Genomic DNA, 61,106 nt, shown 5'->3' on the forward strand with positions numbered 1-61,106 from the left:
TGGAGGACAGGTATATCAGGAGACGGAGACAGGACAGGTGTATCAGGAGACGGAGGCAGGACAGGTGTATCAGGAGACAGGACAGGTGTATCAGGAGACAGGACAGGTGTATCAGGACAGGTGTATTAGGAGACGGATGGAGGACAGGTATATCAGGAGACAGGACAGGTGTATCAGGAGACAGGACAGGTGTATCAGGAGACGGAGGCAGGAGAGGTGTATCAGGAGACGGAGGCAGGACAGGTATATCAGGAGACAGGACAGGTATATCAGGAGAGGAACGCAAGACAGCTATATCAGGAGACAGGACAGGTGTATCAGGAGACGGAGGCAGGACAGGTATATCAGTAGACAGGACAGGTGTATCAGGAGACAAAGGCAGGACAGGTATATCAGGAGACAGGACAGGTGTATCAGAAGATGGAGGCAGGACAGGTATATCAGGAGACAGGACAGGTGTATCAGGACAGGTGTATCAGGACAGGTGTATCAGGAGACAGAGACAGGACAGGTGTACCAGGAGACGGAGGCAGACGGATGGAGGACAGGTATATCAGGAGACGGAGACAGGACAGGTGTACCAGGAGACGGAGGCAGACGGATGGAGGACAGGTATATCAGGAGACGGAGACAGGACAGGTGTATCAGGAGACGGAGGCAGGACAGGTGTATCAGGAGACAGGACAGGTGTATCAGGACAGGTGTATCAGGAGACAGACACAGGTCGGATACACACTGTTGGAACTTTGCCATTTTATTACAGAGAATACACAGCGAGCTGTCCTCCCCCCCCCCCCCTGGAGCTCACCCCGCCCCCCTGGAGCCCCCACTGTCCTCCAGCCACCATCAGACATCATCAAACCCTTCCAGCATCAGCCAGAGTTCCCGATCACTGGTCCGGCCACAGCACGCACTGATTGGTGGTCCCCGAGGACACCTCTGACAATCATCTATCATTATAATATTAGTAAAAACATAAAAAAAAAATATCTCAGTTCCCATCTCCGGGGCCCCGAATTTTCCCCCAACCGATAAAAGTCTGAAATGAGAATCTAGATGTCCAACCAATAACAAGAGCTGGATGTAGTGACCCTCCCGGACTAGAGGTGGCGCTGTGTGCAGCTGCAGGCTCTCCCAATGACCTCCCCTTAGTATTCAGTGTCCCCAGCCCGGCCCGCCGGCACCAAAGGCCTACGACCGAGGACTGCTTTCTGCAGGCTCTCATAGAGAACATACCCCTCCCCCACCCCACCCCCTCCCCTACAGCATATAAATTAAACAATAACACGTCATTACCCCTCCCCCGTCTGGAAATACAAAAAAATGGAAAAAAGAAAAAGGACCGGACAATCGGAGAAGTGACGCCGACTATTCCCTAGAAATTCTGTGCAGAAAAATAGACATTTATAATAAAGATAATTTACATATTTATAAGACCACTGCAGCCGGGGGATGGGGAGTCAGTGGTATCTCTGCAGCAGTGCCACCTCCACGGCCCAGCAGCGTTGGGGGAGGGGGGGGGTTCAGAGGGGCCGCAGCCCCTGGTGGTCCGAGAGGCAACGCCTTACATGATTGGCGGAGAGGAGATATTAAGGCACTTGGTAGAGTTTTTGGGCGCCGGAGGCGGTCAGTTGTCGCCGGCGCCGCTCTGGCGCTGTTTGATGAAGGCCATGCCGTGCGTGCGGAAGTGGGTGTTGAGGTTCAGCTGGCTGTCGAAGGTCTTGTTGCAGACTTGGCAGGCCAGCTTGCCGTCGGCGGTCTCCTCCGCCGTCTTCTGGGGGGGGTCCGGCTCCTCCCCCTCCTCCGGAGGCGCCGCCCCCTTCATCTTGTGGGTCATGACGCGGTGGCGGCTCAGCGAGCTCTGCGAAGTGAAGCACACGCCGCACTCCCGGCACTGGTGGGAGCTCTCGTCCGTGCAATGCTGTGGGATGTGCTGCCGGAAGTCGCTCAGGCTGCCCGTCTTGTACCCGCACGCCCGGCACTGGAAACTGCGCTTCGGCTTCGGGAGGGCCGGCTTCGTCTTCTCCGGTTCATCGCTGCCGGATTCGTCTGTTGAGAGTTTCCTCTTCCTCACCGACACCTATGGGGAGAGGGGAGGAGGTCACATGACACTCTGCAGTCTCTGATCATCTCCTGTATTATGTCTGCAGTCTCTGATCATCTCCTGTATTATGTCTGCAGTCTCTGATCATCTCCTGTATTATGTCTGCAGTCTCTGATCATCTCCTGTATTATGTCTGCAGTCTCTGATCATCTCCTGTATTATGACTGCAGTCTCTGATCATCTCCTGTATTATGTCTGCAGTCTCTGATCATCTCCTGTATTATGTCTGCAGTCTCTGATCATCTCCTGTATCATGTCTGCAGTCTCTGATCATCTCCTGTACTATGTCTGCAGTCTCTGATCATCTCCTGTACTATGTCTGCAGTCTCTGATCATCTCCTGTACTATGTCTGCAGTCTCTGATCATCTCCTGTACTATGTCTGCAGTCTCTGATCATCTCCTGTACTATGTCTGCAGTCTCTGATCATCTCCTGTATTATGTCTGCAGTCTCTGATCATCTCCTGTACTATGTCTGCAGACTCTGATCATCTCCTGTATTATGTCTGCAGTCTCTGATCATCTCCTGTACTATGTCTGCAGTCTCTGATCATCTCCTGTACTATGTCTGCAGTCTCTGATCATCTCCTGTACTATGTCTGCAGTCTCTGATCGTCTCCTGTATTATGTCTGCAGTCTCTGACCATCTCCTGTATTATGTCTGCAGTCTCTGATCATCTCCTGTACTATGTCTGCAGTCTCTGATCATCTCCTGTACTATGTCTGCAGTCTCTGATCATCTCCTGTACTATGTCTGCAGTCTCTGATCATCTCCTGTAGTATGTCTGCAGTCTCTGATCATCTCCTGTATTATGTCTGCAGTCTCTGATCATCTCCTGTATTATGTCTGCAGTCTCTGATCATCTCCTGTACTATGTCTGCAGTCTCTGATCATCTCCTGTAGTATATCTACTATCTGTGTTGCTTGTAAAGACCAATCACAATCCAGCGTCATTGAAGTGAAGTTGGAGAGCTGGAAGCGGATTGGTCGGTATGGAGGGGGGGTGGAGTTTCCAGTATGGGGTACCTGGGATCTGACGTTCCGGGTCACCATCACCTCCTGGCTCCGGGTTTGGTCGGTGATTTTGATGCCGTGACGCACTTGGATGTGTTTCTCCAGAATAAGGCGGCTGCTGAAAGTCCGTTTACCCTCCGTGCAGTACCTGGTGAGAACAAGGGGCAGATAGTCAGGGTAGGGGGGACAAGGGGCAGATAGTCAGGGTAGGGGGGACAAGGGGCAGATAGTCAGGGTAGGGGGGACAAGGGGCAGATATAGGAGGGGTGGGGGGCAAGGGGCAGATAGTCAGGGGAGGGGGGACAAGGAGCAGATAGAGGAGGGGTGGGGGGCAAGGGGTAGATAGTCAGGGGAGGGGGGACAAGGGGTAGATAGTCAGGGGAGGGGGGACAAGGGGCAGATATAGGAGGGGTGGGGGACAAGGGGTAGATAGTCAGGGGAGGGGGGACAAGGGGCAGATATAGGAGGGGTGGGGGGCAAAGGGCAGATGATTAGGGGGGGGGTAGCAGGACGTTCGCTCTATGCAAATTATTACCCAGAATTCCCCGTTCCCCCTGGAAGGTTCTTTGTATGTATGGACACATAACACAGGCAGAGGGGCTCATACTAACCGGCACGGGTAAACCCGCTTTATCCCTTCATGATTGACCCGGACGTGACGGCGCAGACTGGGGGCGGAGCAAAATGAGCGATCACACAGACGGCAAGGAAATTTCTTCACAGACTGAAAGAAAAAACGACAACTGTATCTTCTCGTATCCATTCTATCATCTCCACCCCCCCCATACTCCATACACCCCCCCGATACACCCCCATCCTCTCCTTGCCATGGTTTCCCCCCCCCCTTATTTACTCCTCAGATCAATTCTACACCCCCCATATATAATCCTAAATTCATTCTACTCCTCATACAGTATTATGACAAAAGTAAGTACACCCCTGAGTGACATTTGTGTAAATCTTTTCTTCTATCTTTTCATGTGACAACACTGAAGAAATGACACTTGTCTACAATGTAAAGTAGTGAGTGTACAGCTTGTATAACAGTGTAAATTTACTGTCCCCTCAAAATAACTCAACACACAGCCATTAATGTCTAAACCGCTGGCAACAAAAGTCAGTACACCCCTAAGTGAAAATGTCCAAATTGGGCCCAAAGTGTCAATATTTTGTGTGGCCACCATTATTTTCCAGCATAGAATTCTGAGGATCTGAGGGGTGTACTTACTTTTGTCACATACTGTACATACCCCCAGATCAATTTTACCCCATATAATATCCTAAATTAATTCTACTGTCTTGAATAATTCACCACCCTCCATTCAACTGCTCATATATACCCCCAGATCCACTCTACCCCCTATATACAGATCCACTCTACCCCCTATATACAGATCCACTCTACCCCCAGATCCACTGTACCCCCTATATACCCCCAGATCCACTCTACCCCCTATATACCCCCAGATCCACTCTACCCCCTATATACCCCCAGATCCACTCTACCCCCTATATACAGATCCACTCTACCCTCTTGCTTCCCTCTCCCCTAAATGCCCTCCTAGTTCCCTCTGCCCCCCCATATACCTCCCACCTTCTCTCAGACCCCTGGTAAGTACCCCGGGCCCCATGACTGACCTTGCCGTGCTCCCTCTTCATATGCACCACATATTCGTCCCTCTCGGGGAACCAGGAGTGGCAGATGCCACAGGTCCAGCAGTTGCTCCTCTGGCGGGGCCCGTCCGGTTTGCGGGGGTCTTTGGCCTTGGCTTTCTTCTTCACTTCGGGGGAGCTGGGAGAATCCGAGGACGACGACGACTCCTCCACCTCCGGTTCAGGTTCCGGTGCTGCCTCCGGCACAGGATCTGGCGGCCGGCTCACTGGGACCTCCATGGGTTCCGGCTTCGGAGTGATGGGTTCCGGAGTCTGGGGCGGGTCTTCCTTCACCACACTGTTGTGGGTCGTCTGCAAAAAGAGGACTTGAGTTAGCAGGGTGGGGGAAGGGGAGATGGAGAGGGATGGGGTGGGGGGGTAGATGGAGAGGGATGGGGGAAGGGTTGATGGAGAGGGGTGGGGGGGTGGAGGGGGGGGTTTGATGGAGAGGGTTGGCGGGGGGGTGTTGATGGAGAGGGATGGGGGGGGGGAGAGGGATGGGGGAGGGGGGGTTGATGCACTCACCTTCAGGTGCTCCAGCATGGTCCTCTTCTGGGCAAACAGCAGGGGGCACTCGGGGCATTTGAAGACGCTCACTCTCTGGTTACCCAACTGCTGGTCAAAGTGCGCATGATCCAGGTGAGAGCAGAGCAGAGGCTTGTGGGTAAACACCGTGTCACACATCGCACACTTATAGATCATCCTGGAGGAGAACACCAACAACATTGTGGTTCCATATTTCCATTTCACAGGTTCAATTCTACCCCCTATATAACCCCCAGATCTATTCTACCCCCCTATATACCTCCAGATCTATTATACCCCCCTACATACCCCCAGATCCAATCTACCCCACTATATACCCCCCAGATCTACTTTACCCCCCTATATACCTCCAGATTTATTCTACTCCTCTACATACCTCCAGATCCAATCTACCCCACTATATACCCCCCAGGTCTATTCTACCCCCTCAATATACTTCCAGATCTATTCTACTCCCCTATGTACATTCTACCCCCTATATACCTCCAGATCTATTCTACCCTCCTATATACCCCCAGATCTATTCTACCCCCCCCCCCCCATATACCTCCAGATCTATTCTACCCCCCTATATACCTCCAGATCAATTCTAGCCCCTATATACCTCCAGGTCTATTCTACCCCCCTATATACCCCCCAGAACTATTCTACCCCCCCTATATACCTCCCGATCTATTCTAGCCCCCTATATAACTACAGGTCAATTCTACTCCCCTATATACCTCCAGATCTATTCTACCCCCTATATACCTCCAGGTCTATTCTACCCCCCTATATACCCCCAGATCTATTATACCCCCTATATACCCCCAGGTCCATTCTACCCCCCTATATACCTCCAGATCTATTCTACCCCTATATACCTCCAGATCTATTCTACCCCCTATATACCTCCAGGTCTATTCTACCTCCTATATACCCCACAGATCTATTCTACCCCCTATATACCCCCCAGATCTATTCTACCCCCTATATACCCCCCAGATCTATTCTACCCCCTATATACCCCCCAGATCTATTCTACCCCCTATATACCCCCCAGATCTATTCTACCCCCCCTATATACCTCCAGATCTATTCTACCCCCCTATATACCTCCAGATCTATTCTACCCCCCTATATACCTCCAGATCTATTCTACCCCCCTATATACCTCCAGATCTATTCTACCCCCCTATGTACCCCCCAGATCTATTCTACCCCCTATGTACCCCCCAGATCTATTCTACCCCCTATGTACCCCCCAGATCTATTCTACCCCCTATATACCCCCAGATCTATTCTACCCCCTATATACCCCCCAGATCTATTCTACCCCCCTATATACCCCCAGATCTATTCTACCCCCTATATACCTCCAGATCTATTCTACCCCCTATATACCTCCAGATCTATTCTACCCCCTATATACCCCCCAGATCTATTCTACCCCCTATATACCCCCCAGATCTATTCTACCCCCTATATACCCCCAGAACTATTCTACCCCCTATATACCCACCAGATCTATTCTACCCCCTATATACCCCCCAGATCTATTCTACCCCCAGATCTATTCTACCCCCTATATACCCCCCAGATCTATTCTACCCCCTAATCTATTCTACCCCCTATATACCCCCAGATCTATTCTACCCCCTATATACCCCCCAGATCTATTCTACCCCCCTATATACCCCCCAGATCTATTCTACCCCCCTATATACCCCCAGATCTATTCTACCCCCCTATATACCTCCAGATCTGTTCTACCCCCTATAAACCCCCAGATCTATTCTACCCCCTAGATCTATTCTACCCCCCTATATACCCCCAGATCTATTCTACCCCCCTATATACCCCCCAGATCTATTCTACCCCCTATATACCCCCAGATCTATTCTACCCCCCTATATACCTCCAGATCTGTTCTACCCCCTATATACCCCCAGATCTATTCTACCCCCCTATATACCTCCCGATCTATTCTAGCCCCCTATATACCTTCAGATCTATTCTACCCCCCTATATACCCCCAGATCTATTCTACCCCCCTATATACCCCCAGATCTATTCTACCCCCTATATACCCCCCAGATCTATTCTACCCCCTATATACCTCCAGATCTATTCTACCCCCTATATACCTCCAGATCTATTCTACCCCCCTATATACCCCCAGATCTATTCTACCCCCCTATATACCCCCAGATCTATTCTACCCCCTATATACCCCCAGATCTATTCTACCCCCTATATACCTCCAGATCTATTCTACCCCCTATATACCTCCAGATCTATTCTAACCCCTATATACCCCCAGGTCCAATCTACCCCACTATATACCTCCAGGTCCATTGCCCCCCCCCCCAAATGTGACTTACTTGGCCTGCTGATTGCTGAATCCGGGGTGTTGGGTGTAAATGTGGGCGTGAGCACTGGGGGCAGACTTGAACGCCATGGGGCAGATGGGGCACTTATGAAAGACCTCGCAGTGCGCCGTCTGGATGTGAGACTTGATGGAATTGACGCCTCCGAATACCAGCGCGCAGCTCTGACACCTGGCGGGAGGGCAGAGAGGGAAGGTTAGTGACGCCCCACCCCCTCCCCTCAGGGGACAACCCCCCCCCCCTCAGGGGACAACCCCCCCCCCCCCCCCCAGTGGCGCTCAGGACGCCGCCCGTACCTGTAACCGATCCTCCGGGAGAAGTGCAGGCAGGTCTCCTTCAGGTGGGTCTGGAAGTTCTCGATGCGGAAGTTGCCCCCGCACTCGGGGCAGACGTTCGGAGGGGTCTGCTTGTGCATGCGCTGGTGAGCCTCGAAACTGCACCGGTTGGGCATCATCATGGGGCAATGGGAGCACACCTACCGGGGGAGGGAGGAACACGGCAATCAGTAAGGCCCGACCGCAAAACATTCCTTCTATAGCAACCAATCAATGTGTGAAGGAACCCCACAGCAGCCAATCAGAAGACACCGCTTAACCACTTGCCTACCGGGCCAATCCTGACACTTCTCTCGTAAAAAGAGAAAAATTACCGACACCCCCAAACATTATAAAAACTATTTTAACCACTTCGCTCCTAAAATCATTACATTTGTTTTTCTAGAAAATTACTCAGAACCCCCAAACATCGTTTTTTTTTATAAGCAGAGACCCTAAGGAATAAAATGGCGGTTGTTGCAACTTTTTATGTTACACGGTATTTGCGCAGTGATTTTCCAAATACGTCTTTTTCAGGGGGGGGGGGGGGGGGACTGTTTTATGAATAAAAAAAACAAAAAACAGTAAAGTTGGCCCAAGTCTCTTTTGTATAAATGTGAAAGATGATGTTACGCCGAGTAAATAGATACCCAACATGTCACACTTTAAAATTGCGCACACTCGTGGAATGGCGCCAAGCTTTGGTACTTAAAAATCTCAATAGGCGATGCTTGATTTTTTTTTTTTTTTTACAGGTTACCAATTTAAAGTTAAAGAGGAGGTCTAGGGCTAAAATTATTGCTCTCACTATAACGCACGCGACGATACCTCACATGTGTGGTTTGAACGCCGTTTATGTGGGCGCAACTTACATATGCTTTCGCTTCTGTGCGTGACCACGCGGGGACGTGGGCACTTTAAATTTTTTTTTTTTATTCTTTATTTTACTTTTACGCTTTTTCTTTACATTTTTTTTATTATTATTACTTTACTTTTATTTTATTTTTTTTTTTACACTTTCTCTTTAAATTATTTTTACACTTTTTCTTTACTTTTTTTAAAATCATTATATTTCTCTTTACATTTTTTAATTTATTATTATTTTACTTTTATTTCATTTTGTTTTACACTTTCTCTTAAAATGTTTTTTTTTTTTTTTATTATTTTACTGTTTTTTTAACACTTTCTCTTTACATATTTTTTATTATTATTTTACTTTTATTTATTTTTTACACTTTCTCTTTAATTTTTTTTTATTATTTACTTTTATTTTTTTATTTCTACATTTTCTCTTTACATTTTTTATTTATTATTATTTTACTTTTATTTCAATTTTTTTACACTCTCTTAAAATGTTTTTATTTATTTATTTTTTTTAATTTTACACTTTCTCTTTAATTTTTTTTTTTTTTTTATTATTATTTTACTTTTATTTTATTTTTTTACACTTTCTCTTTAGTCCTCATGCACACGGACGTTTTTACAGCTGCTTTTTTGAGCTTTTTTTGCAGCTTAAAAAGGCCTGTCTATGTTAGTCTATGGCTTCATGCCCACCTAGGCGTTTTTGAGCTGCAAGTGGCATAGGCGTTTTTAAGCTGTAAAAAAAACCCAGGACCAGTGGGTTCTGAAAGACGTTTTTCAGCTGTAAAAACGCTCTAACGCTGAAAAACGCTCAAAAAGGCTCAAAAACGTCATTCACCAGCGTTTTTGATCCATTGAAAAAAAAAAAAAAAAAAAAAAAATTTGAAAAAAAAAAAAAAAACGCTCAAAAACGCTAACGCGGAAAAACGCTCAAAAACGTCATTCACCAGCGTTTTTGATCCATTGAAAAAAAAAAAAAAAAATTTGAAAAAAAAAAAAACGCTCAAAAACGCTAACGCGGAAAAACGCTCAAAAACGCTCAAAAAAGTTTAAAAAAAATCACTGCAAAGATACTGGCGTTTTCATAACTTTTTTTAACAGCCTGTGTGCATGAGGGCTTACATTTTTATATTATTATTTTACTTTTATTTGTTTTTTTTTTTTACTTTCTCTTTAAATTTTTTTTTTTGATCACTTATATTCCTACAGACCAAGATCAAAAAAAAAAAAAACCTTTCCAGCCGAGTCCCCGGCATTGTTTACATTGCTGGCTCGGACGTGACATCATAACCGTCGCGGGCCTCCGAAGGTCATAGAGATGACTGGGGACCATCTGGTCACCAGAAATTTCTACGGCTAACTTCCGGTGGTAACTGATTCGTTCTCTGGCTCACCGAACGCACGGGCGAGACTGGAGAAGCACCGGAGGGCGGCGGGAGGGGACGTCCCCTCTCGCCGCATGTAAGAACGATCAAGCGGCTGAACTGCCGCTATACGATTGTTCTTACGGCGCACAGAATCGCCGGTGGAAAAAAAATGATATCTGGATGAAGCCTGTAGCTGCGCCCGTCATTCAGATATCACCACTCACAGTCCATGACGTCATATGGCGGCCCGCCAACGCCAAGTGGATAAGAGAGGCGCTAGAGAATAAAATAGCGGTTGTTGGAATTTTTTATGTCACACAGTATTGCGCAGTGCTTTATCAAATGCAATTTTTTTTCTTAAAAATACACTTGAATTGAATGAATTAAAATTAGGAGTGCACGGCATGGAAACTTTGGTGCCGAAAAACGGACATAACAGTTTTTAAAAAATATTTATATTTTTATATATAATTGCATTATATTCGACTTTTTAAATGAATATGAATTCATTATTGGCCATTTTTTGACACCTTTAGTGCAAGAAAGGTAAAAAAAAATGCAGTCTGCAGTCTCTGACCATCTCTTGTATCATGTCCCCAGTCTCTGACCATCTCTTGCATCATGTCCTCAGTCTCTGACCATCTCTTGTATCATGTCCTCACTCTCTGACCATCTCTTGTATCATGTCCTCAGTCTCTGACCATCTCTTGTATCATGTCCTCAGTCTCTGACCATCTCTTGTATCATGTCCTCAGTCTCTGACCATCTCTTGTATCATGTCCTCAGTCTCTGACCATCTCTTGTATCATGTCCTCAGTCTCTAACCATCTCTTGTATCATGTCCTCAGTCTCTGACCATCTCTTGTATCATGTCCTCAGTCTCTAACCATCTCTTGTATCATGTCCCCAGTCTCTGACCATCTCTTGTATCATGTCCTCAGTCTCTGACCATCTCTTGTATCATGTCCCCAGTCTCTGATCATCTCTTGTATCATGTCTGCAGTCTCTGACCATCTCTGGTATCATGTCCTCAGTCTCTGACCATCTCTTGTATCATGTCCGCAGTCTCTGACCATCTCTTGTATCATGTCCGCAGTCTCTGACCATCTCTTGTATCATGTCCCCAGTCTCTGACCATCTCTTGTATCATGTCCTCAGTCTCTGACCATCTCTTGTATCATGTCCCCAGTCTCTGATCATCTCTTGTATCATGTCCCCAGTCTCTGACCATCTCTTGTATCATGTCCGCAGTCTCTGACCATCTCTTGTATCATGTCCCCAGTCTCTGACCATCTCTTGTATCATGTCCTCACTCTCTGACCCTCTCTTGTATCATGTCCTCAGTCTCTGACCGTCTCTTGTATCATGTCCCCAGTCTCTGACCATCTCTTGTATCATGTCCGCAGTCTCTGACCATCTCTTGTATCATGTCCTCAGTCTCTGACCATCTCTTGTATCATGTCCCCAGTCTCTGACCATCTCTTGTATCATGTCCCCAGTCTCTGACCATCTCTTGTATCATGTCCTCAGTCTCTCACCATCTCTTGTATCATGTCTACAGTCTCTGACCATCTCTTGTATCATGTCTGCAATCTCTTATTTAAACTTAAACATATTGCTAATAGTATTAGCAACATTTCCATTTGGTGCACCTCTAGCAGACATGATACAAGGAGATGATCAGAGACTGCAGACATAGTACAGGAGATGATCAGAGACTGCAGACATGATACAAGGAGATGATCAGAGACTGCAGACATAGTACAGGAGATGATCAGAGACTGCAGACATAGTACAGGAGATGATCAGAGACTGCAGACATGATACAGGAGATGATCAGAGACTGCAGACATAATACAGGATATGATCAGAGACTGCAGACATGATACAGGAGATGATCAGAGACTGCAGACATAATACAGGAGATAATCAGAGACTGCAGACATAATACAGGAGATAATCAGAGACTGCAGACATAATACAGGAGATGATCAGAGACTGCAGACATAATACAGGAGATGGTCAGAGACTGCAGACATAATACAGGAGATAATCAGAGACTGCAGACATAATACAGGAGATGATCAGAGACTGCAGACATAGTACAGGAGATGATCAGAGACTGCAGACATAATACAGGAGATGGTCAGAGACTGCAGACATAATACAGGAGATGATCAGAGACTGCAGACATAATACAGGAGATGGTCAGAGACTGCAGACATAGTACAGGAGATGATCAGAGACTGCAGACATAGTACAGGAGATGGTCAGAGACTGCAGACATAATACAGGAGATGATCAGAGACTGCAGACATGATACAGGAGATGGTCAGAGACTGCAGATATAATACAGGAGATGATCAGAGACTGCAGACATAGTACAGGAGATGATCAGAGACTGCAGACATAATACAGGAGATGGTCAGAGACTGCAGACATAGTACAGGAGATGGTCAGAGACTGCAGACATAATACAGGAGATGATCAGAGACTGCAGACATAATACAGGAGATGATCAGAGACTGCAGACATAGTACAACAGATGATCAGAGACTGCAGACATAGTACAGGAGATGGTCAGAGACTGCAGACATGATACGGGAGATGATCAGAGACTGCAGACATAGTACAGGAGATGATCAGAGACTGCAGATATAATACAGGAGATGATCAGAGACTGCAGACATAATACAGGAGATGATCAGAGACTGCAGACATGATACGGGAGATGATCAGAGACTGCAGACATAGTACAGGAGATGATCAGAGACTGCAGATATAATACAGGAGATGATCAGAGACTGCAGACATAATACAGGAGATGATCAGAGACTGCAGACATAATACAGGAGATGATCAGAGACTGCAGACATAATACAGGAGATGATCAGAGACTGCAGACATAATACAGGAGATGGTCAGAGACTGCAGACATGATAAAAGAGATCAATGCAGCCTCACCAGTGCCCAAGTCAGAGCGGCGATCTCTGTGTTTCATGGAGCTAGATTTGAATTTCCCGTCCACAGTAACAATGTCCCGCCTCCTATGATCACGTCATACTGATTCAATGTCCCCGCCATTGGATCATTGAGCCGTCTATCACAGGAGGCGGGACATTGTTACTGCAGCCGCCCAGACAATTCAGCTCCATGACACAGGGAGACACCCCCACATCGTCATTTTTCTTCTTTCGGCCGAACACACTCTGTTTCATTATTATTATTTATTCCATTTTTTTTTACACTGTTCCTCTTAAATATATATATTATTATTATTATTTATTATTTTAATCCAGTTTTTTACACTTTCCATTTAAAAAAAATAATAAGTATATATGATTTTTTAATTTTTACACAGTCCCTTTAATTTTTTTTATTCCATTTTTTTTTTTATATTTAAACTGTCCCTTTACATATTTTTTTTTTGATCACTTTTATTGCTATCCCAAGAAATGTAAACATACCTTGCGATAGCAACATAGCAGGACAGGTCCTCTTTATGGAGAGATATGGGGTCTCAGGAACCCCAAATCTCTCCTCTTCCTTTAAAAGCAAAGGATCTGAAATTTTTATTTTTTTGATCTCTTTTTTTTTTTTTTTAAGCAAAAGAAAAAAGCCTTGTTTACATGCCGGAGGAACCGGAAGTGACATCATGACTTTGTTCCGGTCCTCCAAGGCCATAGAGATGAGCAGAGGCCATCTTGCCTTCGCTGGTCTCTATTGAAATCCATTGCTCCAGTGATCCTGTGGCAAATTCGCCACTCAGAATCGACGGCTGAAAAAAATAATAATACCGGGGGTTATGGCATATTGCTGCAGCAATAACCCCGGTATTCCATTTGCCCACCAAGAAGTCATTTGTCTATGGCCCGGTCAACAAGTGGTTAAAGGGTGACATGTGATTGGTTGCTTGGTGCACTGTGCTGCCATGGCTACTTACCGTGCTGCCAATAGTGGTGGTGGCTGCAATCTGCTGGAAGTGCTGCGCCAACCCGGCCTTGTTCTTGCACTGCTCCTTGCACTCCAGGCACCGGAACGTGGAGTAGGTGGACTGTTCGGGAAGAAGGGCGGGATCTCCGGGCGGGCTAGCCGTGGCAGGGGCAGTGGCAGCCTCCTGGGTGGGGCCAGGGGTGGAAGCCTTTCCAGGAGTCAGAACAGCCACGGAGACGAGAGGCGTGACGTCCGGCTGTCCAATCATCTGCTCCAGGGCGATCGGCCGCATGACCAGGTGGGAGCACTGCATCACCAGGCCGTTGTCCTTGTGCTTGCGGGCGTGCAGGAGCAAGCTGCATTTGTTGAAGAAGACCAGGCGTTTGGTGCAGTGGTTGCAGGTCACCTCGATCCTCATGCTCCGCCGGTCGTAGTGCCGGGCTAAGCTCTTTTCCAAGGCGAAGGAGTCCCCACATTCTAGACATCGGAAACCGAAGACCGGAAGGGTGAGGCTGGAGTCGGCCGGCGGCGCAAGGTTGGGCTTGTACGTCGGAAGTAGGTTTTTGCTGTTGAGAATTTTGTTGAAGGACTCTACCAAGCTGGACTGAGTTCGGGAGATGACGGTGCCAGTCACAGGTGGTGTGGGTTTCTGGGACTGCACCATGACTACTGTAGCATTGCGTTGCGGGCTGGTCGTAGTGGTGATGGTGGCAGTGCTGGACACCTGGTTGGTCAAGTTCATGTTGGTGAGGGGGATGCTGGTTGGGATAGGCTGCTGTACCAGGTGGAAAATGTTCTTGGCAACGACCTTGCTGGCCTTGGGGGGCATGACCACGGCCTTCTGTTGGGCAACACTGGCTGCCATCAGCATGACACTGCTAGCGTTCTGAATAGTGGACACGGGAAGGATGGGGCCCTGGAACTTAACCCCGTTGCCTAGAGGAAGCTTGACCACTGGCGATGCCTGGGTTTTAGATGGACTTGAAGAGATCGGTAGATCGCTCTTCTGAGGAGAGGGCACTTTATCGTCGCGTTTGGCCTCCGCGGGAGCTTCCTGGCTGGATTCAGAAGCTGGAAGTTGTGAGGATTCCTCTGATGCCGCAGCAGAAGCCACAGTGTCCGAATCCGAGGACACCGTGGTGACCGTTCTCGTGATGCTTCCCGATTGGGTCTTAATGGTCTTGATACGGACTTTGAGAGGTCTTGATGAATTAGAAGATGGTGAGCTGATGTCCTCTTCCTCCTCCATGTCGCTAGCCAAACTTTTTGGACTCCAGCATGTCTCCTCCTTCACGCCCGGGACGTTATTCTCGGGACTTGTTTTGGGTTCCTTCAAGACCTTGGAGAACTCCCCCTCTTGTGCCGTACTGGCTGAAGTCTTGAGGGCTGCATCTTCTGGACCGTCCGGCAAACTCGTTTTTGTGATGAGCTTGTTAGCACCATCCGGTTTTTGCTCTGTGTTGGTCCAAGAAGAAACTGGGGGTTCCGCCGTAGGGTAGTGAACATTGACATGGTCCAAGTGCTCTAATGAACTCTCTCTTGGAACTGTTGGACTCTGTGGACTCTCTTCAACAGGCTCCTCCTTAATAGCGTGCGTAGGTAGACTCAGGCCCATAGGCCCGGTGCCCAATGTTATCTTACTGATGCTAAAGGCCTGGGGAATGACTCTCGGCAGACTATGTTCACCCTCCGTTGGAGAATCGCTGGGAGGGGGACAAAGAACCGGATCCTGGGTCTCAAACATTGGCCTCTCCTTTGGCTTAACATCACGTGGTCTGTCAATCAAGTCAGACACGTTGCTATCGATGGGACTCTCCACCGGTGTAAAGTCTGTGAACAAGTCGATGGGTTTGGCCTTTGCCCTGGGCCCCCAGCTCTCTCCACCATTAGAAGCGGCTGGCACAGATGACCGGGAGACCTCTGGACTGTTGAATCCATTCTGGAGGAGTCGAGGCCCGAGACCCTGCACATCTTTTGCATGCATGTCGAGGAGGTCCACCTGCTCGGGGCACACAGTGTTTTTGACGATGACGCTGACCGCAGTGATGTCTGTGTGAGGAAGTCCGTGGTCAGAGCTGACCGCTTCCCCTGGTGCCGGCTTAGCCTGGTCTTCATTGTCTTCAGGTCCAGAGTGAATGGCCTCGCTTGCGTCCATGTCTGGGATATCGAACGCGGCCAGCAGGTCGTCAAAGTCCGGGGTCTTCATGTCGCCCATGGTGGACCACACGGAGGGGCCTACAAGAGAACACACAGGAATGAATGTTACACAGGGCAGACTTCAAAGATGAAGATACATCTCTGGGGATTAGAATGACCCTCCTACAAGGTACTGAACACTGAGTAGAGGTTGAGGGACACTAAAATATACACACAGTCTGGAAGGCCCTCACCACAACATTTAGGGGCCCTTCCCTTAACCCAACTCTGACCTGCTTGTGTGTCCAGTCCAACCCACTCACCTACCCTGCCTTCACTGCTACAAGTTACTGAACACAGAGTAGAGGACTTCTCTCCACCCTCTACTACAAGAGGGACACCAGAGGATACACAGCCTGGAGGGCCCTCACCCCAACCAATTGGGGCCCTTCCCATAACCCAATTCTGACCTGCTAGTATACCCAGCCCAACCCATCCCCAAACCCTGACAGTTACCCGCCTTCACAGCTACAAGGTACTGAACACAGAGTAGAGGACTTCTTTCCACCATCTACTACAAGAGGGACACCAGAGGACACACAGGCTGGAGGGCCCTCACCCCAACCTATGGGGGCCCTTCCCATAACCGAACTCTGACCTGCTGGCATTCCCAACCCATCCTCAAACCCTGACAGTTACCCGCCTTCACCACAAGGTACTGAACACAGAGTAGAGGACTTCTTTCCACCATCTGCTACAAGAGGGACACCAGAGCATACACAGGCTGGAGGGCCCTCACCCCAACCTATTGGGGCCCTTCCCATAATCCAATTCTGACCTGCTTGTATACCCAGCCCAACCCATCCCCAAACCCTGACAGTTACCCGCCTTCACAGCTACAACGTACTGAACACAGAGTAGAGGACTTCTTTCCACCATCTACTACAAGAGGGACACCAGAGGACACACAGGCTGGAGGGCCCTCACCCCAACCTATGGGGGCCCTTCCCATAACCGAACTCTGACCTGCTGGCATTCCCAGCCCAACCCATCCTCAAACCCTGACAGTTACCCGCCTTCACCGCTACAAGGTACTGAACACAGAGTAGAGGACTTCTTTCCACCATCTGCTACAAGAGGGACACCAGAGGACACACAGGCTGGAGGGCCCTCACCCCAACCTATGGAGGCCCTTCCCATAACCCAACTCTGCGTGGCCATCCCCCCAACCCATGCACTAACCCAACATGGAATGGCAGCAACATTACAGGAGGCTGCTGCCATTCCATGTCCACAACACACCAGCCAATCACTGATAGCGACAAAACAGTTTTTGCGTCAACACATTTTACACTCTGCGTTGAAATGACCCCGCAAATGGGCCCCAACAGGAAATGCACATTCCGCGTGTTCATTGTGAATGGAACCCCCAATACAATAAGGCGACGCATGTCTGCTGCGTTACTAATTTCCTGACGTGGCTGAATTTTAGGACATTTTGGTGTGCTGGAAGCTCGTCCATTTCAATAAACGATCTTAATACTACGCACAACACATCGCTCACTGCCCCGCCCCCTGCGATCATCCCGGCCCTGAGCGCAAAACTTTATTTAAAAACATACAGAAATGCATTCCAGCCTGCCTGGGAGACATAGAATGTGCGTGGATCTAAGCAAGGTTAGTCAGCCAGAGGGGCCCTCATACAGACAGAGGGGCCCCCATACAGACAGAAGGATTCCCAGACACAGAAGGATCCACATACAGACAGAAGGGTCCCCATGCAGACAGAGGGGTCCTCATGCAGACAGAGGATCCCCCATACAGACAGAAGGGTCCCTATACAGACAGAAGGGGTCCCACACGGACAGAAGGGTCCCCATACGGACAGAAGGGTCCCCATACGGACAGAAGGGTCCCCATGCAGACAGAGGGGTCCCCATGCAGACAGAGGGGTCCCCATGCAGACAGAGGGGTCCCCCATACAGACAGAAGGGTCCCCATACGGACAGAGGGGTCCTCATACGGACAGAGGGGTCCTCATACGGACAGAGGATCCCCCATACAGACAGAAGGGTCCCCATACAGAGGGGTCCTCATACGGACAGAGGGGTCCTCACACGGACAGAAGGGTCCCCATGTGGACAGAGGGGTCCCCATGCAGACAGAGGGGTCCTCATGCAGATAGAGGATCCCCCATACAGACAGAAGGGTCCCCATACAGACAGAGGGGTCCTCATGCAGACAGAGGATCCCCCATACAGACAGAAGGGTCCCTATACAGACAGAAGGGGTCCCACACGGACAGAAGGGTCCCCATACGGACAGAAGGGTCCCCATACGGACAGAAGGGTCCCCATACGGACAGAAGGGTCCCCATGCAGACAGAGGGGTCCCCATGCAGACAGAGGGGTCCCCATGCAGACAGAGGATCCCCCATACAGACAGAAGGGTCCCCATACGGACAGAGGGGTCCTCATACGGACAGAGGGGTCCTCATACGGACAGAGGATCCCCCATACAGACAGAAGGGTCCCCATACAGAGGGGTCCTCATACGGACAGAGGGGTCCTCACACGGACAGAGGGGTCCCCATGTGGACAGAGGGGTCCCCATGCAGACAGAGGGGTCCTCATGCAGATAGAGGATCCCCCATACAGACAGAAGGGTCCCCATACAGACAGAGGGGTCCTCATGCAGACAGAGGATCCCCCATACAGACAGAAGGGTCCCTATACAGACAGAAGGGGTCCCACACGGACAGAAGGGTCCCCATACGGACAGAAGGGTCCCCATACGGACAGAAGGGTCCCCATACGGACAGAAGGGTCCCCATGCAGACAGAGGGGTCCCCATGCAGACAGAGGGGTCCCCATGCAGACAGAGGATCCCCCATACAGACAGAAGGGTCCCCATACGGACAGAGGGGTCCTCATACGGACAGAGGGGTCCTCATACGGACAGAGGATCCCCCATACAGACAGAAGGGTCCCCATACAGAGGGGTCCTCATACGGACAGAGGGGTCCTCACACGGACAGAGGGGTCCCCATGTGGACAGAGGGGTCCCCATGCAGACAGAGGGGTCCTCATGCAGATAGAGGATCCCCCATACAGACAGAAGGGTCCCCATACAGACAGAGGGGTCCTCATGCAGACAGAGGATCCCCCATACAGACAGAAGGGTCCCTATACAGACAGAAGGGGTCCCACACGGACAGAAGGGTCCCCATACGGACAGAAGGGTCCCCATACGGACAGAAGGGTCCCCATGCAGACAGAGGGGTCCCCATGCAGACAGAGGGGTCCCCATGCAGACAGAGGATCCCCCATACAGACAGAAGGGTCCCCATACGGACAGAGGGGTCCTCATACAGACAGAAGGGTCCCCATACGGACAGAGGGGTCCTCATACGGACAGAGGGGTCCTCATACGGACAGAGGATCCCCCATACAGACAGAAGGGTCCCCATACAGAGGGGTCCTCATACGGACAGAGGGGTCCTCACACGGACAGAAGGGTCCCCATGTGGACAGAGGGGTCCCCATGCAGACAGAGGGGTCCTCATGCAGATAGAGGATCCCCCATACAGACAGAAGGGTCCCCATACAGACAGAGGGGTCCTCATGTAGACAGAGGATCTCCCATACAGACAGAAGGGTCCCTATACGGACAGAATGGCCCCCATACAGACAGAGGGGGCCCCCATACGGACAGAGGGGGCCCCCATACGGACAGAGGGGGCCCCCATACGGACAGAGGGGGCCCCCATACGGACAGAGGGGGCCCCCCATACGGACAGAGGGGGCTCCCATAGGGACAAACTGAGGGGCCCTCATACAGACACATGGCCTCTATATGGACAGAAGGGCCCCTGGTATAGACAGAGGGTCCTCATACAGACAGAGGGGTCCCATGCAGACAGAGGAGCCCTCATACAGAGGGCCCCCCAGACAGAGGAAATGACCCCCATTGTAGTGATCTGTCACTTACCAGTGTGGTGACCTATGGAATGCTGACCTCTCCTAAGCCCAGGACACCTGCCCAGCCCCCCTCCCCCCCCCTCAGGGATAGGGACAGGAAGTGGTCGGGGGAGGGGTGTGGGAACCAGTCAGGTCAGAGTTTGAATGAATTGACCCCCCCCCCCCCCTCAGCTCAGAGCTCCATGGTGGGAGCTGTTGGTGCTCTGTGCAGAGGGGCCCCTGGAACGGCTCTCTAATCTGGGGGTGCGAATAGCATGTACCATAAAATCCCGGCACCGCTGGCAGCTCCTCCTCAGGTCCCTGCTAGACGCTGACAGTTAGCGGCTCATCGGACTGAATACTGTGTGATGCCTGCTGGGTGCACTACGTGTTGGGTGGGGGGTGTGCTGCGTGCTGTGCTGGGTGCAGGCGGTTGGGTGGGGGGTGCTGTTGGGTGCGCTCCGTGCTGTGTTGTGTGTGTTGGGTGCGCTCTGTGCTGTGCAGGGTGTTGGGGGGGGTTGCTGTGTGCAGGCTGTGTTGGGTGCAGGGTGTGCTGTGTGCTGTACTGGGATTGCTAGGTGTTGGGTGCGCTCTGTGCTGTGCAGGGTGGTGTTGGGTGCAGGCAGTGCTGGGTGTTGCCTGTTGTGTGTGCAGGGTGCGCTCTGTGCTGTGTTGGGTGTGCTGGGTGCAGGGTGTTGGGGGGGGTTGCTGTGTGCACGCTGTGTTGGGTGCAGGGTGTGCTGTACTGGGATTGATAGGTGTTGGGTGCGCTCTGTGCTCTGTTGGGTGTGCTGGGTGCAGGGTGTGCTCTGTGTGCAGGCTGTGTTGGGTGTGTTGGGTGCTGTACTGGGATTGCTAGGTGCAGGGGGCGCTCTGTGCTGGGCCGGGTGTTGGTTGGGGGGGGGGAGTGTTGGGTGTGCTCTGTGCTGTGCAGGGTGTTGGGTGCAGGCAGTGTTGTGTGTGCTGTGTACAGGCTGTGCTGGGTGCAGGGGGCGCTCTGTGCTGGGCCGGGTGTCAGTCGTCGGTGTGACCGTTGCTCTGGCTGTTGCTGGCTGAGCAGTGAGTGAGAAGCACGGCGTGGTCAGGTGACTGTGACATCACGGGGTCAGGGCGGCCCCGACAGCAAAACATTGGGCTGCTGCAAAGCATTCTGGGAGAGCTGAGCTGCAGGAGGAGTTAACCCCGCGTGTGCTGGAGCCTGACCAATCCCACAATCCACACAGAGCTCTACAGGAGGAGGAGAGTCATACTGATCCCTACTGAGGCACCACACTAACCAATCCTCAGTACCGAGATACCGACCCGACATACCGATCCTCAGTACCGAGACACCGACCCGACATACCGATCCTCAGTACTGAGACACCGACCCGACATACCGATCCTCATTCCCGAGACACGACCCGACATACCGATCCTCAGTACCGAGATACCGACCCGACATACCGATCCTCAGTACCGAGACACCGACCCGACATACCGATCCTCAGTACCGAGACAACGACCCGACATACCGATCCTCAGTACCGAGACACCGACCCGACATACCGATCCTCAGTACCGAGACACCGACCCGACATACCGATCCTCAGTACCGAGACACGACCCGACATACCGATCCTCAGTACTGAGACACCGACCCGACATACCGATCCTCAGTACCGAGACATCGACCCGACATACCGATCCTCAGTACTGAGATACCGACATACCGATCCTCAGTACCGAGACACCGACCCGACATACCGATCCTCAGTACCGAGACATCGAACCGACATACCGATCCTCAGTACCGAGACACCGACCCGACATACCGATCCTCAGTACCGAGACATCGAACCGACATACCGATCCTCAGAACCAAGACATCGACCCGACATACCGATCCTCAGTACCGAGACACCGACCCGACATACCGATCCTCAGTACCAAGACACTGACCCGACATACCGATCCTCAGTACCGAGACACCGACCCGACATACCGATCCTCAGTACCGAGATACCGACCCGACATACCGATCCTCAGTACCGAGATACCGACCCGACATACCGATCCTCAGTACCGAGACACCGACATACCGATCCTCAGTACCGAGACACCGACCCTCAGTACCGAGACACCGACCCGACATACCGATCCTCAGTACCGAGACACCGACCCGACATACCGATCCTCAGTACCAAGACACTGACCCGACATACCGATCCTTAGTACCGAGATACCGACCCGACATACCGATCCTCAGTACCGAGACACCGACATACCGATCCTCAGTACCGAGACACCGACATACCGATCCTCAGTACTGAGACACCGACCCGACATACCGATCCTCAGTACCAAGACACTGACCCGACATACCGATCCTTAGTACAGAGATACCGACCCGACATACCGATCCTCAGTACCGAGACACCGACATACCGATCCTCAGTACCGAGACACCGACATACCGATCCTCAGTACCGAGACACCGACCCGACATACCGATCCTCAGTACCGAGACACCGACCCGACATACCGATCCTCAGTACCAAGACACCGACCCGACATACCGATCCTAAGTACCAAGACACCGACATACCGATCCTCAGTACCAAGACACCGACCCGACATACCGATCCTCAGTACCAAGACACCGACATACCGATCCTCAGTACCGAGATACCGACCCGACATACCGATCCTCAGTACCGAGACACCGACATACCGATCCTCAGTACCGAGATACCGACCCGACATACCGATCCTCAGTACCGACCCGATATACCGATCCTCAGTACCGAGATACCGATCCTCAGTACCGAGACACCGACCCGACATACCGATCCTCAGTACCGAGACACCGACCCTCAGTACCGAGACACCGACCCGACATACCGATCCTCAGTACCGAGACACCGACCCGACATACCGATCCTCAGTACCAAGACACTGACCCGACATACCGATCCTTAGTACCGAGATACCGACCCGACATACCGATCCTCAGTACCGAGACACCGACATACCGATCCTCAGTACCGAGACACCGACATACCGATCCTCAGTACCAAGACACTGACCCGACATACCGATCCTTAGTACCGAGACACCGACATACCGATCCTCAGTACCGAGACACCGACCCTCAGTACCGAGATACCGACCCGACATACCGATCCTCAGTACCGAGACACCGACATACCGATCCTCAGTACCGAGACACCGACCCTCAGTACCGAGACACCGACCCGACATACCGATCCTCAGTACCGAGACACCGACCCGACATACCGATCCTCAGTACCAAGACACTGACCCGACATACCGATCCTTAGTACCGAGATACCGACCCGACATACCGATCCTCAGTACCGAGACACCGACATACCGATCCTCAGTACCGAGACACCGACATACCGATCCTCAGTACCGAGACACCGACCCGACATACCGATCCTCAGTACCGAGACACCGACCCGACATACCGATCCTAAGTACCAAGACACCGACCCGACATACCGATCCTAAGTACCAAGACACCGACATACCGATCCTCAGTACCAAGACACCGACCCGACATACCGATCCTCAGTACCGAGACACCGACCCGACATACCGATCCTCAGTACTGAGACACCGACCCGACATACCGATCCTCATTCCCGAGACACGACCCGACATACCGATCCTCAGTACCGAGATACCGACCCGACATACCGATCCTCAGTACCGAGACACCGACCCGACATACCGATCCTCAGTACCGAGACAACGACCCGACATACCGATCCTCAGTACCGAGACACCGACCCGACATACCGATCCTCAGTACCGAGACACCGACCCGACATACCGATCCTCAGTACCGAGACACGACCCGACATACCGATCCTCAGTACTGAGACACCGACCCGACATACCGATCCTCAGTACCGAGACATCGACCCGACATACCGATCCTCAGTACTGAGATACCGACATACCGATCCTCAGTACCGAGACACCGACCCGACATACCGATCCTCAGTACCGAGACATCGAACCGACATACCGATCCTCAGTACCGAGACACCGACCCGACATACCGATCCTCAGTACCGAGACATCGAACCGACATACCGATCCTCAGAACCAAGACATCGACCCGACATACCGATCCTCAGTACCGAGACACCGACCCGACATACCGATCCTCAGTACCAAGACACTGACCCGACATACCGATCCTCAGTACCGAGACACCGACCCGACATACCGATCCTCAGTACCGAGATACCGACCCGACATACCGATCCTCAGTACCGAGATACCGACCCGACATACCGATCCTCAGTACCGAGACACCGACATACCGATCCTCAGTACCGAGACACCGACCCTCAGTACCGAGACACCGACCCGACATACCGATCCTCAGTACCGAGACACCGACCCGACATACCGATCCTCAGTACCAAGACACTGACCCGACATACCGATCCTTAGTACCGAGATACCGACCCGACATACCGATCCTCAGTACCGAGACACCGACATACCGATCCTCAGTACCGAGACACCGACCCTCAGTACCGAGACACCGACCCGACATACCGATCCTCAGTACCGAGACACCGACCCGACATACCGATCCTCAGTACCAAGACACTGACCCGACATACCGATCCTTAGTACCGAGATACCGACCCGACATACCGATCCTCAGTACCGAGACACCGACATACCGATCCTCAGTACCGAGACACCGACATACCGATCCTCAGTACTGAGACACCGACCCGACATACCGATCCTCAGTACCAAGACACTGACCCGACATACCGATCCTTAGTACAGAGATACCGACCCGACATACCGATCCTCAGTACCGAGACACCGACATACCGATCCTCAGTACCGAGACACCGACATACCGATCCTCAGTACCGAGACACCGACCCGACATACCGATCCTCAGTACCGAGACACCGACCCGACATACCGATCCTCAGTACCAAGACACCGACCCGACATACCGATCCTAAGTACCAAGACACCGACATACCGATCCTCAGTACCAAGACACCGACCCGACATACCGATCCTCAGTACCAAGACACCGACATACCGATCCTCAGTACCGAGATACCGACCCGACATACCGATCCTCAGTACCGAGACACCGACATACCGATCCTCAGTACCGAGATACCGACCCGACATACCGATCCTCAGTACCGACCCGATATACCGATCCTCAGTACCGAGATACCGATCCTCAGTACCGAGACACCGACCCGACATACCGATCCTCAGTACCGAGACACCGACCCTCAGTACCGAGACACCGACCCGACATACCGATCCTCAGTACCGAGACACCGACCCGACATACCGATCCTCAGTACCAAGACACTGACCCGACATACCGATCCTTAGTACCGAGATACCGACCCGACATACCGATCCTCAGTACCGAGACACCGACATACCGATCCTCAGTACCGAGACACCGACATACCGATCCTCAGTACCAAGACACTGACCCGACATACCGATCCTTAGTACCGAGACACCGACATACCGATCCTCAGTACCGAGACACCGACCCTCAGTACCGAGATACCGACCCGACATACCGATCCTCAGTACCGAGACACCGACATACCGATCCTCAGTACCGAGACACCGACCCTCAGTACCGAGACACCGACCCGACATACCGATCCTCAGTACCGAGACACCGACCCGACATACCGATCCTCAGTACCAAGACACTGACCCGACATACCGATCCTTAGTACCGAGATACCGACCCGACATACCGATCCTCAGTACCGAGACACCGACATACCGATCCTCAGTACCGAGACACCGACATACCGATCCTCAGTACTGAGACACCGACCCGACATACCGATCCTCAGTACCAAGACACTGACCCGACATACCGATCCTTAGTACAGAGATACCGACCCGACATACCGATCCTCAGTACCGAGACACCGACATACCGATCCTCAGTACCGAGACACCGACATACCGATCCTCAGTACCGAGACACCGACCCGACATACCGATCCTCAGTACCGAGACACCGACCCGACATACCGATCCTAAGTACCAAGACACCGACCCGACATACCGATCCTAAGTACCAAGACACCGACATACCGATCCTCAGTACCAAGACACCGACCCGACATACCGATCCTCAGTACCGAGATACCGACCCGACATACCGATCCTCAGTACCGAGACACCGACATACCGATCCTCAGTACCGAGATACCGACCCGACATACCGATCCTCAGTACCGACCCGATATACCGATCCTCAGTACCGAGATACCGATCCTCAGTACCGAGACACCGACCCGACATACCGATCCTCAGTACCGAGACACCGACCCTCAGTACCGAGACACCGACCCGACATACCGATCCTCAGTACCGAGACACCGACCCGACATACCGATCCTCAGTACCAAGACACTGACCCGACATACCGATCCTTAGTACCGAGATACCGACCCGACATACCGATCCTCAGTACCGAGACACCGACATACCGATCCTCAGTACCGAGACACCGACATACCGATCCTCAGTACCGAGACACCGACCCGACATACCGATCCTCAGTACCAAGACACTGACCCGACATACCGATCCTTAGTACAGAGATACCGACCCGACATACCGATCCTCAGTACCGAGACACCGACATACCGATCCTCAGTACCGAGACACCGACATACCGATCCTCAGTACCGAGACACCGACATACCGATCCTCAGTACCGAGACACCGACCCGACATACCGATCCTCAGTACCGAGACACCGACCCGACATACCGATCCTCAGTACCAAGACACCGACCCGACATACCGATCCTAAGTACCAAGACACCGACATACCGATCCTCAGTACCAAGACACCGACCCGACATACCGATCCTCAGTACCAAGACACCGACATACCGATCCTCAGTACCGAGATACCGACCCGACATACCGATCCTCAGTACCGAGACACCGACATACCGATCCTCAGTACCGAGATACCGACCCGACATACCGATCCTCAGTACCGAGATACCGATCCTCAGTACCGAGACACCGACCCGACATACCGATCCTCAGTACCGAGACACCGACATGCCGATCCTCAGTACCGAGACACCGACCCGACATACCAATCCTCAGTACCGAAACACCGACTCGACATACTGATCCTCAGTACCGAGACACGACCCGACATACTGATCCTCAGTACCGAGACACGACCCAACATACCGATCCTCAGTACCGAGACACGACCCAACATACCGATCCTCAGTACCGAAACACCGACCCGACATACCGATCCTCAGTACCGAGACACCGACCCGACATACCGATCCTCAGTACCGAGATACCGACCCGACATACTGATCCTCAGTACCGAGACACCGACCCGACATACCGATCCTCAGTACCGAGACACCGACCCGACATACCGATCCTCAGTACCGAGATACCGACCCGACATACCGATCCTCAGTACCGAGACACCGATATACTGATCCTCAGTACCGCGACACCGACCCGACATACCGATCCTCAGTACCGAGACACCGACCCGACATACCGATCCTCAGTACCGAGACACCGACCCGACATACCGATCCTCAGTACTGAGACACCGACCCGACATACCGATCCTCAGTACCGGGACACCGACATACCGATCCTCAGTACCGAGACACGACCCGACATACCGATCCTCAGTACCAAGACACGACCCAACATACCGATCCTCAGTACCGAAACACCGACCCGACATACCGATCCTCAGTACCGAGACACCGACCCGACATACCGATCCTCAGTACCGAGATACCGACCCGACATACCGATCCTCAGTACCGAGACACCGACATACCGATCCTCAGTACCGAGACACCAACATACCGATCCTCAGTACCAAGACACCGACCCAATGACTCCGCCCACCCAGACAATGATACATAAGTTTAAATGGAAAAATTACATCAAGGGCGAAGCCTCCGTTATAGTCCAATCAGAGGACACGACACGTCTCTGGGGCTCAAAATCCCTTCATTGGGGTCCAGAGCCAACATCCAATGTAAAAACACACCTACAAAGGCGATCAATTTCAACACAAAATCGTATTTATTAGACATACATGTCAAAAGCAACCATGGCAACGATGGGAAACCCCACATGTACCCCTCCCCCCCGCCCAACACAACTAACCCTTCTCTGATCTCCCCATATCCTGGGCCCCAGAATTCGCTGCCACCCCTCTATCTCCCACTCCAGTGACTATGCTCCCCTTATGATGGGGACAGGTCTGGTTGTATCAGTGATCTGTAGACTCAATGTCTGTAATGAAGGTAAGTCGGCCGGCTTATTCGCCTGGTTCAACCATCTGCAAATGAACTTGTGTCCGACCCACTCAGACCAACCTCGATGAGAACCACCGACAAATGGGAGTAGTAAAACGGACTACAAGGGGCTGCAGCGGCATATACCAACGACGGTATTGGTAAGGCTATAGACTTGTTGATTGGGGTGATGAGCGATAGTAATGAGTTGTCATCCAAAGAGTACATACAGTATCTCACAATTGTAAGTACACCCCTAAGTGAAAATGTCCAAGTTGGGCCAAAAAAGTGTCAATATTTTGTGTGGCCACTATTATTTTCCAGCACTGCCTTAACCCTCTTGGACATGGAGGTCACCAGAGCTTCACAGGTTGTCACTGGAGTCCTCTTCCCCTCCTCCATGATGACATCACAGAGCTGGTGGATGTTGGAGACCTTGCGCTCCTCCACCTTCCGTTTGAGGATGTCCCACAGATGATCAATAGGGTTTAGGTCTGGAGACATGCTTGGCCAGTCCATCACCTTTACCCTCAGATTCTTTAGCAAGGCAGTGGTGGTTTTTGTCCTCCTCACCTGGTTGCCCCCACACACGCTTGTCACCATCTGAACCAAATAAGTTTATCTTGGTCTCATCAGACCACAGGACATGGTTCCAGTAATCCATGTCCTTAGTCTGCTTGTCTTCAGCAAACTGTTTGCAGACTTTCTTGTACATCATCTTTAGAAGAGGCTTCCTTCTGGGACGACAGCCATGCAGACCAATTTGATGCAGTGTGCGGCGTATGGTCTGAGCACTGACAGGCTGACCCCCCCACCCCTACAACCTCTGCAGCAATGCTGGCAGCACTCATACATCTATTTCCCAAAGACAACCTCTGGATATGATGCTGAGCACGTGACCTCAACTTCTTTGGTGGACCATGGTGAGGCCTGTTCTGAGTGGAACCTGTCCTGTTATACCGCTGTATGGTCTTGGCCACCGTGCTGCAGCTCAGTTTCAGGGTCTTGGCAATCTTCTTATAGCCTAGGCCATCTTTATGTAGAGCAACTATTCTTTTTTTCAGATCCTCAGAGAGTTCTTTGCCATGAGGTGCCATGTTGAGCTTCCAGTGACCAGTATGAGAGAGTGAGAGCGATAACACCAAATTTAACACACCTGCTCCCCATTCACACCTGAAACCTTGTAACACTAACGAGTCACATGACACCGGGGAGGGAAAATGGCTAATTGGGCCCAATTTGGAGATTTTCACTTAGGGGTGTACTGACTTTTGTTGCCAGCGGTTTAGACATTAATGGCTGTGTGTTGAGTTATTTTGAGGGGACAGCAAATTTACACTGTTATACAAGCTGTACACTCACTACTTTACATTGTAGACAAGTGTCATTTCTTCAGTGTTGTCACATGAAAAGATACAAGAAAAGATTTACACAAATGTCACTGAGGGGTGTACTTACTTTTGTCATATACTGTATATATGGGTTGGTGTCCTCTCATAATAGAGATCGGTCATCCCATAGATATAGTTCTCACATTGACTCCCTTGTGGTCCAGCCTGCTGAACACTGCAGGTCAGATAACACTCAGCAGCTGATCGGCCTTCACAGGGAGATGGTGCGAATGAGAGATCTAATGAACTACTATCTGCATGTGTATGGACTTCCCAGTAGCGTGCGCACGTGGATTGGTTGGAAATGATTGACATGAATACAGAGTTGCAAACCAGACGTATCTACATGCCATGTCATATCATGCTGATAGGTGATCCCCTTGATATACAGTTAGGTCCATATATTTGGGCACAATTTTCGATATTTTCACAAGTGTTTACCAAAACATATTCAAGCTATAGTTATATGATGGATACGGGCTGAAAGGTCACACTCTCAGGTTTAATTTGAGGGTATGTACATCCAAATCGGAGGAAGGGTTTAGGAATTAGAGATGTCCATGCAAGTTAAACAGGCCATTGTAAGGCTTCAAAAACCAAACAAAGCCATCAGAGAGATAGCAGCAACATTAGGACTGGCCAAATGTAACAGTTTGTTACATTCTGAGGAAAGAAGAACCCACTGGTGAGCTCCAGCAATATAAAAAGGCCTGGACGTTCCACGGAATACAACACAGTGGTGGATGATGGCAGGATCCTCTCCATGGTAAAGAAAGACCCATTCACAACATCTAGACATGTGAAGGACACTTTCCAGGAGCTGGGCATATCATGGTCAATGTCTACAATCAAGAGAAGACTTCAAGAGAGAAAATACAGAGGGTTCACCACAAGGTGCAAACCATTCATAAGCCTGGAGGAGTAGAAAAGCCAGAATAGACTTTGCCAAAAAAAAAAAAATCTAAAGAAGCCAGATCAGTTCTGGAAAAGCATTCTTTGGACGGATGAAACCAAGATTAATCTGTACCAGAATGACGGGAAGAATAAAAAAGTGTGGAGAAGGCTTGGAACAACTCATGATCCAAAGCACACAACGTCATCTGTGGTCACATGGTGGAGCTTTGCAGTGTGATGACATGGGCATGCATGGCTTCCAGTGGCACCGGGTCATCGTGGTTATTAAGGATGTGACAGAAGCAGCCAAATGAATTCTGCAGTGAAAGTCAGATGTTTCTTGTAGGTGGTGACCAGGTTTGCACACATTTCAGGAGGTATTTTGGTCCACTCTTCTTTACAGATCTTCTCTAAATCCTTATGGTTTCTTGGCTGTCGCTTGGCAACTCGAAGTTTCAGCTCCCTCCATAAATGTTCTATAGGATTAAGGTCTGGAGACTGGTTAGGCCACTCCAGGACCTTAATGTGCTTCTTCTTGAGCCCCTCCTTTGTTGCCTTGGCGGTATGTTTTGGGTCATTGTCATGCTGGAATACCCATCCACGACCCATCTTCCATGCCCTGGCTGATGGAAGGAGGTTCTCACCCAAGATTTGATGGTACATGGCCCTGTCCATCGTCTCTTTGATGCGGTGAAGTTGTCCTGTCCCCTTAACAGAAAAACACCCCCAAAGCATAATGTTTCCACCTCCATGTATGACGGTGGGGGATGGTGTTTTTGGGGTCATAGGACCTCCATGTATGACGGTGGGGGATGGTGTTCTTGGGGTCATAGGACCTCCATGTATGACGGTGGGGGATGGTGTTCTTGGGGTCATAGGACCTCCATGTATGACGGTGGGGGGATGGTGTTCTTGGGGTCATAGGACCTCCATGTATGACGGTGGGGGATGGTGTTCTTGGGGTCATAGGACCTCCATGTATGACGGTGGGGGATGGTGTTCTTGGGGTCATAGGCAGCATTCCTCCTTCTCCAAACACGGCGAGTTGAGTTGATGCCAAAGATCTTGATTTTGGTCTCCTCTGATCACAACACTTTCACCCAGTCCTCCTCTGAATCATTCGATGTTCATTAGTAATCTTCAGACGGACCTGTACATGTGATTTCCTGAGCAGGAGGACCTTGCGGGGGCTGCAGGATTTCAGTCCTTCACGGTGTAGTGTTACCGATTGTTTTCCTGGTGACTATGGTCCCAGCTGAGATCATTGAGAAGATTCTCCCGTGTAGTTCTGGGCTGATTCCTCACCGTTCTCATGATCATTGAACCTCCACGAGGTGAGATCTTGTATGGAGCCCCAGACCGAGGGAGATCGATCGTTATTTTGTGTTTCTTCCATTTGTGAATAAATCCCACCAACTGTTGTCACCCTCTCACCAAGCTGCTTGGTGATGGTCTTGTAGCCCATTCCAGCCTTGGGTAGATCTACAATCTTCTCCCCGACATCCTTGGACAGCTCTTTGGTCTTGGCCATGGTGGAGAGATTGGAATCTGATTGATTGATTCTGTGGACAGGTGTCTTTTATACAGGTAACAAGCTGAGATTAGGAGCACTCCCTTTAAGAGAGAAAGAGAGAAGAGAAGAGAGAGAAGAGTTCTCCTAATCTCAGCTCATTACCTGTATAGAAGACACCTGGGAGACAATTCTTGCTGATTGATCGGGGATCAAATACTTATTTCACTCATTAAAATGCAAATCAATTTATAACTTTTCTGAAATGTGTTTTTCTGGATATTTTTGTTGTTATTCTCTCACTGTTATAATAAACCGACCAATAAAATGATAGACCGATCGTTTCTTTGTCAGTGGGCAAATGTGCAAACTCAGCAGCCAATCACATACTTAAACAGGAAGTGAGAGGAAATCTCTCCAAAGTGAGGCAGTTGAGGCGTCCCCCACTAGGAGATTTACCCTCACTTTCTCTTCTGGTGACACCTGTAACATTTTGGAATCACTTCCTGAATCAGTGACACCGGGACACAGAGCAGGTGAATCTCCTCCCCCAAGGGGGACACAGATGGGCGGGTTTCCTGACAGTGTCACATACCATGTCTGTCTAATGTGACCCCAGGGTGTCTCCTGTGTCAGGGGCCCCACTGAGAATATTCATGAAGTCACTGTCAGGCTCCATCCATATTTCAGGGTTCTTATTGTTGGCCACATTGCAGCTTTATAGATGTCCCCCTAGAGGCCTTTTCATGTATGACACCCGCACCCAACCAGAGGAGACCAAACACTGACTCCGCCCCCAAAGACCCACCACCATACACATACCAGGAGGAACTTCTGATCCAACCATTCTGCAATCTCTCTCCACCCATGAGTAACACCAATCCCCCCCCCCCCCCCCCCGAGGTTCATCCACTTCCTAACCCCTCCCCCAGCTCTCATCCATGACCTGACCCCTCCCCCAGGTCTAATCCCTTTCCCTCCCCCGGCTCTAATCCACTACCTGACCCTCCCCCAGGTCTAATCCACGCCCTGACCCCTCCCCCAGCTCTCATCCATTACCTGACCCCTCCCCCAGCCCTTATTCAGTTCCCTCCCCCAGCTCTTATCCACTCCCTGACCACTCCCCCCAGGTTTATTTACTCCCTGGCCCCTCCCGCAACTCTCATTCACTACCTGACTCCTCCCCCTAATATAACTCACTCCCTGACCCCTCCCCTGAGGAACAACCCCTGACTCCACCTCTGGGTATCTCCCGGTCATTGAGTATCGCCCATTCCCTTGCTCCTCCCTCTTTTATTCCTCCCCCACTCATTGACCCCTCCCCTGAAGAACCATTCCCCTCCCCTGTCCCCCAGTCTATCACATGACACTCTGGCTCCGCCTCTGCGCACAGAAAGACCCCTCCCCCGAGGATCCTCTTCTCTCAGTCCTCCCCATATTGGTTCCCTCTCCCCCATTGCCTGACCCCGCCCCCTGAACAACCGCATGGCTCCGCCCTGTGGAGAAGAAGGGAGGTTAGGCCCCGCCCCCCGGCGGGTTACCTGTGTGGGTTCGGGTGTCCCGGGTATCGGAGCTCCGGCCTGGACACTCTCTTCCTGCTTCCCCGGAGCCGCTCGCCCCGCCCACCGCTCTCTCCTCCCGCCCAACGATTCCCATTAGCCGAACGAACTAGTCCCGCCCACCCGGCTACTTCTCCCTCTCGGCTATTGGCCCTTTCCCTGTCAGTCACCTCATAACCCCGCCCTCTCCGCGGCGAGATTCTGCAGTCAGCAAAGGTTCGGCCCCGCCTATCGAGCGGTCGCTGATTGGTCGCACGGTTAAACGGACACGCCCACTGGCCAAAGCGGCTGTCAGTCATTGCTTGACCCCGCCCATTCCGGCACCACGTGACACTAAATCTTGTCAGCCCTCCGAAGAAACTTTATTAACAATTCCAAAGCGGACACTTCCGGCTGCCAGCGGATTCTTTGCGGCTGCGCCAGGGCGAGGGAAGGTGGGCCGCCATGTCAGGCTGAGTCGAGTCCGGGGGACCCTCGCCATCCATGGCCGAGCTGTCATTCCCCCCTCCTGGGATCAGTGTGCCGGTGTTTCGTCAGATTAGGCGACACGTCAGAATGTGTAACGGAAGTGACGTTTCCGCCATCTTGCTACACCCCGCACTCCATAGTAATGATAGTGAGAAGGCGGCAAGCGGACATCTTGGTACACCCACCGGAGTTTTGCATTTTACACGTTTTTTTAACAGTAAACTGAGTTTATATCGTGATATACAGGACTGACAACTCCGTGTGAATGTTTAGATGTTGAATTTTAAAAGAAGCGAACTTCTGCCCGATTAGAAAACCTGTGAGATCAGCGGGCTCGCCGCTACTTTTAAAATTCAACATCTAACCAGTCAGACGGAGTTCTAAGTTCTGTATTTCATTATATAAACTCACATTACTGTTTAAAAAAAAGTGTTAAATGCAAAACTCTGGTGGGTGTACCAAGAAGTTATCCTTACTGTGGACGGGTACGGGGTGTAGCAAGATGGCGGCGACGAAACGTCACTTCCATTACACATTCTGATGGGTCGCCTAATCTGATGAAACACCGGACTTCACTGGCTGCATGCTGACTCCTCCCTCCCTGATGTCACATGATTAATAATAATAATGATGATGGAATGAAGTGACAGTTCTCCTTATGGACCTCCAATGATGGAATAAAGTGACAGTTCTCTTTATGGACCTCCAATGATGGAATAAAGTGACAGTTCTCTTTATAGATCTCCGATGATGGAATGAAGTGACAGTTCTCTTTATAGATCTCCGATGATGGAATGAAGTGACAGTTCTCCTTATGGACCTCCAATGATGGAATAAAGTGACAGTTCTCTTTATGGACCTCCAATGATGGAATGAAGTGACAGTTCTCTTTATAGATCTCCGATGATGGAATGAAGTGACAGTTCTCTTTATAGATCTCCGATGATGGAATGAAGTGACAGTTCTCTTTATAGATCTCCGATGATGGAATGAAGTGACAGTTCTCTTTATAGATCTCCGATGATGGAATGAAGTGACAGTTCTCTTTATAGATCTCCGATGATGGAATAAAGTGACAGTTCTCTTTATAGATCTCCGATGATGGAATAAAGTGACAGTTCTCTTTATAGATCTCCGATGATGGAGTGAAGTGACAGTTCTCTTTATAGATCTCCGATGATGGAATGAAGTGACAGTTCTCTTTATAGATCTCCGATGATGGAATAAAGTGACAGTTCTCTTTATAGATCTCCGATGATGGAATGAAGTGACAGTTCTCTTTATAGATCTCCGATGATGGAATGAAGTGACAGTTCTCTTATAGATCTCCGATGATGGAATGAAGTGACAGTTCTCTTTATAGATCTCCGATGATGGAATGAAGTGACAGTTCTCTTTATAGATCTCCGATGATGGAATGAAGTGACAGTTCTCTTTATAGATCTCCGATGATGGAATGAAGTGACAGTATCTCATACCTGGTGCTGGAGGCCAATAGAAAGAGGGCTTCCCTTGCGGCTAAGTTCCAGACCCCCCTGAGGGTGAAACAGGAGGGGACAGGCCCAAACTAGCACAGGTCGCCTGCTGGACTTTGTGCAGGAAGTTCCAGAGTACAGCTGATATGCTGAAGTGGAGTCAGCAGACAGGTGGTCCCCGTGAGCCGTTGCAGGTGAGTGGTCAGTAGAAAGTCAAGGTCAGGAGCCAGGTGGGTAACAGAGCAGACGTGGTCAGGTGGGTTAGCCGAGGTCTATCACAGGGGGGCGGGCAGAAGACAGGACACGGACAAGCTGGGTCGGTCACAGGAGATCACAGGAACAAGAGTATCACAAGGATAACGCACTGGAGGAGCCGAAGATCAACCAGCAATTATGGCCACTGACAGGTTGCCTTATAAAGGCCATTTAGCGCCAAACTATGTTGGAGGCATGCATGGAAGTGTGCCTGCTTGGTCCGATGCATGCGTGTGCCAATGCGCATTCTTGTGCGCATCCGTGCATTTATTATGCGCCAGTGTAAATTCCTGCGGCCATACAAAGTACTGGCAGGAATGCCAGGTCTTTGAACACTTCCATTGCGGATGGTGCCCTAACAGTGCCCCCCTGAATTGCAGCCTCCGAATGCCCACCACTTGAGCCCCTTTTTACCAGATATTTGGCACAAGATTCTTGGAGTCTGGGGGCATGTATATTGGCTTTAGATTCCCATGAGTTTTCTTCGGATGGATACCCTTTCCATTTGATCAAATATTGGATTTGCCCCCCCCCCCCTTCTCCAATTGTTACTGGTGGTGGTGGAGGTTCCGCCCCTCCTGGGAAAGGGTCTGGAACTGTTGGTTTAAGCAAGGAGACGGCGAAAGGCCGGGTGGATCTTCTATGTGTCAGGCAGAGACAGTTCTCGCATGCTACCAGGTTTACTTCCCGTTTGATCTGAAAGGGACCAATTTATCTTGGTCCTAACTTTTGTGAGGGGCAAGGCAACTTCAGGTTGGCCATTGACAGCCACACCTTGTCGATCAAAATATTTCTTGTAATCCACCTGGGCTTTCTGTATGGACTCCTGGAGGATCTGAACGTTGTTTTGTACGAGAGCAAGTCTGTCCTGTAAGGCGTGTTCTGTTGATTTAGGCATAGTTTTTGGCAGGGCAGAAGGATGAAAACCATAATTGAGCCAAAAAGTGGACTGGTTTGTAGCTGAGTGGATTGAGCTGTTATAGGCGAATTCTGCCAGTGGGAGCAGAGGTGCCCAGTCATCTTGGGAGAAAGCCAAGAAGCAGCGTAGATATTGTTCCAGGGTTTGATTTGTGCATTCCGTTTGCCTGTTACTTTGGGGATGGTATGCAGATGATAGACAGAGTTCCATTTTCAAGGTTTTACAAAGGCCTTTCCAAAAACCTGGAGGTAAATTGTACCCCCCGGTCCGAGACAATGTTCTTTGGGAGTCCGTGAAGTCTGATGATCTCCTTGAGGAAAATGTGGGCAGTTTCAGTCCAGATGGAGTACCCACCATTGGTAGGAAGAGGGCCATTTTGGATAGCCAGTCTACCACAATCAGCATGGGAGTAAAATTCCCAGAGGGAGGTAGTAGGTCTACAATAAAATCCATAGAGATCATCTCCCAGGGGCAATTATGGATAGGTAAGGGTCTCAATAACCCCCAGGCCTTGGCTTTGTCGCCTTTTCTACGTAGACATACTGTGCATGACTTAACATAGGATCTACAGTCCTGACTAAGGTTAGGCCACCAAAAGGACCGCTGGATGAGCTAAATTTGTTTTGCGAGCCCCAAAGTGTCCTGCGAGTTGATGGCCGTAGAATATCCTGAGAACTTGAGACCTTGCCTCCTGGGGTACGAAGATCTTATCCTGGTGCCATAGTAATCCATCCTGCCTCCTTAATGAGCTGTGCTGGGATTCAGGACATAATGCAGAAGCTTGTTCAATGAATACCTTTAGGTTGGGCTCGATCAGCATTTCAAAAAATGTTGGGCAGATAAGATGGTGCTTGGGGGAGCACACTCAGCAGATTCGGGGAAAATCCTGGATAGACGATTCACTTTCCCATTCTTGGATCCTGGGTGGTAGGTTAAGTGGAAATTAAATCTGGAGAAGAATAAGGCCCATCTAGCTTGTCGAGGTCTTAGGCGCTTCGCAGACCTTAAATATTCCAGATTTTTATGATCTGCGAAGATCATATTTGGATTATTAGCGCTCTCTAGCAGGTACCTCCATTCTTTGAAGGCGACATCGATTGCCAGGAGTTCTTTGTCACCCACATCGTAGTTCTTCTCAGCCTGGTTCAGATTCCTAGAGCAGAAAGCCACTGGATGAAGCAGAGCCTTTGGGCCCTGACGCTGAGATAGCACGGCTCCTGTTGCCACTTCAGATGCGTCCACCCTCAAGGACGAAGTGCTGGGTCCAGGTGTTGCAGGTGAATAGAGCCTTCAGCTGTTCGAAGGCTGTTTGAGATTCTTGGTTCCAGAAGAAGCGTGTATGTTGGCGAGTGAGCTGGGTAATTGGGGCGATGATAGTTGACAAATATCTGACGAATTTCTGATAAAAGTTGGCAAAGCTTACAAATCTTTGGACCCCTTTCCTGTCAGAAGGTGCAGACCAGTCTAGGATGACCTAGGAGACCTTCTGAGGAACCTATGGAGATCCCCTCAGTGGAGATTATGAGTCGCAGGAACTGGATAGACTGCTTCTCGAACTCACACTTCTTCGCTTTGGCGTACAAGCCATAGGTTCTTAAAGTATTCAGCACTTTTCTGACAATATGTTGGAGTTCAAGTGTAGCTGAGAAGATTAGGATATCGTCTAGATAGACGAATAAAAACAGATCAACATATTCTCTGAAAATGTAGTTTACAAAGTGTTGAAACATTGCGGGGGGGCATTACATAGCCCGAAGGGCATCACTATGTACTCAAAGTGACCGAAGCGCGTTCGGAAGGCGGTCTTCCATTCATCACCTTCCCTAATATGTACCAGGTTGTAGGCCCCCCCTAAGTCCAACTTCACAAACACTCAAGCTGTCCGGAATCTTTGGAATAACTCAGGAACAAGAGGAAGTGGGTATCTGTTCTTCATGGTATATTTATTAAGTTCTCTATAATCAACACATGGTCTAAGGGGAATGATCTTTCTTCTCGACGAAGAAGATGCCTGCTCCAACAGGCGAAGACGAGAGGGTGGATAAATCCTTTGGCTAGAGTTTCATCAATATATTGTCGGAGAGCCTCCAGGTCCAATTTGGATAATGGAAACATTTCCTCGAACAGTACTTCTGCTCCAGGCAGCAATTTGATTGGGCAGTTGTAGGATCGATTTGATGCAGAGGCAGGATATCAACTTTTTTCTTGTCAAACACGTCAAGGAAGTCATGGTAAGCAGAAGGAACGGCAAGACTGGTATCTGATGTAGGCTGGATGGAGAGACACACAGGAGAATTGTTGGGCGTGGGAACACCACAGTGTTGAAAACAATAGGTGGATGAGAAGATTATCTCCCCCTTGGACCAGTTCATTTGCAGGTTGTAGGCCTGAAACCAGGGCTTTCCCAGAATGTCTGGGAATATAGGAGACCTGATAATGTCAAAGCGAAGTAATTCCTGGTGACCTGCATCATTGGTTGCTAGGATAGGGATAGTCTTCTGAGTAAAAGGTCCGGAGCTGGGAGTGGTGCCATCAGCTAAATGCACATCAAGTCTTTGTTCTATTAGTCTCAGGGGAATGCATAAGACTTGGCAAGGTTGATGTCCAGGAAACAGCTACAGGCTCCAGAATCAACGATCGCCTGCAGCTGGATATCCTTTCCCGTCACCTGCAATGATATCGGGAGAATGACATGAGTGGATAGAGTCCCATATAACTGGAGGTATGAAGGGTACTGTTGACTGGAATTACTTGGACGAACAGGACAATTGTGCAGGAAGTGGCCTGTAGCTCTATAGTAAAGACACAGATTACTTTGATGTCTATGTGCTCTCTCCGGGGTCAAGGCGGGTCGGAGTAGGCCAATTTGCATGGGTTCCACATCAGGAGTGTTAATGGGCTGAGGAACAGAGACAGGAGCTGTTGGTCCTGGAACCTTTGGCAATACCCATGTGGGCCGGGAGGTCTGAGTGTGTTCGGACTGTCGCTCACACAGCCATCGGTCTAGTTGGATGGAGACTTGGATGAGATTCTCTAGTGATGCGGAAGCCTCAATCCTGGCCAACTCGTCCTTAATAGTCTCAGACAAGCCTTGAGGGAAATGGTATTTCAAGGCTGCATCGTTCCACCCGGTATCGGCTGACCACTTACGGAACTCCACAATGTAATCTTCGACTGGCCGTCTGCCTGGTATAAGGGCATGAAGGGCAGGTTCAGCAGTGGCAGTCCACTTCGGGTCATCATATAGCGTAGCCATGGCTTCCAAGAAGGCAGAAACAAAGTTCAGCACTAAGTTGTATTGCTCTAGTAGGTTATGAGCCCAGGACTGTGGTTCATCCAACAAGAGTGAGATGATGAAGCCCACCTTGACTGTCTCAAGTGAAAAGGTCCTTGGTTGCAGGACGAAGTAAAGTTAACAAGCGTTCTTGAAGGCCCTGAATTTCCGTCGATCCCCTGAAAAGCATTCAGGAGTGGGGACTTTGGGCTCCGGAGGTGGCAATACCACAGCGGGTGAGGCCGTAGTGGGAGAACTGGCAGTTGTAGCTGTAGAGGTGGAGCTAATAGCTGGGTTTGGTTCTGCAGTGGATATGGAAGCACTTTGGGTGTGAAGGCATATTTCCAGTTGAAACTAGCCATCTTGCAGGTTCTTGACTGCTTGTGTAAGGGCTGTCATTTGTTGACATAGGGCCTCCAACGCAGAAGCACCTCTCTCAGCCTCAGACATCTGGCTGGTTGATACTGTCACGTACTTGGTGCTGGAGGCCAATGGAGAGAGGGCTTCCCTTGCGGCTAAGTTCCAGACCCCTCCTGAGGGTGAAACAGGAGGGGTCAGGCCCCAAGTAGCACGGTTCACCTTCTGAACTGTGTGCAGGAAGTTCCAGAGTACAGCTGATATGCTGAAGTGGAGTCAGCAGACAGGTGGTCCCCCTGAGCCGTTGCAGGTGAGTGGTCAGTGGAAAGCCAAGGTCAGGAGCCAGGTGGGTAACAGAGCAGACGTGGTCAGGTGGGTTAGCCGAGGTCAATCACAGGAGGCGAGCAGAAGACAGGTCAGGACAAGCCGGGTCAGTAACAGGAGATCACAGGAACAAGAGTATCACAAGGATAACGCACTGGAGGAGCCGAAGATCAACCAGCAATTATGGCCACTGACAGGTTTCCTTATAAAGGCCGTTTGGTGCCAAACTACATGGGGGAGTGCATGGAAGTGCGCTTGTTCGTGCATGCGTATGCCAATGAGCATTCTTGTGGACATCCGCGCATTTGTTATGCGCCAGTGCGAATTCCTGCTGACATACAAAGTACTGGCAGAAACGCCAGGTCTTCGAGCACTTCCATTGCGGATAGTCTCCTGACAGACAGTGCTCCTTATGGACCTCCAATGATACAAAAAAGTGACAGTTCTCCTTATGGACCTCCAATGATGGAATAAAGTGACAGTTCTCCGTATGGACCTCCAATGGTGAAATAAAGTGACAGTTCTTGTTATGGACCTCCAGTGATGGAATGAAGTGACAGTTCTCCTTATGAACCTCCAATGATGCAATATAGTGACAGTTCTCCCTAATGGATATACAATAATGCATTGGAGGTCCATAAGGAGGACTTTCACTTTCATTGGACTCTCACGGTTTTATCCTTTGCGATTTGTGCGGTTTATTTAAAGTTGTATAATGTGAGATGTAGTCACTGGGACAGCAATAGAGCCTGACTCCGCCCACAACGACAAACCTCCCACCTTATCACTCCCCGTGTGTGCCCCTCCCCCACCCATGCAGGAGCAGAGTGGGGAACACTTTGCGGCTCAGGCTTTAGAGCGGGGGCGTGGCCAAACACAAAAGCTTCCATCTAAACATGCACACGGATCCATCAGTTGCGGGGGGGGGATAAAAGTTTTGTATTGGTCAGCGGGGTTCCCCTTTAAGTGATATCAGCCATCAGAAGGTTTGGCAGTGGAGGGGAGGGAAGGAAGGTAACATAACAACCCCCCCCCAACGCGGTGTGTCCCCTGTTTCCGTCTCAGCGGGATACAGTTGCTTGGGGAATGCTTGGCGTAGTGAGCCGTACAATGAGGTGATTATCAGGATATGGCGGGGATCTGGAGGACAGGGACGGGGTGGCCCCAAACACTGAGGGCCCATTCATCCCCCCATACAGAGGCCCCTTGTCTGCAGGACACAACGTCTTCAGGTGTCAGGTGACCGCCGGCTGGCAGGACGCTCCGCCATTGTCCACCCTGAGAACAGAGAGAGGGGAGGGGACACCAAGAGGGGGACACCTGAGAACCGACACTCCGCAATCATCTCCGGGGACACCGCCTAGGATCCGAGGACAGAATCCCCTAGGGACACCGCCTTGGATCTGGGGACAGAATCCTCCGGGGACAGAATCCCCTGGGGACACCGCCTTGGATCTGGGGACAGAATCCTCTGGGGACACCTTCTTGGATCTGGGGACAGAATCCTCTGGGGACACCGCCTGGGATCCTGGGACAGAATCCCCTGGGGACACCGCCTTGGATCTGGGGACAGAATCCTCTGGGGACACCGCCTTGGATCTGGGGACAGAATCCCCTGGGGACACCGCCTTGGATCTGGGGACAGAATCCTCTGGGGACACCTTCTTGGATCTGGGGACAGAATCCTCCGGGGACACCGCCTGGGATCCGAGGACAGAATCCTCCGGGGACACCGCCTGGGATCCGAGGACAGAATCCTCCGGGGACACCGCCTGGGATCCGAGGAAAGAATCCTCGGGGGACACCGCCTGGGATCCAAGGACAGAATCCTCCGGGGACACCGCCTGGGATCCAAGGACAGAATCCTCCGGGGACACCGCCTGGGATCCGAGGACAGAATCCTCCGGGGACACCGCCTGGGATCCGAGGACAGAATCCTCCGGGGACACCGCCTGGGATCCGAGGACAGAATCCTCCGGGGACATCACCTTGGATCTGGGATGAAATATGTAGAATCTGCACCTGTCACTCACCTGAGAGCAGGCCCCGCCCCTTTGTCACTCCCCTTCTTCTTGGTCCAGCTTCTCCAATTTTTAGTCTCCTGTTACCTGTCCCCGCCCCTTTGATCAGAGTCTGGCTGTCTATTGGAGGACTGGTGTGAGGAGGGGGGTTGACTCTTTATAATCCCCCCACAGTCCCTCCACCATCATATCCCCAAATCTGTCTCCTCCAGCACACAGGGGGGCGCCGACATGTCACCTGAAGAGAAGACTCCGGAAACGTGGGGCCCCCGAGTGCAGCTGAAGAGCCCCCCCTATGTGAGTACTGGCATGATCAATGATCGGGGGCAGTGCGGGAATCTGAGTAGAATCTGGATCCCCCATGTTCTCCTGTGCCCCACCCCCCAAAATTTCCTATGACCCCCTATGTTCCTCTCCCTCTCCTATGTCTCTCTCTCTGGACCCCCCGTGTCCTCCTATGTCTCTCTCTGGACCCCCCATGTCCTCCTATGTCTCTCTCTGGACCCCCCATGTCCTCCTGTGTCTCTCTCTGGACCCCCCATATCCTCCAATGTCTCTCTCTGGACCCCCCATGTCCTCCTATGTCTTTTTTCTGGACCCCCCATATCCTCCTATGTCTCTCTCTGGACCCCCCATGTCCTCCTGTGTCTCTCTCTGGACCCCCCATGTCCTCCTGTGTCTCTCTCTGGACCCCCATGTCCTCCAATGTCTCTCTCTGGACCCCCCATGTCCTCCTATGTCTCTCTCTGGACCACCCATATCCTCCAATGTCTCTCTCTGGACCCCCCATGTCCTCCTGTGTCTCTCTCTGGACCCCCATGTCCTCCAATGTCTCTCTCTGGACCCCCCATGTCCTCCTATGTCTCTCTCTGGACCCCCCATGTCCTCCAATGTCTCTCTCTGGACCCCCCATGTCCTCCTATGTCTCTCACTGGACCCCCCATGTCCTCCTATGTCTCTCACTGGACCCCCCAATGTCCTCCGATGTGTCTCTCTGGACCCCCCATGTCCTCCTATGTCTCTCTCTGGACCCCCCATGTCCTCCCATGTCTCTCACTGGACCCCCCATGTCCTCCTATGTCTCTCACTGGACCCCCCAATGTCCTCCGATGTGTCTCTCTGGACCCCCCATGTCCTCCTATGTCTCTCTCTGGACCACCCATGTCCTCCTATGTCTCTCACTGGACCCCCCATGTCCTCCAATGTCTCTCTCTGGACCCCCCATGTCCTCCGATGTCTCTCACTGGACCCCCCAATGTCCTCCGATGTGTCTCTCTGGACCCCCCATGTCCTCCTATGTCTCTCTCTGGACCCCCCATGTCCTCCCATGTCTCTCTGGACAACCCTAACCCTATGTCCTCCTATGTCTCTCTCTGGACCCCCCATGTCCTCCTACGTCTCTCTCTGGACCCCCCATGTCCTCCTATGTCTCTCACTGGACTCCCCCATGTCCTCCTATGTCTCTCTCTGGACCCCCCATGTCCTCTGATGTCTCTCTCTGGACCCCCCATGTCCTCCTATGTCTCTCTCTGGACCCCCCATGTCCTCTGATGTCTCTCTCTGGACCCCCCATGTCCTCCTATGTCTCTCTCTGGACCCCCCATGTCCTCCTATGTCTCTCTCTGGACCCCCATGTCCTCCAATGTCTCTCTGTGGACCCCCCATGTCCTCCTATGTCTCTCTCTGGACCCCCCATGTCCTCCTATGTCTCTCTCTGGACCCCCTATGTCCTCCTATGTCTCTCACTGGACCCCCCATGTCCTCCTATGTCTCTCTCTGGACCCCCCATGTCCTCCTATGTCTCTCTCTGGACCCCCCATGTCCTCCTATGTCTCTCACTGGACCCCCCAATGTCCTCCGATGTGTCCCTCTGGACCCCCCATGTCCTCCTATGTCTCTCTCTGGACCCCCATGTCCTCCTATGTCTCTCTCTGGACCCCCCATGTCCACCCATGTCTCTCTGGACAACCCTAACCCTATGTCCTCCTATGTCTCTCTCTGGACCCCCCATGTCCTCCTATGTCTCTCACTGGACTCCCCCATGTCCTCCTATGTCTCTCTCTGGACCCCCCATGTCCACCCATGTCTCTCTGGACAACCCTAACCCTATGTCCTCCTATGTCTCTCTCTGGACCCCCCATGTCCTCCTATGTCTCTCTCTGGACCCCCCATGTCCTCCTATGTCTCTCTCTGGACCCCCCATGTCCTCCTATGTCTCTCACTGGACCCCCCAATGTCCTCCGATGTGTCCCTCTGGACCCCCCATGTCCTCCTATGTCTCTCTCTGGACCCCCATGTCCTCCTATGTCTCTCTCTGGACCCCCCATGTCCACCCATGTCTCTCTGGACAACCCTAACCCTATGTCCTCCTATGTCTCTCTCTGGACCCCCCATGTCCTCCTATGTCTCTCACTGGACTCCCCCATGTCCTCCTATGTCTCTCTCTGGACCCCCCATGTCCACCCATGTCTCTCTGGACAACCCTAACCCTATGTCCTCCTATGTCTCTCTCTGGACCCCCCATGTCCTCCTATGTCTCTCTCTGGACTCCCCCATGTCCTCCTATGTCTCTCTCTGGACCCCCCATGTCCACCCATGTCTCTCTGGACAACCCTAACCCTATGTCCTCCTATGTCTCTCTCTGGACCCCCCATGTCCTCCTATGTCTCTCACTGGACTCCCCCATGTCCTCCTATGTCTCTCTCTGGACCCCCCATGTCCTCCTATGTCTCTCTCTGGACCCCCCCATGTCCTCCTATGTCTCTCTCTGGACCCCCATGTCCTCCAATGTCTCTCTCTGGACCCCCATGTCCTCCAATGTCTCTCTCTGGACCCCCCATGTCCTCCGATGTCTCTCTCTGGACTCCCCATGTCCTCCTATGTCTCTCTCTGGACCCCCCATGTCCTCCTATGTCTCTCTCTGGACTCCCCATGTCCTCCTATGTCTCTCTCTGGACCCCCCATGTCCTCCTATGTCTCTCTCTGGACCCCCCATGTCCTCCTATGTCTCTCACTGGACCCCCCGTGTCCTCCTATGTCTCTCTCTGGACCCCCCATGTCCTCCTATGTCTCTCTCTGGACCCCCCATGTCCTCCTATGTCTCTCTCTGGACCCCCCATGTCCTCCAATGTCTCTCTCTGGACCCCCCGTGTCCTCCTATGTCTCTCTCTGGACCCCCCATGTCCTCCTATGTCTCTCTCTGGACCCCCCATATCCTCCAATGTCTCTCTCTGGACCCCCCATGTCCTCCTATGTCTTTTTTCTGGACCCCCCATGTCCTCCTATGTCTCTCTCTGGACCCCCCATGTCCTCCTGTGTCTCTCTCTGGACCCCCCGTGTCCTCCTGTGTCTCTCTCTGGACCCCCCATGTTCTCCTATGTCTCTCTCTGGACCCCCCATGTCCTCCTATGTCTCTCACTGGACCCCCCATGTCCTCCTATGTCTCTCTCTGGACCCCCCATGTCCTCCTATGTCTCTCTCTGGACCCCCCATGTCCTCCTATGTCTCTCTCTGGACCCCCCATGTCCTCCTATGTCTCTCACTGGACCCCCCATGTCCTCCTATGTCTCTCACTGGACCCCCCAATGTCCTCCGATGTGTCTCTCTGGACCCCCCATGTCCTCCTATGTCTCTCTCTGGACCCCCCATGTCCACCCATGTCTCTCTCTGGACCCCCCATGTCCTCCTATGTCTCTCTCTGGACCCCCCATGTCCACCCATGTCTCTCTGGACAACCCTAACCCTATGTCCTCCTATGTCTCTCTCTGGACCCCCCATGTCCTCCTATGTCTCTCTCTGGACCCCCCATATCCTCCTATGTCTCTCTCTGGACCCCCCATGTCCTCCCATGTCTCTCTATGGACAACCCTAACCCTATGTCCTCCTATGTCTCTCTCTGGACCCCCCATGTCCTCCTACGTCTCTCTCTGGACCCCCCATGTCATCTGATGTCTCTCTCTGGACCCCCCCATGTCCTCCTATGTCTCTCTCTGGACCCCCCATGTCCTCCTATGTCTCTCACTGGACCCCCCATGTCCTCCCATGTCTCTCTCTGGACCCCCCATGTCCTCCTATGTCTCTCTCTGGACCCCCCATGTCCTCCTATGTCTCTCACTGGACCCCCCATGTCCTCCTATGTCTCTCACTGGACCCCCCAATGTCCTCCGATGTGTCTCTCTGGACCCCCCATGTCCTCCTATGTCTCTCTCTGGACCCCCCATGTCCACCCATGTCTCTCTCTGGACCCCCCATGTCCTCCTACGTCTCTCTCTGGACCCCCCATGTCATCTGATGTCTCTCTCTGGACCCCCCCATGTCCTCCTATGTCTCTCTCTGGACCCCCCATGTCCTCCTATGTCTCTCACTGGACCCCCCATGTCCTCCCATGTCTCTCTCTGGACCCCCCATGTCCTCCTATGTCTCTCTCTGGACCCCCCATGTCCTCCTATGTCTCTCACTGGACCCCCCATGTCCTCCTATGTCTCTCACTGGACTCCCCCATGTCCTCCTATGTCTCTCTCTGGACCCCCCATGTCCTCCTATGTCTCTCTCTGGACCCCTCATGTCCTCCTATGTCTCTCTCTGGACCCCCCATGTCCTCCTATGTCTCTCTCTGGACTCCCCATGTCCTCCTATGTCTCTCACTGGACCCCCCATGTCCTCCTATGTCTCTCTCTGGACCCCCCCATGTCCTCTGATGTCTCTCTCTGGACCCCCCATGTCCTCTGATGTCTCTCTCTGGACCCCCCATGTCCTCCTATGTCTCTCTCTGGACCCCCCATGTCCTCCTATGTCTCTCTCTGGACCCCCATGTCCTCCAATGTCTCTCTCTGGACTCCCCATGTCCTCCTATGTCTCTCTCTGGACCCCCCATGTCCTCTGATGTCTCTCACTGGACTCCCCCATGTCCTCCTATGTCTCTCTCTGGACCCCCCCATGTCCTCTGATGTCTCTCTCTGGACCCCCCATGTCCTCTGATGTCTCTCTCTGGACCCCCCATGTCCTCTGATGTCTCTCTGGACCCCCCATGTCCTCCAATGTCTCTCTCTGGACCCCCCATGTTCTCCTATGTCTCTCTCTGGACCCCCCATGTTCTCCAATGTCTCTCTCTGGACCCCCCATGTCCTCCTATGTCTCTCTCTGGACCCCCCATGTTCTCCAATGTCTCTCTCTGGACCCCCCATGTCCTCCTATGTCTCTCTCTGGATCCCCATGTCCTCCAATGTCTCTCTCTGGACCCCCCATGTCCTCCTATGTCTCTCTCTGGATCCCCATGTCCTCCAATGTCTCTCTCTGGACCCCCATGTCCTCCAATGTCTCTCCCTGGACCCCCCATGTTCTCCTATGTCTCTCTCTGGGGAATTCTGGGATCTAAGACTCCTCTTTTCATCTCCCGCACTCATTCTTTCAGCCTTTTCCAACCAGTTTGGATTTCCCGGCCCCCCCTCCTCCTCCTCCCTCTGGACGCAGGCTTCTGATAATGACGGTGGGAGCGGTGACGGTCCTCGCAATCAGCGTCCTGGGAGTTCTGCTGGCCACCTACCTGGGGAGGGCGCACTGCAGCCAGGTGAGTCCCAGAGATGGGCATCCTCATTCCTCGCCACCAGGGGGCGCTGTGCAGGAACCCCTATGGAAAGGGACGTGGACTTTGCTTTTCTTTCTATAATTTTGTAAATAGATACATTGTATGTAAAGTGTGAGAATACTTCCCCTTCCCCCAGGGATGTATTAGATGATTATCTGGATTATTATTGATTATTATTGATTATCCTGCAGAGGGACGTGTCGCCCTTTTTGCCGCCGCAGCTGAATGTACAGAACGAGGCGTCTCTCCTGCTGGCGTTCAGCGAGCTCAGCGATCAAGGCTCCGCCCCCGGGATCACCTGTGACCTTAAAAATGTGAGTATGGGTGGAGTCAGTGAGATCCCTTATTTGATCGATTATCGATTTATGGCGGTACGGAGAGCGAGTGATGGGGGCAAAACGCGTCAAATCACCCAAAATATAACCGTCTATAAGATGGCAGGAAGTGGGAAGACTGACCCCCCAATGTCTGATCTCCCCAATCCACCTCCTATGTCCCCTCCCCAGATCCCCCATGTCCTCCTATGTCCCCTCCCCAATCCACCTCCTATGTCCCCTCCCCAGATCCCCCATGTCCTCCTATGTCCCCTCCCCAGATCCCCCATGTCCTCCTATGTCCCCTCCCCAATCCACCTCCTATGTCCCCTCCCCAGATCCCCCATGTCCTCCTATGTCCCCTCCCCAGATCCTCCATGTCCTCCTATGTCCCCTCCCCAGATCCCCCATGTCCTCCTATGTCCCCTCCCCAATCCACCTCCTATGTCCCCTCCCCAGATCCCCCATGTCCTCCTATGTCCCCTCCCCAGATCCCCCATGTCCTCCTATGTCCCCTCCCCAATCCACCTCCTATGTCCCCTCCCCAGATCCCCCATGTCCTCCTATGTCCCCTCCCCAGATCCCCCATGTCCTCCTATGTCCCCTCCCCAATCCACCTCCTATGTCCCCTCCCCAGATCCCCCATGTCCTCCTATGTCCCCTCCCCAGATCCTCCATGTCCTCCTATGTCCCCTCCCCAGATCCCCCATGTCCTCCTATTTCCCCTCCCCAGATCCCCCATGTCCTCCTATGTCCTCTCCCCAGATCCCCCATGTCCTCCTATGTCCCCTCCCCAGATCCCCCATGTCCTCCTATGTCCCCTCCCCAATCCACCTCCTATGTCCCCTCCCCAAATCCCCCATGTCCTCCTATGTCCCCTCCCCAGATCCCCCATGTCCTCCTATGTCCCCTCCCCAGATCCCCCATGTCTTCCTATGTCCCCTCCCCAGATCCCCCATGTCCTCCTATGTCCCCTCCCCAGATCCCCCATGTCCTCCTATGTCCCCTCCCCAATCCACCTCCTATGTCCCCTCCCCAGATCCCCCATGTCCTCCTATGTCCCCTCCCCAGATCCCCCATGTCCTCCTATGTCCCCTCCCCAGATCCCCCATGTCCTCTCCCCAGATCCCCCATGTCCTCCTATGTCCTCTCCCCAGATCCCCCATGTCCTCTTTCCAGATCCCCCATGTCCTCCTATGTCCCCTCCCCAGATCCCCCATGTCCTCCTATGTCCTCTCCCCAGATTCCCCATGTCCTCCTATGTCCTCTCCCCAGATCCCCCATGTCCTCCTATGTCCTCTCCCCAGATCCCCCATGTCCTCCTATGTCCTCTCCCCAGATCCCCCATGTCCTCCTATGTCCTCTCCCCAGATCCCCCATGTCCTCCTATGTCCTCTTTCCAGATCCCCCATGTCCTCCTATGTCCCCTCCCCGGATCCCCCATGTCCTCCTATGTCCTCTCCCCAGATCCCCCATGTCCTCCTATGTCTCCTCTCCGGATCCCCCATGTCCCCTCCCCAGATCCCCCATGTCCTCCTATGTCTCCTCTCCGGATCCCCCATGTCCCCTCCCCAGATCCCCCATGTCCTCCTATGTCTCCTCTCCGGATCCCCCATGTCCTCCTATGTCCCCTCCCCAGATCCCCCATGTCCTCCTATGTCTCCTCTCCGGATCCCTCATGTCCTCCTATGTCCCCTCCCCAGATCCCTCATGTCCTCCTATGTCCCCTCCCCAGATCCCCCATGTCCTCCTATGTCTCCTCTCCGGATCCCTCATGTCCTCCTATGTCCCCTCCCCAGATCCCTCATGTCCTCCTATGTCCCCTCCCCAGATCCTCCATGTCCTCCTATGTCCCCTCCTCAGATCCCCCATGTCCTCCTATGTCCCCTCCCCAGATCCTCCATGTCCTCCTATGTCCCCTCCCCAGATCCTCCATGTCCTCCTATGTCCTCTCCCCAGATCCTCCATGTCCTCCTATGTCCTCTCCCCAGATCCTCCATGTCCTCCTATGTCCCCTCCCGAGATCCTCCTATCTCCCCTCCCTGGGGATACCCCATGTCCTCCTATGTCCCCCCCCCCCAGATCCCCCATGTCCTCTCCCCAGATCCCTCATGTCCTCCTATGTCCCCTCCCCAGATCCCCCATGTCCTCCTATGTCCTCTTTCCAGATCCCCCATGTCCTCCTATGTCCTCTTTCCAGATCCCCCATGTCCTCCTATGTCCTCTTTCCAGATCCCCCATGTCCCCCATGTCCTCCTATATCCCCTCTCGGGGGTCCCCCATGTCATTGTAATATAACTATATATAAAGGTGACAGGGAGGGACAGACTGACCCCCAATCTTTGATCCCCCTTTCAGCATCTGATGGTTTATCACGGGCAGCCGGAGGGATGTGTCGCCCGAAAGATGGACTCTGCAGAGAGCCTCCCGCCGTGTCAGGACCTCGAGATCTACTTCCAGGCTGTGCTGGTAATTCCCACCATGAAATATATGTGAGACCCCCATACACAGAGGGGGCAGATCTCATATCGGGGTCACTGGGCCGCCATTGTAGGCCAGGACAGGCTGTGCGCTGAAAAATATCTTCCCCCATTGTATCCGCTGGACCTCCCGGAGAGATATCCTTATATATAAATTATTAATCCTTTGATATAAACTGGGAAAAAGCCTCCGGTACAGGACCCACCGCGCAGGCTCCCCCAGAATATGACGCACCCACCGCGCAGGCTCCCCACGGTATAGGACCCACCCACTCTGCAGGCTCCCCCAGGTATAAACTCACCCAACCTGCAGGCTCCCCCGGTATAGGACCCACCCACTGCGCAGGCTCCCCCGGGTATAGGACCCACCCACTGTGCAGGCTCCCCCGGTACAGGACCCACCCACTGCGCAGGCTCCCCCGGGTATAGGACCCACCCACTCCGCAGGCTCCCCCGGTACAGGACCCACCCACTGCGCAGGCTCCCCACGGTATAGGACCCACCCACTGCGCAGGCTCCCCCAGTACCCTGACCAATCACGTCTCATCTCTTCCCCCGCAGAAGAACATCACCCTGGGGTTGTCGCTGGACATCCAGGTGGTCGGGGTGGGCTCCTTGGGCAGCCTGGTGACCCTCCTGTGCAACAACAAGCCGATCTACCTGGTCACCACCCTGCCAGGTAAGTACACAAAGCTCCTCCCATGCCTCTCTCTTCTCTGATTGGCTGAAGCAGATTGTGGCACGTTTGGCATCTTTCATTACAGACTGATAACTCCTAAGTAGCTCACAGCAGCCAATCAGAACTCGTCTTGTTCTGGTCTGACTTCAGCAAAATGAATTCTGATTGGCTAGGAGGAATGGACTCTCTTTATTGGAGGAGGCAGCCCATGTGATCCCTGAAATTAAAGGGACATGATTTTATAAATGACGTGTATTGTACCCGCAGCTCCCAGCAGAGGGCGCACCAGTCTTCCTGCCTGACGGAGGTTCTGACCCGGCCTGGAACTCACCACCCCACCTGTCTATTATATGCCTAGAACCAGCATAGCGCCACCCAGCTACAGCCACCGGCATATACCAGAGCTTCTGCTGCTAAAGTGTACCTGCAAAGCCGCCACCTATCAGAACAAACCCAACCCCTGAAGAGCACAGACCACACACCCCCCCCCAGGGGGCACAGCTAAATTGACTATCAAATATTCATATGTCGGCTCATCTAGGAGTACCCAGAATCCTCTACTTCTAAATGTAATATGAACTGACAGCAGGCCGAGAGTGGTCTGCACCAAGGAGCAAGGCAAGACCCAGCCAATAGAGGCGAGACACGGCCTGCAGGCTCCTCCTCCTCCTCAATTTGTAGAAGAATGGGACTGGTACATGGAAGCCCCGCCCTCTATTTGCAGTTATAGCGCTCAGCATGGCAGATGTAGATCCACTCCGAATGTACTGCGCTCTGGTATGTGTGTATGCTATCAATAAAACAGATGCAAGCGTCTCTGCCTCCGAACTTCCTGGAAACCGATATCTGCCGAGTATTAATGGGACCCGGGAACTCGGCACAGGGATGGTGAGAACCCCTCATAATGGGCACAGCGGGTGTACAGACCCGGGAACTCAGCACAGGGATGGTGAGAACCCCTCATGATGGGTACAGCGGGTGTACAGACCCGGGAACTCAGCACAGGGATGGTGAGAACCCCTCATAATGGGCACAGCGGGCGTACAGACCCCGGAACAGGGATGGTGAGAACCCCTCATAATGGACACAGCGGGTGTACAGACCCAGGAACTCAGCACAGGGATGGTGGGAACCCCTCATAATGGGCACAGCGGGTGTACAGACCCGGGAACTCAGCACAGGGATGGTGAGAACCCCTCATGATGGGCACAGCGGGTGTACAGACCCGGGAACTCGGCACAGGGATGGTGGGAACCCCTCATAATGGGCACAGCGGGTATACAGACCCGGGAACTCAGCACAGGGATGGTGAGAACCCCTCATAATGGGCACAACGGGTATACAGACCCGGGAACTCAGCACAGGGATGGTGAGAACCCCTCATGACGGGCACTGCGGGTGTACAGACCCGGGAACTCAGCACAGGGATGGTGAGAACCCCTCATGACGGGCACAACGGGTATACAGACCCGGGAACTCAGCACAGGGATGGTGAGAACCCCTCATAATGGGCACAGCGGGTGTACAGACCCGGGAACTCGGCGCAGGGTGGTGAGAACCCCTCATGACGGGCACAGCGGGCGTACAGACCCGGGAACTCCACAGGGATGGTGAGAACCCCTCATAATGGGCACAGCGGGTGTACAGACCCGGGAACTCAGCACAGGGATGGTGGGAACCCCTCATAATGGGCACAGCGGGTGTACAGACCCGGGAACTCAGCACAGGGATGGTGGGAACCCCTCATAATGGGCACAGCGGGTGTACAGACCCAGGAACTCGGCACAGGGATGGTGAGAACCCCTCATGACGGGCACAGCGGGCGTACAGACCCGGGAACTCGGCACAGGGATGGTGAGAACCCCTCATGACGGGCACAGCGGGCGTACAGACCCCGGAACAGGGATGGTGAGAACCCCTCATGACGGGCACAGCGGGCGTACAGACCCCGGAACAGGGATGGTGAGAACCCCTCATGACGGGCACAGCGGGCGTACAGACCCGGGAACTCAGCACAGGGATGGTGAGAACCCCTCATAATGGGCACAGCGGGCGTACAGACCCAGGAACTCAGCACAGGGATGGGGGGAACCCCTCATAATGGGCACAGCGGGTGTACAGACCCGAGAACTCAGCACAGGGATGGTGGGAACCCCTCATAATGGGCACAGTGGGTGTACAGACCCGGGAACTCAGCACAAGGATGGTGAGAACCCCTCATAATGGGCACAGCGGGTGTACAGACCCGGGAACTCAGTACAGGGATGGTGAGAACCCCTCATAATGGGCACAGCGGGTGTACAGACCCAAGAACTCAGCACAGGGATGGTGGGAACCCCTCATAATGGGCACAGCGGGTGTACAGACCCGGGAACTCAGCACAGGGATGGTGGGAACCTCTCATAATGGGCACAGCGGGTGTACAGACCCGGGAACTCAGCACAGGGATGGTGAGAACCCCTCATAATGGGCACAGCGGGTGTACAGACCCGGGAACTCAGCACAGGGATGGTGGGAACCCCTCATAATGGGCACAGCGGGTGTACAGACCCGGGAACTCAGCACAGGGATGGTGGGAACCCCTCATAATGGGCACAGCGGGTGTACAGACCCGGGAACTCAGCACAGGGATGGTGAGAACCTCTCATAATGGGCACAGCGGGTGTACAGACCCGGGAACTCAGCACAGGGATGGTGAGAACCCCTCATAATGGGCACAGCGGGTGTACAGACCCGGGAACTCAGCACAGGGATGGTGGGAACCCCTCATAATGGGCACAGCGGGTGTACAGACCCGGGAACTCAGCACAGGGATGGTGAGAACCCCTCATAATGGGCACAGCGGGTGTACAGACCCGGGAACTCAGCACAGGGATGGTGGGAACCCCTCATAATGGGCACAGCGGGTGTACAGACCCGGGAACTCAGCACAGGGATGGTGGGAACCCCTCATAATGGGCACAGCGGGTGTACAGACCCGGGAACTCAGCACAGGGATGGTGGGAACCCCTCATAATGGGCACAGCGGGTGTACAGACCCGGGAACTCAGTACAGGGATGGTGAGAACCCCTCATAATGGGCACAGCGGGTGTACAGACCCGGGAACTCAGCACAGGGATGGTGAGAACCCCTCATGATGGGCACAGCGGGTGTACAGACCCGGGAACTCGGCACAGGGATGGTGGGAACCCCTCATAATGGGCACAGCGGGTATACAGACCCGGGAACTCAGCACAGGGATGGTGAGAACCCCTCATAATGGGCACAACGGGTATACAGACCCGGGAACTCAGCACAGGGATGGTGAGAACCCCTCATGACGGGCACTGCGGGCGTACAGACCCGGGAACTCGGCACAGGGATGGTGAGAACCCCTCATGACGGGCACAGCGGGCGTACAGACCCGGGAACTCGGCACAGGGATGGTGAGAACCCCTCATGACGGGCACAGCGGGCGTACAGACCCGGGAACTCGGCACAGGGATGGTGAGAACCCCTCATGACGGGCACAGCGGGCGTACAGACCCGGGAACTCGGCACAGGGATGGTGAGAACCCCTCATGACGGGCACAGCGGGCGTACAGACCCCGGAACAGGGATGGTGAGAACCCCTCATGACGGGCACAGCGGGCGTACAGACCCCGGAACAGGGATGGTGAGAACCCCTCATGACGGGCACAGCGGGCGTACAGACCCGGGAACTCAGCACAGGGATGGTGGGAACCCCTCATAATGGGCACAGTGGGTGTACAGACCCGGGAACTCAGCACAGGGATGGTGAGAACCCCTCATAATGGGCACAGCGGGCGTACAGACCCAGGAACTCAGCACAGGGATGGTGAGAACCTCTCATAATGGGCACAGCGGGTGTACAGACCCGGGAACTCAGCACAGGGATGGGGGGAACCCCTCATAATGGGCACAGCGGGTGTACAGACCCGAGAACTCAGCACAAGGATGGTGGGAACCCCTCATAATGGGCACAGCGGGTGTACAGACCCGGGAACTCAGCACAAGGATGGTGAGAACCCCTCATAATGGGCACAGCGGGTGTACAGACCCGGGAACTCAGTACAGGGATGGTGAGAACCCCTCATAATGGGCACAGCGGGTGTACAGACCCAAGAACTCAGCACAGGGATGGTGAGAACCCCTCATAATGGGCACAGCGGGTGTTACAGACCCAAGAACTCAGTACAGGGATGGTGAGAACCCCTCATAATGGGCACAGCGGGTGTACAGACCCGGGAACTCAGCACAGGGATGGTGAGAACCCCTCATAATGGGCACAGCGGGTGTACAGACCCGGGAACTCAGCACAGGGATGGTGGGAACCCCTCATAATGGGCACAGCGGGTGTACAGACCCGGGAACTCAGCACAGGGATGATGGAAACCCCTCATAATGGGCACAGCGGGTGTACAGACCCGGGAACTCAGTACAGGGATGGTGAGAACCCCTCATAATGGGCACAGCGGGTGTACAGACCAGGGAACTCAGCACAGGGATGGTGAGAACCCCTCATAATGGGCACAGTGGGTGTACAGACCCGGGAACTCAGTACAGGGATGGTGAGAACCCCTCATAATGGGCACAGCGGGTGTACAGACCCGGGAACTCAGCACAGGATGGTGAGAACCCCTCATAATGGGCACAGCGGGTGTACAGACCCGGGAACTCAGCACAGGGATGGTGGGAACCCCTCATAATGGGCACAGCGGGTGTACAGACCCGGGAACTCAGCACAGGGATGGTGAGAACCCCTCATAATGGGCACAGCGGGTGTACAGACCCGGGAACTCAGCACAGGGATGGTGGGAACCCCTCATAATGGGCACAGCGGGTGTACAGACCCGGGAACTCAGCACAGGGATGATGGAAACCCCTCATAATGGGCACAGCGGGTGTACAGACCCGGGAACTCAGCACAGGATGGTGAGAACCCCTCATAATGGGCACAGTGGGTGTACAGACCCGGGAACTCAGTACAGGGATGGTGAGAACCCCTCATAATGGGCACAGCGGGTGTACAGACCTGGTAACTCAGCACAGGGATGGTGAGAACCCCTCATAATGGGCACAGCGGGTGTACAGACCCGGGAACTCAGCACAGGGATGGTGAGAACCTCTCATAATGGGCACAGCGGGTGTACAGACCCGGGAACTCAGCACAGGGATGGTGAGAACCCCTCATAATGGGCACAGCGGGTGTACAGACCCGGGAACTCAGCACAGGGATGGTGAGAACCTCTCATAATGGGCACAGCGGGTGTACAGACCTGGGAACTCAGCACAGGGATGGTGAGAACCTCTCATAATGGGCACAGACCTGGACTGCAAATATCAGTTAGAAGCGGAGTGACCGTTTAGTTTCAGTGCCCCTCCCCCAATCACAGACACAATGTGGGTCAGTTAGAAGCGCAATATGCGAAAATTTATTAATAACTAGAACCAATAACAAACAATGTAAACACCCCAAATCCCCTCCCCTTCAATGTATACTGATCTCTCTGCTCCGCCCCTATTTTTTCTCCTCCTCCTTCTTGTCTTTCTTATTGTCCTTGGAGGACTGGGAGGCCAGAGAGCCCATGGCGTTCCGGATGGCTTCATTGTTGGGATCCACGCCGGGGAGATTCTCCAGAACACTCTGCAGGAACTCCGGGTCCTGCATGACGTCATAGTCATCCTCCTCCTGGGGGGACACAAGGGGGCGCCAATTAGTGGGGGATGCGGGGGATGGGAGAGAGGCAGGTGGGTTGGATGAATGCGGGGGGGGGGGTAAGGCATGGGGCAGACACGCCATATCAGGGTGGTAGAAATGAGTTACCTTGGCAGGTTCGGAGGTGTCCATCACCCCGCTGGTGTCCAGATCCCCGGATTCTGCCTGGCCGAATTCTAGAGGAAGAGAGAAGAGAGAAGAGTTCAGTCTGTCAGCGGTGATCACACAATCCCCAATTATCAGATTACACAATAATAAACTGATCAATATTCAAAGGAAACAGTAAGCAGATTATGGCATGTGCTGTCTATTTATAGTCACTAGGGGGAGACAGAGCTCCAATCTACACAGCCTGGGGAAGATACTGATGTGACCTCCAAATACCCAGGTAATGATCTACAGGTGTACCCCCCTCCCCCATCTAATACCCAGGTAATGATCTACAGGTGTACCCCCCTCCCCCATCTAATACCCAGGTAATGATCTACAGGTGTACCCCCCTCCCCCCATCTAATACCCAGGTAATGATCTACAGGTGTATCCCCCTCCCCCCATCTAATACCCAGGTAATCTCCCCTCCCCCATCTAATACCCAGGTAATGATCTACAGGTGTACCCCCCTCCCCCCATCTAATACCCAGGTAATGATCTACAGGTGTACCCCCCTCCCCCATCTAATACCCAGGTAATGATCTACAGGTGTACCCCCCTCCCCCCATCTAATACCCAGGTAATCTCCCCTCCCCCCATCTAATACCCAGGTAATGACCTACAGGTGTACCCCCCTCCCCCCCATCTAATACCCAGGTAATCTCCCCTCCCCCATCTAATACCCAGGTAATGATCTACAGGTGTACCCCCCTCCCCCCATCTAATACCCAGGTAATGATCTACAGGTGTATCCCCCTCCCCCCATCTAATACCCAGGTAATGATCTACAGGTGTACCCCCCTCCCCCCATCTAATACCCAGGTAATGATCTACAGGTGTACCCCCCTCCCCCCATCTAATACCCAGGTAATGATCTACAGGTGTACCCCCCTCCCCCCATCTAATACCCAGGTAATGATCTACAGGTGTACCCCCCTCCCCCATCTAATACCCAGGTAATGATCTACAGGTGTACCCCCCTCCCCCCATCTAATACCCAGGTAATCTCCCCTCCCCCCATCTAATACCCAGGTAATGATCTACAGGTGTACCCCCCTCCCCCCATCTAATACCCAGGTAATGATCTACAGGTGTATCCCCCTCCCCCCATCTAATACCCAGGTAATCTCCCCTCCCCCATCTAATACCCAGGTAATGATCTACAGGTGTACCCCCCTCCCCCCATCTAATACCCAGGTAATGATCTACAGGTGTATCCCCCTCCCCCCATCTAATACCCAGGTAATGATCTACAGGTGTACCCCCCTCCCCCCATCTAATACCCAGGTAATGATCTACAGGTGTACCCCCCTCCCCCATCTAATACCCAGGTAATGATCTACAGGTGTACCCCCCTCCCCCCATCTAATACCCAGGTAATCTCCCCTCCCCCCATCTAATACCCAGGTAATGATCTACAGGTGTACCCCCCTCCCCCCATCTAATACCCAGGTAATGATCTACAGGTGTATCCCCCTCCCCCCATCTAATACCCAGGTAATCTCCCCTCCCCCATCTAATACCCAGGTAATGATCTACAGGTGTACCCCCCTCCCCCCATCTAATACCCAGGTAATGATCTACAGGTGTACCCCCCTCCCCCCATCTAATACCCAGGTAATGATCTACAGGTGTACCCCCCTCCCCCATCTAATACCCAGGTAATGATCTACAGGTGTACTCCCCTCCCCCATCTAATACCCAGGTAATGATCTACAGGTGTACCCCCCATCTAATACCCAGGTGTACTCCCCTCCCCCATCTAATACCCAGGTAATGATCTACAGGTGTACCCCCCTCCCCCCATCTAATACCCAGGTAATGACCTACAGGTGTACCCCCCATCTAATACCCAGGTGTACTCCCCTCCCCCATCTAATACCCAGGTAATGATCTACAGGTGTACCCCCCTCCCCCCATCTAATACCCAGGTAATGACCTACAGGTGTACTCCCCTCCCCCATCTAATACCCAGGTAATGACCTACAGGTGTACCCCCCTCCCCCATCTAATACCCAGGTAATGATCTACAGGTGTACCCCCCTCCCCCCATCTAATACCCAGGTAATGATCTACAGGTGTACTCCCCTCCCCCATCTAATACCCAGGTAATGATCTACAGGTGTACTCCCCTCCCCCATCTAATACCCAGGTAATGATCTACAGGTGTACCCCCCCCCCATTGTAATACCCAGGTAATGATCTACAGGTGTACCCCCCCCCCATTGTAATACCCAGGTAATGATCTACAGGTGTACTCCCCTCCCCCATCTAATACCCAGGTAATGACCTACAGGTGTACTCCCCTCCCCCCATCTAATACCCAGGTAATCTCCCCTCCCCCATCTAATACCCAGGTGTACCCCCCTCCCCCCATCTAATACCCAGATAATGATCTACAGGTGTACCCCCCCCCCCATTGTAATACCCAGGTAATGATCTACAGGTGTACTCCCCTCCCCCATCTAATACCCAGGTAATCTCCCCTCCCCCATCTAATACCCAGGTGTACCCCCCTCCCCCCATCTAATACCCAGATAATGATCTACAGGTGTACCCCCCCCATTGTAATACCCAGGTAATGATCTACAGGTGTACTCCCCTCCCCCATCTAATACCCAGGTAATCTCCCCTCCCCCATCTAATACCCAGGTAATGATCTACAGGTGTACCCCCCTCCCCCCATCTAATACCCAGGTAATGATCTACAGGTGTACCCCCCCCCCATCTAATACCCAGGTAATGATCTACAGGTGTACCCCCCCCCCATTGTAATACCCAGGTAATGACCTACAGGTGTAACCCCCCCCCCCATTGTAATACCCAGGTAATGATCTACAGGTGTACCCCCCTCCCCCCCATTGTAATACCCAGGTAATGATCTACAAGTGTACCCCCCATCTAATACCCAGGTGTACTCCCCTCCCCCATCTAATACCCAGGTAATGATCTACAGGTGTACCCCCCCATTTAATACCCAGGTGTACTCCCCTCCCCCATCTAATACCCAGGTGTACCCCCCTCCCCCCATTTAATACCCAGGTAACAATGTACAGGTGTACTCCCCTCCCCATCTAGTACCCAGGTAATTTAATTTATTATTATTTATTTCAGGT

General features: G+C 52.4%; 3 protein-coding genes across 6 annotated transcripts in view; 1 reads left to right on the forward strand and 2 right to left on the reverse strand.

Annotated features, from left to right (window-relative positions):
* Positions 1–795: 795 nt before the first annotated feature.
* ZNF687 (zinc finger protein 687) lies at positions 796–34,048 on the reverse strand. Of its 2 annotated transcripts, none has more exons than XM_073608666.1 (9): positions 33,953–34,048; positions 14,172–16,396; positions 7,983–8,161; positions 7,681–7,857; positions 5,297–5,474; positions 4,757–5,083; positions 3,730–3,842; positions 3,131–3,266; positions 796–2,080 (listed from the first exon to the last, which is right to left on the reverse strand). In XM_073608666.1, exons 2-9 carry the CDS (start codon positions 16,374–16,376, stop codon positions 1,628–1,630), a joined length of 3,768 nt encoding a protein of 1,255 aa, XP_073464767.1. In that variant the 5' UTR covers positions 16,377–16,396; positions 33,953–34,048; the 3' UTR covers positions 796–1,627. The 2 variants fall into 2 exon arrangements, with proteins under 2 accessions (XP_073464767.1, XP_073464768.1); XM_073608667.1 differs by lacking the exon at positions 33,953–34,048 and adding an exon at positions 20,538–21,428.
* Positions 34,049–35,599: 1,551 nt separating this feature from the next.
* LOC141117453 (uncharacterized) lies at positions 35,600–52,950 on the forward strand. 3 transcript variants are annotated; one of them, XM_073610323.1, is made up of 6 exons: positions 35,600–36,107; positions 48,474–48,629; positions 48,839–48,961; positions 51,320–51,430; positions 52,003–52,120; positions 52,388–52,950. In XM_073610323.1, the coding sequence occupies exons 1-6, from the start codon at positions 36,060–36,062 to the stop codon at positions 52,420–52,422; spliced, it is 591 nt and encodes a 196-aa protein (XP_073466424.1). In that variant the 5' UTR covers positions 35,600–36,059; the 3' UTR covers positions 52,423–52,950. The 3 variants fall into 3 exon arrangements, with proteins under 3 accessions (XP_073466424.1, XP_073466425.1, XP_073466423.1); XM_073610324.1 differs by lacking the exon at positions 35,600–36,107 and adding an exon at positions 39,677–39,809 and having other exon boundaries at positions 52,388–52,949; XM_073610322.1 differs by lacking the exon at positions 35,600–36,107 and adding an exon at positions 42,904–43,360.
* Positions 52,951–57,529: 4,579 nt separating this feature from the next.
* The window catches only part of PSMD4 (proteasome 26S subunit ubiquitin receptor, non-ATPase 4), a gene marked incomplete in the record, with an annotated part of 11,861 nt that continues 8,284 nt past the window's right edge, over positions 57,530–61,106 (reverse strand). Inside the window, 2 exon segments of the mRNA XM_073608668.1 lie at positions 57,530–57,813; positions 57,949–58,016. Of these exon segments, the coding sequence (XP_073464769.1) occupies positions 57,643–57,813; positions 57,949–58,016 (239 nt within the window).

Source organism: Aquarana catesbeiana, linkage group LG13, assembly GCF_042186555.1.
Source record: "Aquarana catesbeiana isolate 2022-GZ linkage group LG13, ASM4218655v1, whole genome shotgun sequence".
Lineage (NCBI taxonomy): Eukaryota > Metazoa > Chordata > Amphibia > Anura > Ranidae > Aquarana > Aquarana catesbeiana.

Bases quoted from the DNA above. Each gene is read 5' to 3' on its own strand.
- LOC141117453 (XM_073610322.1), top strand. From the start codon at position 43,295: ATGTCACCTGAAGAGAAGACTCCGGAAACGTGGGGCCCCCGAGTGCAG. The intron at 48,630-48,838 runs GTGAGTCCCAGA...ATTATCCTGCAG, and splicing joins GGAGGGCGCACTGCAGCCAG to AGGGACGTGTCGCCCTTTTT. The intron at 51,431-52,002 runs GTAATTCCCACC...CTTCCCCCGCAG, and splicing joins TCTACTTCCAGGCTGTGCTG to AAGAACATCACCCTGGGGTT.
- ZNF687 (XM_073608666.1), bottom strand. From the start codon at position 16,376: ATGGGCGACATGAAGACCCCGGACTTTGACGACCTGCTGGCCGCGTTC. The intron at 5,475-7,680 runs GTAAGTCACATT...GTTCTCCTCCAG, and splicing joins TTCAGCAATCAGCAGGCCAA to GATGATCTATAAGTGTGCGA. The intron at 2,081-3,130 runs GTACCCCATACT...CTCTCCCCATAG, and splicing joins CCCGGAACGTCAGATCCCAG to GTGTCGGTGAGGAAGAGGAA.